This window comes from Protomyctophum parallelum (genome assembly GCF_964188405.1).
Source record: "Protomyctophum parallelum genome assembly, chromosome: 13".
NCBI classification, from domain to species: domain Eukaryota; kingdom Metazoa; phylum Chordata; class Actinopteri; order Myctophiformes; family Myctophidae; genus Protomyctophum; species Protomyctophum parallelum.
In genome coordinates, this window is record NC_139708.1 from 1,826,615 (window position 1) to 1,898,703 (window position 72,089).

The following is a 72,089-nucleotide window of genomic DNA, read 5'->3' on the forward strand; positions in this document are numbered from 1 at the left end:
TTTATAGTTCTATCTTTCTCAGTATAATGGTCTTCATTGAATTCTCCTATTATCATAATTGCAGAAGTCGGTGATGATAGATACTTTACCATGTTTTCGAGAAATGTGTTTAACTTTGAAAGGTCTGTTTTAGGTGATCTGTACATAAGAATGATATATAGATCTTTATCTTTTACATGTATACATACGTGTTCTACTACTATATACATAATCAGTAAAATAAAATAGCAAATCTGTGCCTGGTTTGCTGGGACCAGATCACATAAATGACCATATGTCTTACGTCATCATTTAGAGCTAGTCATACATATACACACCACATACTCTGGTCCCAGCAGATCAGGCACAATTTGCTATTTTATTTTACTGATTATGTATATAGCATACGTATGACTAGCTCTAAATGATGACGTAAGACATTATGGTCATTTATGTGATCTGGTCCCAGCAAACCAGGCACAGATTTGCTGTTTTATTGGCATACGCATAAAATGGGCGGGCGAATTTATTACATGCGCGCTCTGCTTGCGCAAGTAATAAGAGTGTTCTTGGATGTATATCCTGCCTGTGAAGCACTTTGAACTGCAACCCTGTATGAAAGGTGCTATATAAATAAAGCTCATTATAAATAAAGCTTATTATAACCCTCCAGCCAAGCATTCCTAGGCCACAAATAGGATTAGAGCCCCTATTAATCCAGCCTGGCATAGCTACAATCTTTTATGTCATTCCTTGGTTTCAGTGGTGAACGGTCAGTATTCATTTCATCCACTAGATGGTAGTATAGTGTGGTGATTCTTTTCTCTAATCATGTAAATAACCAAAAATTCTAATCATGTTCTTGTTGTGTTTTTGTTAGGGCCGGGACTAATTGCGATTAATTTAGATTAATTAACTACAGAAAAATTAATCGCGATTAACTACAGATAAATTAATCGCACCTTTTTTTTCACCGCGGAACGTTTCTCACTGGGCGCTTTTCTATAGTACTGAAAACTGGAAATAATAAAAAGTCACCCCATTTTGTGTTGCCTAGAACTGGAGGTCTGACAAAAAACAGTAACAATATGAAGTAAGTACAGCTTTGTGATGTCACTGAGATGTACTTGTTACTGTTACTAATTTCTTTTCAGACCTCCAGTTCTAGGCAACACAGAATGGGGTGACTTTTTATTATTATTTCCACAACAGGTATATTAATGACAGTAAAATGTTGAAAATGAGTGGTATCCTGTAGTCACTATTCGTTGATTCACTGGGATACCAAAAAACATTAAAAAAAAAGGTTTCTCGCTGTTCTCGGGTTGAATATTGATATGCGATTAAAATGCGATTAATCTAGATTAATTAATCGCAAAGCCTCTGATTAATTAGATTTTTTTTTTTAATCGAGTCCCAGCTCTAGTTTTTGTTTTGTTCATGTTTTATATACTGCAATCATGTTTTCTGGATATTCTATATCTCATGTACAATGTTTGATTATAATCTATATAGGTAGAGGCCTCGTATAAGCCCCTTGGGCTTTTTTGCCTCAGCCTAGCACCTTACCCTTCTCATATTTATTTATATGTTCACTGTGTTGTTTTTATACTGTGCTGAATAAATAAATACAAATACAAGAAAACCTTTCATAATTTCCCCTTGTTCTGCCTGACTGTGCAGCAGCTACTATAGCTATATAAGCATGGGGACCCGGAGGGTGCTGGTGACAGGGTGCTCATCTGGCATTGGTCTGGCTGTGGCAGTACAACTGGCCAGGGATGAGCTGCGAAGGTTCCAAGGTCTGCTTTACCGCTGTATTTTCCAGCTATGAACAGTTAACATATTTAAAAAGGTATAACAATATATTGGGTGTTGTATGCTTGGGACAGTGGTGGCCACCATGCGGGACCTGGGGAAACGGGAGGCCTTGGAGAGAGCAGCTGGAGATGCCCTGAACAGAACCCTGGAGATAAAGCAGTTGGATGTTTGCAGTGAAGACTCCGTCAGGGATTGTGTCAACAGCCTGCCGGGCAGACGGGTGGATGTACTTGGTCAGGCTGCGATTTGTCACATGTTATATTTGTACTTAAACACATAAGATAATATACAAAATGTAAAGCTCATTTAGAGTATCGTCCATTTTCTCCTAGTGAACAATGCTGGTGTTGGCATGATTGGACCTCTGGAGTGCCAAAATATAGCAGCTATGCAGGAGGTCTTTGACACCAACTTCTTTGGCCTGGCACGACTGGTGCGAGAGGTGCTCCCAGACATGAAGCGACAGCAGAGTGGCCATATTGTGGTGATGAGCAGTGTCATGGGAATACAAGGTTGGCACGGTAGAATTTATTTCAAATTAAGCTACACAGTAAAATCCTCAGTGTTAATTTAACTCTGAGAGTGGGCCCAATTTGGCACCAATTGTACACTCGGAGTTAAATTAACACTCGTGATTTTACAGTGTAATGATGAATTAATTGAGACTTTTGCGGGTGCTAACAAGGTGTCTCAAATATCCATACAGGACTTCTGTTCAACGACGTCTACTCAGCTTCCAAATTTGCTGTGGAGGGATTCTGTGAAAGTCTGGCAGTACAGGCAATGAAGTTTAACATCAAGTGAATAGACTACTCTACATCTTCAAGTTTTAACATGAATCATTTCACCCAAATGCAGCCGCCACACAAAATGGAGGCCAGTCAACTCAGGCCTGACACATCAATATTGTAAATAATTGCAATGCAACATTATATTTGAACAGAGCTCATATATGTCTTTGTTTGACACCTCCCTCTTGAGGATGACTCTAGTTGAGCCTGGCCCTGTGGTGACAGAGTTTGAAAGGAAGGTATACGAGGATGCTCAGAAGATGGACCTGTTGGGAACCGATGAAGAGACGGCTAGAGTCTTCCGTGAGATTTACCTGCCATACTCTAGGAAGGTCTTCACCTCAATGGGCCAGACGCCAGAGGAAGTGGCAGAGGCACGAACAAACATTCATGTTCTCATCTCATCATTTTGTGTTTGAACAAGTTTCATCCTTGGAAATTAATAATGAGTATAATCCAATAATCCATGAATAATGAGTAAATAATGTGCCGTATTTGTCCTCTTGTTACTTTGCAGCAAACACTAAAAGTGATTAATTCCAAGGAGCCTCCATTACGCCACCAGACCAATCGACTGTACACACCTATGACCGCCTTGAAACATGCAGACCCCACCGGTCGCTTACACACCTATGACTGCCTTGAAACATGCAGACCCCACCGGTCGCTTACCACTGGACACCTTCTAGAAGATGGTCTTCAAACATGACTCTGTGTTAAATGCCACTCTATGGGTGCTACAAATGCTACAGAGGAGAAAGACTTAAATATTCAAATGACAAGTTCAGCAGACTGTACAACCAACAAGAAATTGTCACTGATTGACTGGTAGATTAAACTCTACGTGATATTAGTGTATTTATAGGGATCAGCTCTGAAATGAAAGAGGCTCTGTTTTGTATGTGGATATAGACATATAGTCACCATGATATGATTAGGAGTTGTACTAAAAGTAATTAGTAAGATAACAGAATTATTTCAATGATATATATAGGAAATATATTTATTATAGTTTTTTTTTTTATCCTTTGTGTACTGTAAGTCTGTAAACTATTTCTGTCATTAAATTAACCCATTCTGAACGGGCACCCATTTTGGTGTCAGCATCATGTTATGCTTTATCTATTGAAAAATAGCAGATCTACAAGCTCATATCGCGCCACCGAGTGGCGCGATACGAGCTTGTAGGTCTGCTATTTTTGAAAAAAAATCGAAGAACGACTGACATTTTTAGAATCTGATCTCAGGTCAGAATGGGTTCATCAGACCAGTGTGTGTCCGGCGGAAACCTCGTGTGAATCTGATCTCAGGTCAGAGGTCAGAATGGGTTAAGTTTACATTCAACTATTCAAATGAGCAGAGTAAGAATGAACTATAGTCAATCAACAACAAATAGTCAGAGTGAAGACAGAACAATGGGCAGAAGTGCCTCAAAGAAATTAGGATACCAACAATGAACCTAGCATCTGTCTAAATAACATTCTTAACATTTGTGGTTTAAAAAAGACTAAAACTAAATTGGGGGTGAGTGATGCTCTAAAAACAGGAGGGCGCTAGGGTGTTGCAGTTAACCCATTCTGACCTGAGATCAGATTCCTACGAGGTTTCCGCCGGACACACACTGGTCTGATTAACCCATTCTGACCTGAGATCAGATTCTAAAAATGTCAGTCGCTCTTCGATTTTTCAAAAAATAGCAGACCTACAAGCTCGTAGTGCGCCACTCGGTGGCGCGCTATGAGCTTGTAGATCTGCTATTTTTCAATAGCTAAAGCATAACATGATGCTGACACCAAAATGGGTGCCCGGTCAGAATTGGTTAAAGTATCTGCCCACCACCAGAGGTTGTTGGTTCGATAGCTATGCTGGATAGTCAGATGCGAGGTTAATAATACAAGTACGGTATGATACAAGAGAACTGTAACTTGTATGTTTTATTTTTGTAGAAGAGGCTAACTAATATTGTTTATGCCGCTTGCTTTGATGGAATAATTGATTGAACAACATGTACGACGTAATATGATTTGATTTGGGTGTGTTCTAAATAAAGTGGTTGTGTTGATTATTGTGTCATTTATTTGTACGTGTAAATTGAAACATTATTGTAGGCTACTGTAAAAAGGTCTCTTTTCCCTTCACCTTTATCCATTTTAGTATAATAGTATTACGTTTACTATAATTAGATTAATACACAATAATCAATACTAACACCATTTAGAACACACCCAAATCAAATCATAGTACACCGTAAGTGTTCAATCAATTATTCAGTCAAACCATATTAGTTTGCCTCTTATACAAAAATAAAACGTACAAGTTAGTTACAAGGCTGCATTCTGTTGCGCGTGCCAGGCTGTCATTCTCTTGTATTATTTCCCACCACGGAGTAACCTCGCATCTCGGAGGACAGTCAAGAGCGGCAGTGTCGGTAGGCCAATCAGAGGCAGGTGGGGCGTTACCATGTCTATGCTCAGACACAAACTAGATATACACTACAGAAAAGGTTACAAAAAGCATCCATTGAACAGGTTTAGTGGTAAAAAAATCCTAAAAGTCTCTCTCTTAAAGGGCCACTTCACCCCTTTTACAACCAGATCTTATTTTAATGATGTTTGGGAGACAATAAGCACTTTCCTGGTCATGGTGCATGTCAAACTGGGGGCCTGCATACTTTACAAATGGGGATCTGTGGGCTAATAAGTGTAAATGTTGTGGTCCTTGCCTGCATGAACATATTTCCCTACCATGGATTTGTATGAATACTTTCATGTTATTTATTTTTTTATTCATTAAAAAAACACACGTATTGTTTTTGGAAGATTCATAGAGAAGGCATGGCAGTTACGTTGGAGAACGATGTATCCATGAGTAACTGTCTATTTGTGTATATGTATCATTATATATATGTACAATTTTGTGAGTGTCTTGTAAGCCCGTGCGGGCTGGGCATCTTATGATGTAGTACACTTTAATAAAAACTCTAACTATCTATATATTATACAAGTTAAAATGAAGGGCAATTAAAGATATTTATGGGGGGGGGGGGCAATATCTCACAACGGGTAAGGACTAGTTCACATAATTCAGTGTTATTGTAAAGCAGTTATGTTTGGCACTAACTAGTACTCTGAACGCATTATTTTCTAAATTCAGTTACTCTGTTACCGTTACTACATGGTGCGTTACTCCGTTATTTTTCCATGTAGTCTCTGTGTGTCCGTGCCGTGTGCCGTGTGTGGCGTGTTTGCGTTTACCAAAGGCGAAACCCACATCGAGTTTCTCCAAATGGATATATTCTCACACATTTCAATTAAATTAAAGTTGTGTCTTGGTTCAAAGATCCTATCTACTGCCCAAAAACAGTAATTCATATATATTACTTGCGCACGTGTGCGAGAGTGACACAGACAGACAGAGGCTGCACGTGTGTGAAATAACCCAAATCTTTTAATTCATTGTCTGGTTTTGGTCTCACTTTATAAAGTGCATGCTATTCTTGTGTGATCATCAACACAGGATTTGATAAATCCAGATTCAAATTTAGTAAATAGCTTAGTATTGTAGTAATAGTACTGCAACCACCACCAATAATCATGATAGTAAGCTATCAGCTATCTGCACGTAGAACGTTCACTAGAGCAGTGGAAACCATGTTTTGTTGTTGTGGAGCATTTGCTGTAACAATGTATAGATAGACCTACACAGTAGATAGATAGACCTACACAGTAGTGTCATTGCTGTACATTGGTATCTGGAATGCGATGCTGTTGCTGCAGGGACAAGTATTCCACAATAACCAATATACTAGTGTAGAGTCTGGAACTACACCTCCTAATGCTAATATACTAGTGTAGAGTCTGGAACTACACCTCCTAATGCTAATATACTAGTGTAGAGTCTGGAACTACACCTCCTAATGCTAATATACTAGTGTAGAGTCTGGAACTACACCTCCTAATGCTAATATACTAGTGTAGAGTCTGGAACTACACCTCCTAATGCTAATATACTAGTGTAGAGTCTGGAACTACACCTCCTAATGCTAATATACTAGTGTAGAGTCTGGAACTACACCTCCTAATGCTAATATACTAGTGTAGAGTCTGGAACTACACCTCCTAATGCTAATATACTAGTGTAGAGTCTGGAACTACACCTCCTAATGCTAATATACTAGTGTAGAGTCTGGAACTACACCTCCTAATGCTAATATACTAGTGTAGAGTCTGGAACTACACCTCCTAATGCTAATATACTAGTGTAGAGTCTGGAACTACACCTCCTAATGCTAATATACTAGTGTAGAGTCTGGAACTACACCTCCTAATGCTAATATACTAGTGTAGAGTCTGGAACTACACCTCCTAATGCTAATATACTAGTGTAGAGTCTGGAACTACACCTCCTAATGCTAATATACTAGTGTAGAGTCTGGAACTACACCTCCTAATGCTAATATACTAGTGTAGAGTCTGGAACTACACCTCCTAATGCTAATATACTAGTGTAGAGTCTGGAACTACACCTCCTAATGCTAATATACTAGTGTAGAGTCTGGAACTACACCTCCTAATGCTAATATACTAGTGTAGAGTCTGGAACTACACCTCCTAATGCTAATATACTAGTGTAGAGTCTGGAACTACACCTCCTAATGCAAAATATACTAGTGTAGAGTCTGGAACTACACCTCCTAATGCTAATATACTAGTGTAGAGTCTGGAACTACACCTCCTAATGCTAATATACTAGTGTAGAGTCTGGAACTACACCTCCTAATGCTAATATACTAGTGTAGAGTCTGGAACTACACCTACCCAAATCCAAGCAAGGAAGCTGGCATTTCCGTTCGATTGCTCATGATCAGAGCTTCCGTTGCTCCAGACTGTATGAGGAAGCATTTGAGAGGTGTGTGTGTGTGTGTGTGTGTGTGTGTGTGTGTGTGTGTTACTCACAGCCTGTCTCAGTGTCAGTGCAGTAGTTATCCTCAAGGGTGAAGATTGGAGTCATGCAGGCAGCAGGTCTCCAGGGGGCAGCAGAGATCAGGTCTTCACTCAGGGCTGCTGAGTCTAGGAATCACTGGTAGACAGCACACACACACACACACACACACACACACACACACACACACACACTGAAGTGGCATTTCTTTTTTGAGAAAGAGCTTTTGAGAGCCAGCTAGACAATGAATAAACATTGCAAACTTTCTCCCATTCTCCCCAGCTCTCGGGGTGAGGAGAGAGAGAGAGGGGTGAACGGAACACTGTCCCCCCCCCCTCCCAGTGAGCTGTGGTGTTCCACAAGGAAGCATACTAGGGCCTTTACTGTTCCTAATATTATCCACGGTCACAAGCTGATGTCATGTCATATCTTTACACCTGGGAAAAACTGAATCCATTCTCAAATAGTAATCTCAGCAAGGCAGATGGCTTCTTGGTTATAGTGGGTGACAATATTATCACACGAAAAGATGAAATTACCTACCTAGGTTCCATCCTGGAGGCTTTCCGGTGATAAAATGGCCACCAACGCAATCAAAAAAGTCAACCAAAGAACAATATTCCTTTACAGGATCACCTCACTGGTCAGCAAAAACACCTTGAAGACCTTAACAGGAGCCCTCGTACAAGGTTTCTTTGACTATGCATGCACCTCTTGGTACCACAGCACCTCAAAGGCCCTTAAAACAAGGCTCCAGACCTCCCAAAACAAACTGGTCAGGCTCCTACTTGGCCTCACCCCCCGAACCCACCTCACCCCTGCCCACTTTGACAGGCTGTTATGGCTTAGGGTCGACGACAGAGTACAGCATCTTGCAATGGGTCTGGTCCACAAGATTCGATACACCACCAAGATACCCATGTACCTGTCTAAATACTTCCTTAATGTTAACGAATGTTAACAAACCATGTGCAACCCAGATTCGGCACAAACAAGGGACTAAATTATTTTCGCTCCTATGCCACCAAAATGTGGAAGCTAGGCCCTACCAACAGTCATTAAGACATGTGAATCCCTTGACTCCTTCAAAACCGCTCTCAGGGGGCTTCCGGTATGAACCACAGCTCCCAGCAAGGTCTACTTTATTTCCCCTAAAACTAACTATATTCCGAAATATAAACACAAAAATGGAAGGGGGAGACAAACGACGCTAAACAATTAATGAGTTCACTACTACAAGACCATGAGAGATTGCAAGAGAAGGTATTGGACTTAGAAACGAGGTCTCGACGGCAGAACCTGCGTTTATACAATGTAGCAGAGGACAGCGAGGGGAATAACATGATGGGGTTCATTCATAACTTTATCAAAACTGAGTTAGCACTGGACATTGACCTTTTTTATTTTGTACATTATTTTTTTGTACATTTGTAAAAAAAAAATGTACTTTTCTGTTCATTTTTGTACATTTTGTAATTTTTTTGTACATTTTGTAAATTTTTCTTTGTACATTTGTAAAATAAAATGTACTTTTCTGTTCATTTTTGTACATTTTGTAATTTTTTTGTACATTTGTACATTGTTTTGTACATTTTTTATTTTGTACATTTTGTAAAAAAAAAATGTAAATTTCTACATTCTTTTTGTAAATTTTTTGTACATTCTTTGTACATTTTTGTACATTTTGTAATTTTTTTGTACATTCTTTTGTACATTTTTATTTTGTACATTTTGTACTTTTTTTTTGTACATTTGTACTTTTTGTACTTTTTTGTATTTTGTAATTTTTTTATTTTGTACATTTTTGTACATTCTCATATCGTTGCTTCTGGAGGTCGACTGGAACTAAATATTTTTGAGATGCGGGTTGGCGGCCAGTTACATTCTTTTGGGGGGGGGGGGTCCTTCCTTGACATGAAAATGTTTGAGCACCGACACTGACATTAAAGAAACATGAGGTTTTTCAGAAAACTGTCAGAATTTAGAAGCCATTTTTGTGTATAGAATCAGTTCTCAGGTCTAAACAGGTTAAAAAACAACACTTAACCCATTTTGGTGTCAGCATCATGACGTGCTTTAGCTATTGAAAAATAGCAGATCTACAAGCTCGTAGCGCGCCACCGAGTGGCGCGCTACGAGCTTGTAGGTCTGCTATTTTTGAAAAAATCGAAGAGCGACTGACATAGAAACATAGCTTTTTCAGAAAACTGTCAGGATGTAGAAGACATTTGTGTGTAGAATCAGCTCTCAGGTCTAAACTGGTTAAAAAACAACACTTAACCCATTTTGGTGTCAGCATCATGTCGTGCTTTAGCTATTGAAAAATAGCAGATCTACAAGCTCATAGCGCGCCACAGAGTGGCGCGCTATGAGCTTGTAGGTCTGCTATTTTTTTTTAAATCGAAGAGCGACTGACATAGAAACATAGCTTTTTCAGAAAACTGTCAGGAAGTAGAAGACATTTTTGTGTAGAATCAGCTCTCAGGTCTAAACAGGTTAAAAACACTTAATGGCTGCCCGATAAGGAGATCTCTCCGTAGCTCAGGGATCTCCCAGAATGCACAGCGGGGTGCCCCACAGGAGGACATGAGTACACTGATTACACACGCTAAACCCACTTTATAAATGAATGAGAATTATAGGCATAATAATAAGCATCCTTAAAAAGGATTTGTTTTGCCAAATGGGTAAATATAACAATCTCTCCGAGCCAGGAACGAGCAGAGAGTGTTAGAGGGGCAGGGTCCCGAAAGAGGACACACAAAAATAGCGAAAATAGCTGATCTACAAGCTCTCAACGCGTCGCAGCTTGTAGATCAGCTATTTGCGGTGCGCAAACCTGCAGCACTCTTTAGCTACACATGAGCAAGCAGTCAAATAAGTGAAATAACCAACCAACCAATTAAATCAGAGAATAAGTTTTTTTCTATCCAGAACTTCTCTTAACTTAGTCACTTTGGCAAATACAAATGGACAGAATCAATTCAATTTAATTCAATTTAGAAATAGAAGAAAAAAAAAACCTACTAAACTTCCACCACCATTAACTTTCCTACAGATCTACACAAGGCCCATGTAAAAGTGTCCAGTTATCCTCTGGGCCTACTCCACAACTCAAACTATCCAGTATCGGTCAAACCTAAAGCAAAGGTAAGACGTTACTGCCATCATGTGGCAAAAAAACGAACTTCTGGGGTTTCCCTGGCATTGACAGGCAGTGTAAAGTTGGCTTTCTGGCAATGGCAAGGTACTAAAAAACAGCTAATTTATTCCCGCCAGGCTGGAAGCAGCTAGTTCCAAATGGTGTGTAACTCTGAGAGTGTATGGATTGAACTAAATGGACCAGTAAGGGTCCATTTGTACACTCTCAAGAGTTATGGGGGTCCTTGAAATGAAAAGGTTTGAGAACCACTGCACACTAAAGGCCAATTCATAGTCTGGATTTTCGGTGGTGAGCTGACCACCACGAAATAACGTTGAGCGGTGGTGAGTAAAAACAGAGAGAAGGGCTGGAGCGGTGGCGGTGGTTTGCTCTTCACCGCGGCTCGTGACGTCATGTTGTAGTTCGGTGGTCACCTCACCACCGGAAATCCAGACTATGTATGAGCCTTAAGGGTGCGTTCGGAAATGCGCACCGGGAATGTAGTCAGTTTGTTGAGTGTGGTGGGCGTTGACATCACAGAGTGCGTTCAGTGTGCCTTATTTACGAACGACCACAGCTGTGACGCAATCACAACCCCAGCTTCAGGGTAGGGTCGCTCAGTGCGGGCACTCGGCACACCCGGTGCGCAGCGCACTGGATTTCCGAACGACAACGTAATGACTTGAGTGCACTGAATAAACGAACGACAAGAGAGCACACCAGTGTGTTCAGGGCGCATTTCCGAACGCACCCTAAATGGAACAGAGCCTTAATTAGTATCATCGGTATCACATGTGAAGGAAGTAGAGAAGCGGCCTGGAAGTAGCAAGAGTTATTCTGTGTGCATCCACGCAACTAGTCCTTGGGTAAAGGAATGCCAAGCGCCGTCTGATGAATCCCTCCTTGCATCTGCTCCTTGGCCCGGGCAACCTGCTGCTCCGTGCAGCAGTCCTGTAGGAACACTGTAGCCAGGTTGTGCAGGCGGGGGCTCTCAGACAGCGAGAAGCGCAGCATGCAATGCAGAACGGCGGGATCGGTGATCTCGGAACGCGACAAGGCAGTCGTGAGGTTCACGAGGGTAGTGATGGCCGACAGAACCGTCTCTTCTCTCCGGCTTGACAGGCAGGCGGTGACCAGGGGAATGCCCGCCACTCTGCAGTATGAGGTCCCGGCACTCCCGATCCATACTGAGGTTGCACAAGCCCCCTGAAAATAACAGCGGACGCAATCAGGGTTCCATTTTTATCTCCAACTGAATGACAGCAAGTTTGAGGTCGTACTATTTGGTCCACCTGATTCCACTACTCAAATCCAAAACAATCTCAGCACCCTCTCCACTTCTGTCAAACCCCATGCCAAAAATCTAGGAGTATTTTTTGACTCCACATTTAAATTCGATAAACAAATTAATGCAATAGTCAAATCCAGTTTCTTTCACCTCCGCTACATCTCCAAAATCAAACCATTTCTCTCCACACACGACCTTGAAATAGTCATCCACGCACTAATATCATCCCGGTTAGACTACTGTAATGCCCTCTACAGTACTGGGATCAGTCAGTCATCCCTGTCCCGTCTACAACTTGTTCAAAATGCAGCAGCCAGACTCCTGACCGGCACCAGGAGGAGAGATCACATCACCCCTGTCCTGGCCTCTCTCCACTGGCTGCCGGTCCGGTTCAGAATACAGTTCAAAACCCTCCTGTTTGTATACAAAGCCCTTAATGGGCTGGCCCCCTCCTAGATCACCAACCTCCTATCCTATCCCCCCCCCCCCCCCCCCCCCCCTCTACCAGGACCCTCAGGTCAGCAGACTTAGGGGTTCCGCACAAAAGAGGCTCATCAGGGGCGACCGTGCCTTTGCTGCAGCAGCCCCCTCACTGTGGAACAGCATTCCCCCTCACCGTTAGGTCTGCGCCCACACTGTGGAACAGCATTCCCCCTCACCGTTAGGTCTGCAGCAGCCCCCACACTGTGGAACAGCATTCCCCCTCACCGTTAGGTCTGCGCCCACACTGTGGAACAGCATTCCCCCTCACCGTTAGGTCTGCAGCAGCCCCCACACTGTGGAACAGCATTCCCCCTCACCGTTAGGTCTGCGCCCACACTGTGGAACAGCATTCCCCCTCACCGTTAGGTCTGCCCCCACACTGTGGAACAGCATTCCCCCTCACCGTTAGGTCTGCGCCCTCCGTTGAGTCTTTTGAATCACAAGTTTTTTTGTTTTGTTTTTATTCACAAGCCTTTGCATCACCGACATGATCTTGCACCTTTCCTTTTAGATTACTTTGTCCTATTTGCCTGTTGTTCTATTATTGATGTATTCTGCACTGAATTGTACTGTATTGTATTTTATTGTATTGTATATTTGTATTGTATTGTACTCCACCATATTCTGCCTTGTGAAGCACTTTGGTACAATGAGAGTTGTTTTTAAATGTGCTATATAAATAAATTAGATTTGATTTGATTTGTAATAAACCAAAAAACAACTGACTAACTACTTAAGCGCTTTACTTCTTCGTATGACAAAATAACAAAAATAACCAATCCACAAGCTTATCGCATTAAGTGTAGTGAGCTTGCAGATCTGCTATTTTGGAAATATTGCCCAAATGCCAGGGCTAATGTAGTAAACAAAACCGTAACAAAAGCATACATTGTAATTCACTGTTAAATTGCACTATTATCAAACATCTATACACTTGCTCACCGATTCTGGTTCTGCTCAAAACTGCTAATTTTATTTTTGTATACATGAAGAAAAATATTGTGTGAGATCCACTACTGTCTATGTTTTGATCAGTGGCCCTCTATTAATTCATTTGAGGGTCAAGCCATCTCCTTTGCACACTGCTGGCCAAACATTTGATCTTGCACGCGATTTAATCCAATAGTGCTTACTGTGATCATCTAAAAACAAACGTTTGAAATGTTTGGACTGACTCCATTCTGGGTCTGGAAACGGTACTTTTTTGAGCATTGACCTCAGTAGAAGGTCTGCTGCTGTGAATTTTACACCTTGCCCGCTTAGCGGAGAGTGGGGTGTGGTACAGGACATCTCCCTGAACGCGTGGGTATGTCCAGATAGTTGCCTCGCGGAGCCGTCTTTTGTCCAGTGTCCACTTTATAAAGTCCATGCACTCCAGTGAATAGCATTTATCCATTTAGATAACTTTTTTATGTTATTTAATTACTTATTTTTACACAGAAACATAATGTGTGTCTTTACAATAACTGTAATGTAATAATAATACTAATAATGTAATGTAATAATTATTTAATTAAATAACTTTATTTTATTCTGAAGGCAACCGGATGTCTTAAATTAGCTAGCTCTCAGACAGGAAGTTCTAAATTAGACGAAGCCCGCACATACCAACTCTCTACCTATAGTATGGTGGCTGATAGCCGCAATTTGCAACTCTAGATTTTTTTACAATGGGTTGAATCTAGAGTTGCAATAAGCTCCATCCACTTCCTATTCATCATTTTCGGTTTCTGATCTGCTGGTCTTAAATGACGTTAAACTCACCAACATTGCAGCTGTAGTCCAAGCTTGAATTATCCTCTTTCAATCTGCCGAGCTTGTTTTTCATAAAAATCCCCCGTAGACATGTTATGAGTTACTTTCTGTCCAAAATATTCCAAGAGTGACATTTCCGAGCCGCCATTTGTATTTTTGCAACGTGCTGTAAAACAAGATGTGAGGGGGAGCGCTTGTTTAATAGAATCTTACCTGCGCAGGTAAGACACCCAAAGAAGAGGCAGACACAGTGCGACGCCCCATCACACACAGCCTTCTATTAAACAAGCGCTCCCCCTCACATCTTGTTTTACGGCACGTTGCAAAAATACAAATGGCGGCTCGGACTACAGCTGCAATGTTGGTGAGTTTAACGTCATTTAAGACCAGCAGATCAGAAACCGAAAATCATGAATAGGAAGTGGATGGAGCTTATTGCAACTCTAGATTCAACCCATTGTAAAAAAATCTAGAGTTGCAAATTGCGGCTAGGTGGCTGACAGGTAACATAATGCGTATGAACAAGGCATATGTCTACACCCTCCGTGTAAAGTCATCCAAATGTCAGAAACTTTACGTACTAGGGTTCCGAGCGGGGCTATTTACCCCCGGAAATTGGTTCATTTTACCCATAGCCACCATTTTACAATCACAATCACAATTTATTTGCTAAATGATTCACATATGGTTCTATCCATTGGCAAATCGTCAACGTACAATATTATATTTCCAAACTACATAATTCGGTCAGAATGTTAATCTAAACACAAGACATCAACAATATATTCAACCATTCAAGAGCATAAATATCCATTTTGTACCTGAAAAGTGGAGATTTCAATCAAGATTCTGGAACACCGTCTCAGCCCCAAATCTCTGCCACGCGGTCAGTCCAGCATGCTGTGCTCCTGAGTCCTGAGTGCTGTGTTACTTTGGTCAGGTTCATTCATGGAGTTATGGTCAGCTTTAGGCGATTTTGGGGGGTTTCGTGGTTTCGGTTTTCCCGGTCGCCCGCTGCTACGGGCGACGATAAGGGACAGTAGACTGAATCACGGAAGCCATGCCTACGTCCTAACCTGACTCCACCAGATGGGGGCGGTATTGATTCACAAATTAACAAAATGTGAAACAAGCCGTCAGGCCAGTCAATTTAAGGTTTGAACCAAAATAAATTGCAATAGTAATAGTAGGGTCATGCAAATAACATAAACAATTGTCAATGAAATTATTACTGGATCATGGTAAATTCAGGGATTGAAAGTTGGGGTACCATTAACAACCTGTACCATAAGGCAACCTTTTCAAATGTTCATTATGCGCTTTATTAAAGTAACATTTGAACTGTCAAACTATGGTTTTTTCATGATTCTGAACCCATTGGGCAAAATTAGGCCATAGTCACTTGCCCAAATGTGCTGACCTCATCACATTTGTGATGATGGGCCATTGACGGCTATGGCCGTTTAAGCCCAATGAGTGTTTTTCGTATGGATTCAGGATCATGAAAACACACTAGTTTCACATAAAAGCATAATGAAAATGTGAAAATGTTGCATTATATATTGTTAACTTTCAACCCCTGAATTTATTTCATTTACACATTTTTTATAGGTTATATGGATGACCATAAGGATCATAAACAACCTTGAACGATGACTATTGGGGTCACACCCCTTTTTAGTTTAGATTGACTATCTTCCATCTGGCGGAGTCAGGCTACCTACTCCATTCTCAAGACAGAAGACACAGAAAGACAAACATATAGACACACATAGGTCTATATGTTTACATACATATAGGCCCTATAGACACACAAGGTGACAAAAACTATGACAGTGAAATCCTCCTTGACTCCAATTCCATTAGCTGGCAAGAGTGCTCTGTAGGAGACTAGGAGCCTACACAGTAAGAGTGCTCTGTAGGAGACTAGGAGCCTACACAGAGTGCTCTGTAGGAGACTAGGAGCCTACACAGTAAGAGTGCTCTGTAGGAGACTAGGAGCCTACACAGAGTGCTCTGTAGGAGACTAGGAGCCTACACAGAGTGCTCTGTAGGAGACTAGGAGCCGACACAGAGTGCTCTGTAGGAGACTAGGAGCCTACACAGAGTGCTCTGTAGGAGACTAGGAGCCTACACAGAGTGCTCTGTAGGAGACTAGGAGCCTACACAGAGTGCTCTGTAGGAGACTAGGAGCCGACACAGTAAGCTCCACCTAGCCAAAATATAGATATCTTTGCTAACAGAATATACAGACAAACTCCAATATTATAAATGGAAAAATACAAGATTAAAAACAAGACACAAAATGTAGTTCCCTACAGTTTTTATTAGAAGTAACTTATTTTACAACTTTTGTCTGTAGAAAGAAAATTGTGAAAAGGCTTTATGTACAATGATTTTTAAAACTACTTTTAAACAAGTATAGAAATTAATGATAGAAAATATCTATGACTGTTCTAATAATACAAGACCAATAAAATATCAGTCACATCCTCAGCTTCACAATAATGCTAAAAGGAAGTACATTTATTTTTGTCCATTTTTAGTAAATAATCATTTTAGAAACATAAGACTTCTCAAACAAATAAATCTAACCCAGGACGAACATATTTACAGGCATACGTTGGGAGTTTGAAATGTACAAAAAAAAAAGGAAATGTAATAGTGCGACCTTGGAAGGAAATGAATGGACCCAACTAGAATAATCACATGAACAGAACAACATTGCCTTGTAAATAACCTCTGGACTGAAATGAATACACTGGCAATTTATCCTCCCAGGTCTGAGAAAACAGTAACCGATTCCATTGGTTTAATATAATGACACAACTAAGGGCAGAGGAATGTTAGGCCGTCACCACCACGACTGGCATAATGGTGTCCAATAAGTATCTGTTCATGTTGTCACATGACACAAACACAAGAAACATGTGCTGAAGTTTTCACAATGTTTGTCAAATGGTTTTATATATATATATATATATATATATATATATATACACTGTATATGCCCATGGTATGTTAATAAAACACGAAGAAAGAAACGGTCATAGTCAGACAATACGCAGAGGTTTGCTGGATGGCCGGGAGTGTCATCCCCAGAGTATTGCCAAAAGGCTGGGAGAGTACAGCACTACATAGTAGTGTTCTCTCCTTCCGTGTCAATCTAACAAGTGTTCTGAGGATGCCACCCCGTGGCCGCCAGGCTGGAAGCTGCTGTAGATGCAGAGGAACCGTTCCCTGCATGTTATATAAACACCTCCCTTAGGAGTAACACGCCATCAGCAGGCGCAGCCCAGCAGCCACTCCCTCACACTGACCATAACGCAACTTCCTCTTTATCTCATGCATGGACATCATTACCAGGGCTGAATGAACCCAGTGTTTTCAGGGCCAAGCGCTGAAGCCCCATTTATACTTGGGGCAGTTGCACGTGCACTGAAAATAGCAGATCTACAAGCTCAAGCTTAGAGGCTTGTGAGCTTACAGATTCTGTATGTTCCATGCATGAAAGTTAGAAACTGCGTACAACTAAGTATGAATCAGGCATATGGTGGCTGGCGCACTTCTTCCAAATGCTTTACTAAACAAAAGGTGAACGGCAGATGGGAGCTGGAGAGAGGATGAAAGGGTTTCAGCGCCAGACTCGCCACAACAAGCAGACATGCTGGAAGGTTTGGGCATGAGAGAATAGCAGCCGATAAATGTAGCTTAGCACATCAAGGTGAAAAACAGTTATACGTGAACTCAAGAAATATACATATAAAAATAAAAAAGGATCAAACAATTAAAATTAAATGAATATTAAAAAGGGCAGTGACAGGCTGATTTTATAGGCAAAACAACAGGGCACAATAGCATTCTATAGCATTCATTAAAGTGAATTAAACATACTCCAGACGTGGAGTGATCTGAGGTGGGTCTAGAATTGGAGGCAAACTCCAGTGGAGTCCCACCAGTGTGCGAGTGGAGGGAATGAACAGCGATGCCTGACATTGGGTGTAATGAGAGACAATGATCTGAAACAATGTCAACGTCTCACAGGTACTCTTGCTAATAAAGAGGGTAAAATAAAGAACCATGAACCTATAAAGAACCATGAACCTTGAACCTATGTCTGATCCTGACCCACCGCGCCACCTGGGGAAGTGCTTCAAGAGACCCTCACATTCTTATTCATAATACTTCTATGGAATGTATTTTTTATATTTTCATATTTTGTTTAACCAGTTGTTGGCCTAAATAAATATCAGTCAAGATGCATTCTCCACTGCACTTTCTGTCGGTTGACGCAAGAGTGTAAAAGGATTTGTGTAAACCGCTACAGTAGGTAAGGAAGTGAGCAGAGACTAATGCTCATTTCCTTATACCGTTACACTGGCCTAAAGTAAATGTACTTACTGAAGGTGTTCTATGTAACAGGTGAGGGGGGGGGGGCAGCATCATTGTGAGAGGCCAGGACAGAAAGAGAGGGGGGAAAAGACACCTGAAAAGGCAGTTTGGAGAAACATAAAACAAACAATAAATAAGAAATAAAAGGAATTCCCTTCAACATTTGCTTCTTTTTTTTTCCACTTATCTACTTTTTAAAAAGTTTGTTAGTTTTCAGGAGAGCGTCCCTAAGTCTTTGAAATAAAAGACTTGGTTTCTTCATATACTTTTTTTTTAATAATAAAAAACAAGTCCATCTGTGACAGAATAAGTCTTACTTCATTAAATTGTCTGCTCTTTTTATCCCAGACAACACACATTTTTCCCTTTACTCTTTTCTCTGCAAACATCACTAGCAGACGGTCCTCTTGATAAAACACAGTCAATCCACATCCAATGAAAATCTTGGAAACAGGCTGACACATAAAAAAAAACACAGACAGGCTCATAGGTCTGTCCACTCATTCTTTTCACCCCAGTTCCTTTTTTGGGACCTTCACGCAAACACCTGCATCTTGCCGTTGGTCTCCGGGGCGTGGGGGATTTGGGTCTGGGCTGGGCCGGCTACTGCCGGGCTGGGGGTGGAGTCTGACCAATCAGACACGCAGTGAGGGGAGGGGCTAGACCAGGGCTCGGGAGACTCCGGGGAGGGCGTCAGGTACGGGTGCTCATTGGTCAGGTGATGGTAATGCTTGGGGGTGGCGTCTAAGGCGGAGGAGTAGCTATGTTGAGAGGGAGGGGTGGGGTAATCCTCCAGGCTTGCCTGGGGGGGTGGAGCTTGAGGCGGCTGGGCTACTGGGGTGGCCGACTGTTGGGGCTGGGCTGCACTCTGGGGCTGGGGAGGCTGCTGCTGCTGCTGCTGCTGGAAGAACCCTTGGGGAGGCTGTGAGGTCTGGGGGGTAGGCGGGGTGGAGGTGCCCATGCGGGCCATACTTTGCTGGGCGGCCATGGAGTGACTGTGAAGCTGCTGCTGCTGCTCGGCGATGGAGGGCAGCTTGACGGGGCTGATGGTGGGCGTGGAGGTGATGGGCGTGGGCTGGTGGAGGTGGTGGGCGGGGCTGATGGTGGGCGTGGAGGTGATGGGCGTGGGCTGCAGCATGGCGGCGCGGTACATGTGCTGGTGCAGCTGCATCATGCTCTGCTGCTGCATGGCGGGGCTCTGGGGGACGTGCATGCTCGCCTGGCTGCTCTGCACCAGGTTCACCACCTGCTGGCCACACTGGGTGGTGGGCGTCATCCGGCTGTGCCAGTCGAAAGGCACGCTGACAGGACTGACCATTCCCATGTTGATCCCCATCTGGCCCGAATTGAGCAAGTAGCCGCCGTGGTTGAGGGCCGACGCCATGGAGACACGGCCCTGCATGGACATCCCTCCGTCTCCCAGGTCGCTGAGCTGGGCCAAAGACACTGCGAACTGGCCTCCTCCCTCCATCATGCTGCTGTGAACCATGGGCGTACTGGGGACAGACATGGAGTGGAAGAGCCCGGGCGAAGGCTGCATGGCCACGGGGGAGGTGGGGTTAGTGATGTAGCCGGCGTTGCTAGCTCCACCACGGGGAGAGTCCAGTGAATCGACAGGGGACAGGGTGACCGAGCTCTCCAGCAAGGCGCTCTGCATGTCCAGGGTGAGCTTCTTGTTGCGGGCCTTGACCGAATCCTTGAGGATAGCGGCATGTTGGCTTCCCAGGCTGGAGCCCTTGACTCCGGGCCGGCGGTTCTTTTTACCCTGCGGGGTGGTCTTTAGGCTGGGCAGGAAGGCACTGGGCGGGCACATGAGGGGAGAAAGGGTGTGTCCCCCGGCCAGGTGGTGTCCAGCCCCTCCATGGCCCTGGGGGCTCCTCACTGTGTTGTACTCGTCCAGCAGCTGGACAATGTCGTGGTGCATGCGATCCTGAGCGATGTCCCTCGGCAACCTGTCCATGTGGTCTGTGATCTCTCGGTTTGCAAAGTGGGCCAACAACACCTTCACGGCCTCACAGCTGCCCTCACGGGCTGCAAGGAAGAGAGGGGTCTCCTCCTGGAAACAAAAACAATACAAGGAAGAGAGATAAATAAGTGTGTTAGATGTAATAATCATTATCCTTCCAAAGATAAAATATACTGTCATTGGTGTGGTAAGATGAAGATAATGGATACAAAGCTGCAATACCTTGAGGTCTTGCATATCTTTATTCGCTCCATTCTTCAACAGGGCAATGGTGGCATCCATGTTGTTGACAGCAGCTGCCCAGTGCAAGGCAGATTTACCTGAAGGAGACAAGAAAACGCCAATGAAAAAAACGTCTAGCTAATGTCCTGCTCAGAGGTGAATATACAACCACTAAACAGCAGCGGGTTCTTACCCAGTTCATCCACGGCATTGACGTCAGCATGGCAGGTGATCAGCTCCTCCACCATGCCCTCTACAGCCAGCCGTGCAGCCAGGATTAGCGCGGTGGAGCCATCGTACATCCGAGAGTCCAGATCTGTGGCCCGGGTTCGTATCAGAATCTTTGGTGGTAGAAAAGATTTAGAGGCAGCGTTAACAAGATAACACTCACGGTACATGTGTTGAAGGATGTTCCAAAATGTCTCACTGTCGTATAATACACAGTGCATGTTATGTCTTGATTATTGATTTATTTGAAAAGCATTCATAAGTATATATACTGAATATGTGTTTGTCTACCTGGAAGACACCCTGGGCATCTGCGGCCACAGCTGCATGTAGCGGACTGCGTCCTGTGTTGTCCTGGGCGTTGGCATCTGCCCCGGCATCCAGCAGCCTCTTGGCGGCATCGGCGCGAGCGTAGCGGGCGGCGAGGTGTAATGCCGTCTCGCCCGTGCGGTCCGTCTGAGCGGCCAGGGACGCACCCTGGTAGATGAGGTCAGAGATTATGTTGGCCGAGCACTCCTCCGACTCATCCTCTTCGGCCACCTCCGGCTCTAGCCCGCCTCCACAGAATGACGCCAGCATCAAAGGAGTAAAGCCATCTGCTTCCAGAAGAAGCAAAACACAAGTTAATGTACTGATCCAACCACAGGAAATGATAAGAGGAGATTACTTGCATTTAAATAAAACACATGTAATGTATGGATCATGCTGACCTGGGCCTCGGACATTGACGTCCATGCAATCACTGTCATATTCTCCCTGGGGTGGGGTGAGGGCCATGGAGGGTGGAACACGGATATCTGCGGCTGCCAAGTGATGCTGCGTCCACTGTCTGCTGTCCACTGCATCTTCGCAGTCCGACATCATACTCGGTTCCTCAACCTGAGAACGTAAACATGCGACAAAACATGATTAAAACATGATGAACTGCTGCAAGTAGGAATGAGGCAGGCTGCACCTGCAGCTTCATGTTTTGGGACAATGAGTACAAATAAAAACTGTACCTTAAGTCGTTTTGCTTCTGGGCAGTCGGTGTCTATCCATTGGTCACTATGGTCTCCAAGTAGAGACTCCTCTGCAGTTTTTGGCATGTGTCTGTATGATAGCAGCAGACATGAAATCAATATTACAAACACAACAATGCAACCTAGATGTTTACCTAGTTGAGCTCTCCAGTTTGTTTTGGTGTTTTCAGCACCCTCTGGTGGACACATTTGCTGGCAAACTGACTAGTCATGAGTCTTAATACAATATTTCCACAGCAATTCACCACAGACAAAAAGAGAGAACAGGCAGTCATTATACGTGGTGTGTAATTGCACACAAATAACTCACTTCATGCCCAGAGCATCCTGGCCAACAGGTTCCCTGCGGTTCTTGTTACTGCTGGGTTCTTTCTTGAGGAAGAAGCCCTCTGGGAACCACAGGGTACTGTGCTCTCTCTTCCGACGGGCGATCAACATGCCGATCATCAGGATCACCAGCAGGAACAGAGAGGCGATGCCCACCAGCATGATCTTGCTCCACTCAAAGTTATCAGTTGGGACAACGATCTTCTCACCTTAAGGAAGGAGAGAGAAGAAACATCAGGCCTAATCCCTAGCCTGACACTCAGTCTGAATTTACATTTGGTTTCACTATATTTTTTGTATGCGAGTGCTTCCCATTGCAGCTAACTTTTCAAAGAAGAAAATTACTGATTGCTCTAAGGCTATAAAAATGATCAATATTAGAGAGTCTAGTGCTTTTATATGCGTTGTAATCAAAAAGTCCCAGGCAGTATCATCAGCTTGGACCATTTTAAAACATCTGGTAAAAAGGTAGCTTGTGAACATATAGGTTTTTTCTTTTATTTTTTAAGTCTATAAACTATGAAGCCGGTTCTGTAGGAGTCCCAATTGCAGCCATGAACAGGCTTCACTGGGGGGTTATCTTTTAAGTAACTCCTTGTGAACTTTAGATAGAATAGTTTGCAAGTCTAGGGTGTTCCCGTGAATCTGTGGTCACTGGTGTTAAATCCAACCAGTCTCTAGCTCCATTTAACCCATTCTGAACGGGCACCCATTTTGGTGTCAGCATCATGTTATGCTTTAGCTATTGAAAAATAGCAGATCTACAAGCTCATATCGCGCCACCGAGTGGCGCGATACGAGCTTGTAGGTCTGCTATTTTTGAAAAATCAAAGAACGACTGACATAGAAACATAGCTTTATCAGAAAACTGTCAGGATGTAGAAGACGTTTATAGAATCTGATCTCAGGTCAGAATGGGTTAAATCCAACCAGTCTCTAGCTCCATTTAAAAATGTTATATTATATTATATGAGGGAGAGGGTTATTGCAAAGCGATGTACTACTGGTGTTCTCCACTCACCTCTGACTTCTTTGAGGGGGTACGGGAAGCGGAGCATTTCCACCGCTGAAAGGGCGCCTAGGTAGTCGGCAGCACTGTCGGCCGTGGGGAAACAGTCCTCTGAGCCCTGAGAGCACAGACGGTTGTCTATCTCCAAGTAGACGATGGATCTGCAGGAGTAACACAGAGACACATTTACCGTTAGTCATCATACAACCCACAGGGAAAGACCTTTTTTAACCCATTCTGACCTGAGATCAGATTCATACGAGGTTTCCACTGGACACACACTGGTCTGATTAACCCATTCTGACCTGAGATCAGATTCTAAAAATGTCAGTCGTTCTTCGATTATTCAAAAATAGCAGACCTACAAGCTCGTAGCGCGCCACTCGGTGGCGCGATATGAGCTTGTAGATCTGCTATTTTTCAATAGCTAAAGCATAACATGATGCTGACACCAAAATGGGTGCCCGTTCAGAATGAGTTAAATATCCTACAAGCATGTCCGACTCACCCAATGACCTCCTCGTTTGGCTCCCTCTTGAGCTCTCTCTTGAGCCGGGCCTCGTTGCGGGTGTAGGGCAGGATCATGGCCTTGCCGTTGTCGTCCAGACGGAAGCGCAGCGTGGTGCGCAGGATGGCACTCAGCTTCTGCAGGAAGGCTGTGCTGGTGCGGAGGAGCTCCTCTGGAGGCAGCAGGACCACTAGAACCAGGACCCCGTCGGCCAAGTGCTCCGGAACCTTCCCTGCACAGTCCAAGCCGTCCCAGCCACACTCCTCTGTGTTGCAGCCCTGGTCACAGCGCCCATCGGCATAATGGTCGATACAGTAGATTTCATAGATGGGACTGGGAGAGAGACACACAGAGAGAGAGGTTGATGCAACGTTAATTCTAAGATTCTCTTCACAGGCATACCTTGGAGACCTAGAGGAAAGGAAGGAATTTGAGGATGTTTGGATTACAAGACGTGGCTTACTTGCAAACTCTCTCCTTGTTCTTGCAGTCAAAGTTGTCATAGAGACATTCTGCGTTGTTGCAGGATTCATCGCACTGGCTGTTGTTGAAGACGCGCCAGCAGCGAGGGTCCGTGCAGCGAGCCCACGGGTTCACCGCCAGCGAGCAGTCGCCGCCGTCCCAGCGGCATGACGGCGTGTTGCACTCCTTGTCACACACTCCATCGTTGGCTTTGCCGTGGCAGTCGGCCAGAGGGCAGGAGGGCGGCGGCAGCTCAGCCAGTCTGCTGCTCTGCTCGCAGCGTTTGCCCGTCCAGCCGCCAGAACACTGGCAGTGGAAGAAGGGGAAGTTGGTCTCCTCTGTGCACAGGCCTCCGTTACGGCAGGGCTGGGAGGAGCATCCCTCGTTGCTGCGGTGCTGACATTGGGGCCCGGCGTAGCCTGGCTGGCAGGTGCAGCGCGCTCCCCGTGTGGTGAGCGCACAGTTGCCTCCGTTGTAGCAGGACAGCTCTCGGCAGGACATGCTCCGTTCACAGGTAGGCCCAGCATAGCCCTGAGGACGCACACAACATCATTGAGAATGATGCAAGCACAGAAAACCAAACCACTGTTTTAAACCAATTCTCATGACCCTGAATGATGTTCACGTGCACTACTGCACTTACAAGCTGACAGGTGCAGATGTATCCTAGCGCTGAGCTGCCGGACACAGAACAGGCCCCTCCATTCTGACAGGGCTGAGACTCGCACACGCTGTACCGGCTCTGGCACCTCCGACCTGAGGAGAACATGGAACTGGTGTTACAGCGCAGCCACCAAAACAAATGTGCACTGCACAAACACATTTACACGTATGTGCAGAGGTTAAGAAAACCAAAAGGTTCTGACCTGTAAAGCCAGGCTTACAGACACACTGGTAGTCATTGGGCAACTGGATACAGTCGAGGCTGTTGGTGGGACTGCAGGGGCTGGACAGACACTCGTTGATGTCTCCCTCGCATCTCTCTCCGGTGAACCCAGGGGGACAGTTGCAGCGGTAGCCGCCCACTCTGTCCACACAGGTGCCATTGTTAAGGCACTTAGGAGGAACTCCACGCAGCCTCAGCGGTGACGCACAGTCGTCCTCATTGATCTCGCACAGTACACCTTGGGGAGAAAGAGAAATAACTGAATGAATAACTGAACAAACTGCAATCCCTCCCAGCCACTTCACTTATCCTACTTAAGTTGTTTCTATTTCGGAGCGAGTCTGTCATTACCTAATGTTCCAGGAGGGCAGGAGCAGATGTAATGGCCCACCAGGTCGATGCAGGTGCCTCCGTTCTGGCAGGGATGAGACTGACACTCGTTGATCTCCATCTCACAGTTCTCTCCGGTGTAGCCTGGCATGCACTGGAACGACCAGATCAGGGACATTTAGACAAATGCTGCGATGGTGAGGAATCATTTGAAACACTAATGGCTACTTGACACTGAAGAAGACGATGTGCTGGACTCACGTCACACTGGTATCCTCCAACATAGCCCCTGCAGGTGGCCCCATTGTGGCAGGGTTTGTCTTCACAGTGGTCCACCTGGCTTTCGCAGTAGCTCCCAGTGTAGTCAGCAGGACATTTGCAGTAGTGAGTGTTCCCGGTGTTAACACAGTGGCCGCCACGGTGACACAGCTCATCCGTTTGAAGACCTGGTGGGGAAGAATGAATTAAGACATGACACCTTTCTTCATGAGTACCAGAATAATGTTGCCACAAAGACAGAAGAAAAACACGGGGCAGACCCTTACCTCTGTGGCGAGCTGCTATCTCACAGGAAACCCTGGAGATGTCGCAGTAGCGTCCGGACCAGCCGCCAGTACATTCACAAGTGAAAGAGGCGTCCTTCTGGCGACATCGGCCTCCATTTTGGCAGGGAGAGGAGCGTCTGCACCAATCCACTGATGACTGGGATGGAAGGAACCAGATGAGAGACTTGTTCAACATTCTTATTCTCAGCACAAGGAATCTTTTCTCTCTCTGGAAAATACTCTGTGTTAATTGAGTTTCTCTGTGTGTGTGTGTGTGTGTGTGTGTGTGTGTGTGTGTGTGTGTACCTGGCAGCGGTTTCCAGTGTAGCCCTTGGGGCAAGAACAGCGGAAGGACTCCAGTGCATCTTGGCAGATCCCTCCATTCAGACAGGGCTGGGAGTCACATTCATTCACCTCGTACTGGCAGTGGGAACCGGTGAAGCCAGATCGACACTTGCAGTCGTAGCCGTTGATCTTATCTGTGCAGGTCCCGCCGTTGAAACAGGAGCTGTGGGCATACCGCAAATGATCGTTTGATTCCAACATCGTCCACGCAAACGATTCACGGAACACTATTCGCAACCCATTATGCACACTCCAAAAGTTATATCTAGTCACCTTTCAGTGCAGTCGGGGATGTTGGTCTCACAGTAGATGCCAGTGAATCCAGCCCGGCAGGTGCACGTGTATGAGTTGACATAGTCTGTGCACGTGGCAGCGTTTTTACAGGGCGAGCTCTGGCACTCATTGATCTCCGTGGCACAGCGGGGCCCTGTGAAGCCTGGCAGGCAGCTACAGTGGAACGAATTCACCTCGTCAGTACAGGAGCCTCCATTCAGACACGGGTCTGAAACAAGACAGAGAGAAAAGAGCCGTCTTGTTAAATATGGAATGGATACAGTAACAGGACATGCATTGATTAAATATGGAATGGATACAGGACATGCATTGATTGCATACACATCCTCAGTGTCCCGGGTCAGTCATGGGGAGTTACAAAGGTATAAATGAAGTATTGTGTCTGACATCTTAGATGTACAGTAGTGATGTTAAACCAGTGTGTTGAGCTTGGTGGCCACTCACTAGGGGAACAGTCATTGATGTTGACCTCACAGGTGGGCCCTGTATATCCAACTCTGCAGGCGCACACGAACGCTCCTGGTGTGTTGGTGCAAGTTCCACGGTTCTTACAGGGGTTGGAGATGCACTCATTCACATCAATGTTGCACAATTGACCTGGAGAGCACAATTAAACAACACACGTTAAAGTACAATTCTGGAACATAACCTATGGTTCGCTCTTAATATTTCAGGTGACCTTATCTCACTTTTGTTTTTGTTTCTTATCTCTCTCAAAAGGTGTGTCTTCCTGACTAAATGGGAGGAAAACTTTCTCACCAGTTTTGGCATCACTGCACTGGCTTCCGGTTGTTGTCTATAAAGCTCTCAATGGTCTCGCACCTTCCTACCTACATGACTGCCTGCCTAAATATGTCCCAAACCGCCCCCTACGGTCTTCCACTGCTGGCCTGCTCGCTTTGCCTAAAAAAATGGCAACTAAAAAATACGGGGAAGCAGCTTTTTGCTTCTACGGGCCGTCGGCATGGAACAAGCTCCCTCTGTACCTTCGTCAGGCAGCCTCTGTAGACATTTTTAAAGCTCAGCTCAAGACCCACTTCTACAACATTGCTTTTAATTGATCTTTTAGTTGTTTTTATTTTAGTTTTTGTTATTCATGTCCTCACTGTATTGCATTACTGTCGTTGCCTTGCTTTTCTTTTATTCTCCATTGTTCTGTAAAGCACTTTGAGCTGCATTTCATGTCATGAAAGGTGCTATACAAATAAAGTTTTATTATTATTATTACCTTGCCATCCTGGTTGGCAATTGCACTGGTAGCCCAGGTAGTCCGGTGTGTTTGTGCAGAGGGCGTGGTTGGCGCAGGGGTTGGGGGAGCAGGGAGTGAGGACCTCAGCACAGGTGGGCCCGCTGTAGGGAAGCTCACACATACAGGTGAAACTGGCCACGCCGTCCACACAGCTGCCTTTGTTCAGACAGGGGCTGGACGCACACTCGTTGATGTTCACCTGGCACAGGTTACCTAGGAAACAGGAGGACCGTTACATTTTAGATGTGACATGGACGGTGGTCCTGGAACCCAGCTAGTGTCTAACCTGTTGGATTCCACAAACATATTATGAATGCGTTCTGTAGTTCTCCAGATATCCACTAGAGGGAGGTATGAGAATGTCATTCAGCACAACAGTAGACTTGGTGGGGTCCATTTAGGTGCAAATCATTCAATTCTATGACCAAGTTTTTAATCGAGGCACATCTACTGTCAAATCTCTTCCCTTCTTCTATGGTGTTTCTTTTTTTAAACAACAATATTGAATGTTCAATAAAAAATATTGTAATAGAAAATTGTATACAAATCTAATCAAAACTATGCTAGTATATATACGTGTCTACTCTTGACTCCTTTAAGAGTTGAAATTGGGTTGAATTAGCCATAAATGTATTTATTGTGTGTGTGTGTGTGTGTGTGTGTGTGTGTGTGTGTGTGTGTGTGCAGTTCAGTACCAAGCCTGTACATCACCTAGGGTGGTGGCAATGTTTCCACCTAAAGCCTAGATATCTTTCTTTTTTGAGAGAAAAATAAATAAATAAAACAATCCTGTGTATGCATGCATCCTCACATGGGTTAGTAAATGCTGACTGGTCCAAGGTAAATGTATTTAAATGTAAATGTAAAAGGTAAATGTATTTAAAGGTAAATGTAAAAGGTAAATGTATTATGCATGCATCCTCACATGGGTTAGTAAATGCTGACTGGTCCAAGGTAAATGTATTTAAATGTAAATGTAAAAGGTAAATGTATTTAAAGGTAAATGTAAAAGGTAAATGTATTATGCATGCATCCTCACATGGGTTAGTAAATGCTGACTGGTCCAAGGTAAATGTATTTAAATGTAAATGTAAAAGGTAAATGTATTATGCATGCATCCTCACATGGGTTAGTAAATGCTGACTGGTCCAAGGTAAATGTATTTAAAGGTAAATGTAAAAGGTAAATGTATTATGCATGCATCCTCACATGGGTTAGTAAATGCTGACTGGTCCAAGGTAAATGTATTGTTTGCAGTGCTTCTCACCTCTGAAGCCCTGGCGACACTTGCAGTTGAAGCCATTGAGCTGGTCGATGCAAGTGCCAGCATTCTGGCAGGGGCTGGGCAAACAGTCGTTCCTGTCCAGGTCACAGTTCTTGCCCACCCAGCCAGGCTCGCAGTCACAGCGGTACCTGAGAAGGACAGGTAAATAAAGGAGGGTAATCAAGTCAACATGTTTGTCATGTTTATCCTTTGGAAACATACTAAAACTGTAAACAGTAAACAAAGGGTAGTTGTGGGAAAAGTACAGATTTTTCTTTACTCGAGTAAAAGTATCAATACTGCAATGCAATGAAATTACTGGACGTTACAAGAAAAGGTCCAGTTTTCCTAATTAATTTGAGTAAAAGTATTGGCATCAAAATTTTCTTAAAGTACCAAAAGTAAAAAAGTACTCATTATGCAGAATATTCCGTTTCACAGGGTATCATATGTCTAAAATGTATTGAAAACCTTTTGAAAATAGCAGATCTATCTGTAATAATAATAATTCAAATCTACAAAGTAACTAGTAACTAGGGTTAAAAGTGCAATATTTGCCTCCGGGATGTAGTAGGAAAAAAAGTACTGAAAATTGGAAATACTCCAATCAAGTACCTCCAGATTGTACTCTGGTACATTACTTGAGTAAATGTACTTGGTTACTTTCTTACCCGTTGATATCATCCCTGCAGGCTCCATGGACACAGGGGCTGCTGCCACACTCATCCACCTGGGAGTAACAGTACGGGGGCTTGAAGCCCTCGGGACACTGGCAGTGAAATCCATTCTCCTCGTCCACGCATGTGCCTCCATTCCTGCAGGGGCCGGAGGAACACTCGTCTATCTCCACGTTACATTTGGAACCTAGAGAGACAAGGAATCAGCCACGGGTCAGTCATGGTTTCATCAGCCATGTCTTTTTACACAGAATGGATTTGTTCTTGTCAAAAAGAATGTTTGCATTCTTCTCAGAGGACATTACCAGTGAAGCCGGGTTTGCAGACGCAGTCGTAGCGGTTGATTCCGTCCTTGCAGAGACCATAGTCACATGGGTTACTGGCGCAATCATCAAAGTTGATCTCACAGTTTGTGCCTGTGTGGACGAGGAGCCAAATTAGGGCATATATCTTTTAACAACAATTAGCACACCGTCAGAAGAGATGACCTTTACACAGATGATTTGAAAACCATTTAAAGTGAAAGTTAAACCACGAAAACCATTTGTGTACGCATACATGTTTCATCCTTTATAATATAATTCTTTTGGTCTGGAATTTCAACTCAACTCTACACTCTACACTAAGATCCTGTTAATGTATCCATTTGGAAACAGAAGAGTTACATTAACACCCAGGATGTCTGTGCTGGTGTGTATGTGCGTGTGCGTTGCGGGAGATCTTACCGGAGGTTCCATGTAGACACTGGCAGATGTATTTGTTGACCAGATCCACACACTTGCCTCCGTTCTGACAGGGGTTGCTGTGGCATTCGTTGAGCTGGTTCTCACAGCGGTAGCCCGTGTAACCGGCGTCACAGTTGCAGGTGTAGCTGGCGATACCATCGACGCACGTGCCATGGTGGCACGGGTCCGGGTGGCAGTTGTTGATATTGCTCTCGCATAGAGTACCCTCATAACCTGGGGGGGGGGGGAGGGAGGAGGAGAGATAAGAACGGGCTCTAAGAAGGCTGAAACACTCATCCGTTCAGTTAATGCACTGCAAGCTGCAAGCTTTTTAAACACGGCACAATCCCGAGAGCTGCCTTGCCCTCACAGGTCTGTTTTTACCTACTCAGAGTTAAATAACTACCTTGAGAACCCACCGTGTTTGTCTTTCCCCTGCTCCATTACAGTCAAATTCCCTTTAACCCCCAAAAAACCTTTTTGTTTCTGTAATCCTCTTTATTCCCATTCTTTCCTTCAATCTATCAATTTCCTTTCATTTTACAATACTCCCTTCCCCATTTCCCTTTTTTTTTGTATCTCTTTCAACTTCCTCTTTCTATTTCCCCACTCTTTCTTTATGAAAGCTTCTACAGTGTGGAGTCTGGTCCCTTTGGTTTCCATGCCGACGCCGTGCGTGTGCGAGACAAGCCACTGTTGGTTAGTGTGTGTGTGTGTGTGTGTGTGTGTGTGTGTGTATGTGTATTGGAGTAGCAGTGCTGAGCTGGGCAAAGCAGTGGAAGAAGGGCCCTCTACACACGGGCCTCCCGGTCCCGCCTTTGTTCTCGGCGGCAGGGGGAGCGCGGGGGTGGTGGGTGGGGGACAATAGGCCGCGCCACGTCAAACAGGGCCACTTCACTCAACGGAGGGGTCCCACAAACACAGGGAATACCAAGCAGCTGGCCACTGAAACAATGAGCCAGGCTCCCCTGCAGGCACAGGCCCAAACAAACTCACAAACTAACAGCACACTACACACACACACACACACGCGCGCGCATGCAGGGAACTCGATGCAATCACTGCAATAAAAGCTTCGTCGTAGCTTACTGGCATCTAGGTATCTCCAGGTATCTCCATCCTTGTGGAAGTGAATGAATGAATGAATGAATGAATGAATACTGTTAATTTAACCATTAATAACTCAAAGCGTACAAATGTTACGGTCCATTTGGCTCCCATAACATTGAGGATTTGACTATTGCCATAAAGCGGTATGCATTGTGGGGTACACATGAACAGATGTCAGGGTGATGACCATGCCTCCCGTCATCGGCAGCTGCTGGCCCTGAGTGACCCCATGATCCAGAGGGGGATTATGGCCTCAAGTCAATCTGCCAGGGCCAAGAGAACCCGCTGACCCCAGATCAACTTGAGGATTCACTGAGACGAGACACACTCCTACAGGTGGCTCTGGCTCATGTGAAACACTACGTTCTATCGACCACTCCTTATCTGTTCGGTTACACAATCACAGTCAGGTATTAACCACTTTCAACATGATCTTCAAACTCAAAAGTCACATTGCATGACACGTTGTTAGCTTCGAGAGATTAGCTATTTTTGCTATTCTTCGTATGCCGAGGCAGATAGGGCAAAGGAAGGCTTACCTTCAGCACAGCGGCACTCGTACCCGTTGGGCCGGTCGTAGCACTTGGCTCCATTCTGGCAGGGCGTGCTGGCGCACTCGTCTACGTCGATCTGACACATGGTGCCAGTAAACCCTGGGACAGGCAAACACAGAGGTGAGGGGTCAGAGAAAAGCTCCAGTGGAAGGGTCCACATGCAGGTCAGAGGGCAGCACTGTCTCTTCTTAAGAGGGCAAAGGTCTCTGGCTACGTTTAGGGACGTCTGGCCAAAGTCGGGTCCAAGAACGTCTCGACTGGTTATGGGTGCATGCATGTGTTATCTGTGCACTTGGGACCAATGGCGAGAGATGATGGTTCGGTGCAGAAGACCCTAACGGAGGCCATGAACCCTGTGCTTCAATCCGAGTGCTGCGGGGAGGTTCTGAAGTGGTGTGACTGAAGGGCATGTGAGCAAGGCGAATGCGGCAGGCTATCTGCTCATCTGTACTGTCTGGATGCTGAAATGCAATGTCAGGGCCATGACTCATTCCAGGTTATGGAGTGTCTGGACCAGGCTGAATCCTGGAATTCCAGGATAATGTGATATACTGTGAAGTGTAGAGGAATGTGGCCAATTTCATTCTATGGTTCTCTATGGTTACTGGATACATACAGTCTTGGTACGCAATGTATGTATGAATTTAACAAAATAATAATATTGTTTTGTAATTTCCCTGTGTAAACGTATATGAGACTTTTTGTTTGAGAAACAGAGAGTGGGCACGGCGCCCAGAGAGGGGTGAATGGTGTGCTGGTAGAATCTGCTCTGTTGATGAACAGTGTGTGGATAGCCTGTGAGATGAGATGGTGCTTGGACCAAAGGGGCGAAAGAATGGGGGGGGACAGGACAGGACGGTGGGATTGTTTTCTTTTTTGGGGAACCCCTCCCCTCCCTTTCCTGCATCAGCTCCTACAGGCTCAATAGCTAGATGGGGGGTGAAGGGGGATGTCTACCCCAGATGTAAATTGCGGACCTGGAAAAGAATCTCATTAGCAGGACTGCTGTTCCCCCCACCGTTGCGGGGAGTGACGGTGGGAGGGGGAGGGGGGGGGTCTGGCTGCTGTCCTTTCCACATTCCACCAGAGAGGAGGGGAGCTGGGGGTCACAATAGTGTCTTTGTTCAGGCAAGAGGATAGGCAGCCTTTGGGGCCTGGCTTTTTTTATTATGAGTGGTGGCTCTAAACGCCAGCAGGCAAAACTATCCTCCTCCCTCCCTCTGACGGCTCAGGGTGACATTCTGGTTCCTCTCGCACCTGTTCTCACTGCGCACATCACCTGGCTATGGGACATTTATACTTGTTTGCGTGCCTGGTGTCATGCATCCAAAAATAGCTACAGATCTACTCTATTGTCTATTGATTGATCAGATCTTTTGTCTAGTGTTGTGCTATTATTGCTTTGTGCACAACATGATGCGCAACTAAATATGCACGCATCACCCTTTAGATGTCCACGTCGGGCTGGCAACAAGGGAAGAGTAGGTAAACGTGTCTGTGTGTGTGTGTGTGGGGGGGGGGGGTTGGGGGGGACGACTTACCTGGCTGGCAGGTGCACGTGAAGCCGTTCACCATATCTCTGCAGATGCCATCGTTCACACACGGGTTGCTCTCACAATCATCCACGTCGACCTCGCAGTACGTCCCCATGTAGCCTGGAAGACATGCATCATCATGACACATCAACGCTTTCACACAGTGGAGCAAGCAGACGTTATTAGGACCAATACTCCACTCGCTCGTCCTCCTCGCTTCTTCCCCAATGATGCATGGTCGTGTGTATTATAATTAGTGCACACGTAAGAGTGTGAGTGGGTGGGTGGGTGGGTGGGTGGGTGGGGGGTGGAGGATGCAGGCGGGCTGTGGGAAACTTTCCTCTCTGTCACAGGAGGCCTCGGAGGGTTCTCAATCAATGGTCTCTACTGAACCACAGGGGGAAGAAAATGGTGCTTTAACCCCCCCCCCCCCCCACCCCACCCCCACCCCACCCCCGGATGGGAAATGATCTCCAAAAATACCAGGGCTCCTTCTGCTCTGAGCAGAACTACCACACACCCTCACTGTACACCGCTAGCCTACACTGAGCTGTAGCACCGTGTGCTATAGAGAGGGCTCCTCTATTGAGGTGAGACAGAGTGTGGAGCAGACCGCCGCTCCCGCCGAGAGAGGCTGGTGTGGAATCAGAAATAATCAGCGGCTCTATGTGAGCCAGACGATGAGGAGGAGGGTGGTGAGGAAGGGCCTGTCTGTGAACATGGGGGGGGGGGGGGGGGGGGGTTGAGGGGTGACAGGGGGAGAGGCTCTGGGAAAAGACCTCTCTCCCTCTGTGTGTGTGTGTGTGTGTGTGTGTGTGTGTGTGTGTGCGCGAGGGGTGCAAAGTGGAGCACAGAGGGGCCCTATTGTTCCTGTCCATTCCCACCACTCTGCAGCTCATTAGTATTCACAGCACACTCCTCCCCCTGGCCGCTCACCCTTCTCTCTCCCATCTCAGCCCTATAGAGACGACTCGCAGCTCTAATTTGTATAGTCCCCCAAACCCCAGGACGCACGTAGAGCTGTGCGTGAGAGTTTCACTGGGGTTGGCTTTTTTTTTGTCTCAGTGCTCAGCCCATAACTCAGTCAATAATACCCCGTCTGGCTGTGTACAGTGGATCCCAGAGGAAAGGAGGGCCGTAGCCCATATGACACCTAATTGTATTACATAAACACTACGCTGGCAGTCAGTACAGGCTTCCTTCAACTTTGAGTGATCGGCTATTCAACCGTCAACAGTTTGAAGGAAGATGGTGTTCAAGGTGTTTCGCTGCCACATGCACACAACTACAACATGGCAGGCAGTGGAATTCCTCAGTTTTGTATGGAAACAAAAAACACAAACAAGACAATGTTCCAAATGAAGTACAAATTGAACAGCAGAACCACTGGGTGTCAGCAGCGAGCAGGTCGGGGTACGTTACGTACCTGGCATGCAGATGCAGGTGAACTCGCCAATGCGATCCAGACAGGTTGCATCGTTCTGACACGGCATGGACAGACACTCGTTGATGTCGATCTCACAGCGCGGCCCGGCGTAGCCTCTGCCACACTGACACTGGAAGGAGCCCTCCGTGTTCACACACTTTCCAAAGTGTTCACATGGGTTGGCGCCTTGTTGGTGGAGAGAAAGAATGAAATATGAGAAACGCACTAGTAACACACCTAAAGTGAGAGAGACGCTAAAGATCAGGCACGGCACAATTTCCGCCAAGGACGTTACCGTGCATCAGGACTCACCGATTGAACACTCGTCCATGTCCTGATTGCAGGCCCCTCCGACGAAGCCGGCAGGGCAGGTGCAGATGGCACGGCCGTTCAGGGGGTTGGTATCACATACCGCACCCTCATTGCAGGGGTTACTGACGCACGCATCATCCAGGTGGCAGAGCAGACCTGATTGGGTCGTGGAGAGGTGGAGAGAGATGTCAATATGCAGCTCACAAATCTAACGAATCAAATCAAATGAAAATCAAATCGGCTGACTCACCGGTCTTTCCCACAGGGAAAGGCCTTTAACCCATTCTGACCTGAGATCAGATCTGACTCACCAGTCTTTCCCACCGGGCACTCGCAGAAAAAGGACGCCACGCGGTCGTGGCAAGTGGCTCCATTGAAACAGACGGCGATGGCGCAGTCGTCGATGTTCTCGCTGCAGTCGTCGCCCGTCCAGCCGTTGACGCAGACGCAGGTGTGGCCGCCGATCGTGTTGAAGCAGGTGCCGCCATTGTGGCAAGCGTTGGGCTGCATGAGGCACTCGTTGACGTCCTCGGCACAGTACTGGCCTGGAGAGAGTGAACCCAGTTCATTGAGACCCACTTTCCACATTTTACGTTTATATTAAAACAGGTGCACGATTGAGCGCCACTGTACCTGTCCATTCTGGAGGACACTGGCAGTTGTATGTGTTGACTCCATCCACACAGATACCGCTATTCATGCACTTGTGGCCTGGACAGTCGTCCACGTTATTCTCACAGTTGTGTCCCTCAAATCCTGAAAGACGGAGAAAGCCGTTATGGCCGACAGTAGTGACAAAACATTGAATTTGTTCTCTACAATATATTTGTTGTTCTGCACCGTGACGACGAGTTGTAAGACAGTAGTTGTAAGACAGTAGTGACGCATGGTTTTGCTTTGACTTATTCCCCATGACTTTACCCAAACCATATCCAATTTAACGCTAATCGTAGAAAACTACATTAATTTATTTCCCCACCAAATAGACATGCTGTTCCCAATCAACTGGTGTGATGTCCACACACACACACACACACACACACACACACACACACACACACACACACACACACACACACACACACACACACACACAGAGAGAAGCGGTGTTTACTATACATCCGTGGGCCCCATTTCCCTCCACTAAACATGACCACTCATAACCCTTACTTAAATTTCCCACAGTGGTGGAGGAGGTATAGGCCAGAGGGGTCGGTGAAAAGATCCAGTGGGTGTCTGACTGTTTACATCTTCTCATGGCGGCGGTTCCCACACCATGCCAGAACCAGGCATGACACCACTCCACTCCAGAGGTCCGCAACTCCCCGCAGTGTTTGCTTGTTTTATAATCTCTCACAGTTTCAATGACTTCCTCTCTGGCAAGAGACATTTCCTGTCAACTCCCCGGAGCGAAACCAGAAGGCCCATAAAGTAAATTCCTGGTGTAAAGAAGAGAGCGGAGCGAAGGAGAGCACGGGGGAGCAAGACTCCTCAACTCTCCCACCCTCCCACCGCGCGCGCAGCTATTAATAGCCAGCCAGGAAGCTGACCTGGGACAGGGGAGTAAATCCCAGCAGCAACGCAACGCTGACACCTACGTCATCCGCTTGGGAGAACCCTAGTAGTGCATATACTGCTTATGCTGGGGGATATGGGGAATACTGGTCTCTGGCCAATGCAATGACTGTTCTCTATCTTTCTCTCTCTGTGTGTGAGGGTGTGTGTGTGTGTGTGTGTGTGTGTGTGTGTGTGTGTGTGTGTGTGTGTGTGTGTGTGTGTGTGTGTGTGTGTGTGTGTGTGTGTGCATGCGTGCGTGTGCGCACACACATGTGTGTGTAGGACTGTCGCAATTATTACATAATCGTCTAATCGCATTTATTTTGACACAATCGTCATTATCAGTTCCATGTTGAAAAATGTTCATACGTTAAAAACAAATCTGAAATAGCAGATCTATGTGTGTGTGTGTGTGTGCTTGTGTACCTGGCAGGCATGCACACTCATAGGAGTGTTCACTGGTCTGTCGACAGGTGCCCCCATTGAGGCACTGGGAGGGGGCACAGGGCAGGGTGGACACCTCACACGTCCGCCCGCTGTAGCCAGGCGGGCACTGGCAGCGGAAGGACCCGTGGGTATTCAAGCAGAGGCCGCCGTTCAGGCACACGGCAGGCTTGTGGCACTCGTCAATGTCGTTGCGGCAGTTCTTTCCCTGGAAGCCAGGTGGGCAGGAGCAGTTGTATTGGTTATTCCAGTTGGCACAGCGGGCTCCGTTGGCACAGGGACTCGTGGCACAGGCATCTATGAGGGAGCAGTCTTGGCCTAGAGATTCATGGGTAAATTGTGTTCGGTTAAAAAAGGGAAACACGGTCGTCTGTTCATTGACCAAATTCACACGGCTGGATTTTATGTACCCGACGTGACGTAAGAGCAGAAGGTCTCCTCCTCGCTGTGTGAATAAAAATGGTCAATGATACAATTGTGCAAAATGTTATGTGTTTACACAGTCCGTCATACCTCTGTATCCTCTCTGACAAACACAGGAGTACTGTGGGATCCCCTTGGCCACCTGGCTCTTGCATGCTGCTCCGTTCAGACACGGTGACCGGTGACAGGGGTCTGAGTGCTGACAGAGAGTACCGATGTAACCAGGCCGGCACCTGCAGAGAGCACGAGCACACACACACACACACACACACGCGCGCAAGTTAGAATGGCTTTGGCAGAAAACAGTGCTGACGACAGACTGAGGCATTTGGGACAGATCTGTGAAACTACATCAGGCTGTGCTGCAGCCAAAGCCAATGTGCTGCAGCTGCTGCTTTCCCACCATGTTCCTTAATATTCTGGACTTTGGCAGAGCAGGGGCCCCGCCCCCATGACGCCTTGGCACAGCCTGCTGCAGCTGACTCAGAGCCTGGCACACGTGGGATCTCTGGGCCCAGGGGCTGTATTGGGTGGATCTCTGGGCCCAGAGGGGTTGTATTGGGTGGATCTCTGGGTCCAGGGGTTGTATTGGGTGGATCTCTGGGCCCAGGGGCTGTATTGGGTGGATCTCTGGGCCCAGGGGCTGTATTGGGTGGATCTCTGGGTCCAGGGGTTGTATTGGGTGGATCTCTGGGCCCAGGGGTTGTATTGGGTGGATCTCTGGGCCCAGGGGCTGTATTGGGTGGATCTCTGGGCCCAGGGGCTGTATTGGGTGGATCTCTGGGCCCAGGGGCTGTATTGGGTGGATCTCTGGGCCCAGAGGCTGTATTGGGTGGATCTCTGGGCCCAGAGGGGTTGTATTGGGTGGATCTCTGGGCCCAGAGGGGTTGTATTGGGTGGATCTCTGGGCCCAGGGGCTGTGTTGGGTGGATCTCTGGGCCCAGGGGTTGTATTGGGTGGATCTCTGGGCCCAGGGGTTGTATTGGGTGGATCTCTGGGCCCAGAGGGGTTGTATTGGGTGGATCTCTGGGCCCAGGGGTTGTATTGGGTGGGATTGCAAAAAGTAAAATAAAATAAAATACAAAGAGTTCCCTCATAAATATGAACAATGCAACAGGTCTGTCAATACACACACACACACACACACACACACACAGTTCCTTGTTTGAAAACAGACGGAGGCCATTTCTCTTTCGTCTTCCCATTTTTGCTGAAGAAAGACAGGACGATTCAAAGAGAAATTTCCCTCTTCTCGTGTCACTTCCAGCTGGAAAGCCTCACTTTCTCCATGGCGGCTCACATTCCTGCACCATTACCGTTTTTCCGCACTCTAGCTCTCATTTCTGTCCTCGTATATATTAAAAAGAACACACCCAGAAAAGAGCCGCCCCTAAAAACCTTGACACTGCCAAGAACGTCTGACATTAGCAAGACTATTAAGACCATGAGGGCGTATGGGAGACAAACATCACACGTAAGCGCAACATCAGCGGTGGCTTTGGAATTAGTGTAAAGACTGGGAACTGGGAAGAGACATAAAAAGGGGGGTTATTGTATTCCAATAAAACACTACATTATCTTGATGAAATACTGAGCCTGACCTAAAAGTACAGCGGTAAACAGGGTTTCCTATGGCCCTCTCTGGGGGGGGGATCGGGGGCTGTTAAGGAGGCCAATGCAGGCAGGTAACGTTACACCCACACTGGGAACCCCTGCCTGGGGACGGGCTCCCACTTCAAACAGGCCGTTTGATGCTGATGACAGGGCAGTGATGACTGGACTCTGGCCCTCCCTCGGGCCCTCTCTCCTCTTTCACCGGAGAGGAACCCCTGGGTGGAACCAACAATGGCTTTTCCTCTTCACTGTTATAGGAACACCAACATCACACTGTGGTGGCTCATCTTTTATTGTGCCTGGCTCCTTTGTGGCCACTCTCGCTCTCCTCCCCTTCCCTCAACCTGTTTTTTATGGCTCTCACTCGTGGCTGGGGCCCCCAGGCGGCTCCAGGTATAGCATCTGAACATGATTCAGTGGTCCAGCCCTGCACAGTCAAATCCTTAGTTGTCAATTTAGCTCAGGGGCCGGGTGTACAAATGCAACTCTGTGTACAAAAAACAAATGTAACCAAATGGACCCGTATTGGTTACATTTGTACACTTTCAGAGTAACAAAAGGATAAATTAACCATGGGGATTTTACGGTGTGGTAACTGGTTCCTACAGACGTTCCTCTACTCTCAAGCCTTCCAGTCCCCCTAATTTTACTCTTGCACTTTATACATACGTTTTCCGTACTGCCTTTTAACTGCTCTCTCTCTCTTTTTTCTTCTATTTTATATATTGTTTCACTGATGTATTGTATTGCACTGTATTGTATTGTTTTCTTTGACCTGTGAAGCACTTTGGTACGACGAGAGTCGTTTTTAAATGTGCTATACAAATAAAATTGATTTGATTTGATTTGATTCTCTGCTCTGGTTCAGAAAGACAAAAGGGTGCTCAGTTTTCTTTGGGATTCTTTTTTTGTTTTGTTTCTACTTTCTAGACAGGGAAGCCACAGTGCCGAGCATTGAACGGACAGGCAACAAAGGCATACCCACAAGAATGTTATGTTACCCCATGCAGAAAGTCAGGAAAATGGCTAAAAAAAGTATTTATTTAACAATTGTTCAGTTACCGTACATGTGCTGGATTCAGTAAAGCATCACTACACAGGTATGGTGTCAAAGTCAGTCAAAAGTCAGGTCTGCAGGAGTGAAGCTTCAAGTCTTTTTATAACGAAAGGTATATTGGAACATTCAACATGCACATTAATATAGCAATCCTAACCACTTGAACCCCTGCATCCTTCCTGCTCCCTATACTGGGGGGAACCGTCTGAAAAAACAGCAGATACACTCTACAGTCTACAAGCTCGTGTAGACGGAAAAAGCACAGTACAGTTGAACCTCAGGTCGTTTTACTAAGAATAGAGGGTTGTTAAAGTAGCACAGCGAGATTCTCAGTGACACCCATGTGTTCTAAAACAGCCGTTCTGGGACACTGTTTCCCAAACAGGGGTCCATTTTTTATGGGTCACGATCAGAGTAAAAATCCCATTTTCTTTTCCTACATTTCATTTAAAAGATAATTTTTATATAACAGAAAAACAACAAAGAACAAATCTTAGGAATTCCATAAATAAATAAATATATAAATTATAGTCGATCTACAAGCCCGCAACGCAGCACGAAGCGACACGTTGTGCTTTTGTAAATCTTCTATTTTCACTAGTTTGGGTCCCGGACAAACATCTGATCTCTCTTTTGCATCTCGACCTGAAAGGTTTGGGAAATGGGAAGCACACTGCTCTACACTGACCAGGTGTCAGTAGAGTTGCTGTGGGTGTAGCTGACCAGGTGTCAGTAGTTGGTGTGGGTGTAGCTGACCAGGTGTCAGTAGTTGGTGTGGGTGTAGCTGACCAGGTGTCAGTAGAGTTGGTGTAGCTGACCAGGTGTCAGTATGGTTGGTGTGGGTGTAGCTGACCAGGTGTCAGTATAGTTGCTGTGGGTGTAGCTGACCAGGTGTCAGTAGTTGGTGTGGGTGTAGCTGACCAGGTGTCAGTAGAGTTGCTGTGGGTGTAGCTGACCAGGTGTCAGTAGAGTTGCTGTGGGTGTAGCTGACCAGGTGTCAGTAGAGTTGCTGTGGGTGTAGCTGACCAGGTGTCAGTATAGAGCAGTGTGGGTGTAGCTGACCAGGTGTCAGTAGATTTGGTGTGGGTGTAGCTGACCAGGTGTCAGTAGTTGGTGTGGGTGTAGCTGACCAGGTGTCAGTAGAGTTGGTGTGGGTGTAGCTGACCAGGTGTCAGTAGAGTTGGTGTGGGTGTAGCTGACCAGGTGTCAGTAGAGTTGGTGTGGGTGTAGCTGACCAGGTGTCAGTAGAGTTGGTGTGGGTGTAGCTGACCAGGTGTCAGTAGTTGGTGTGGGTGTAGCTGACCAGGTGTCAGTAGTTGGTGTGGGTGTAGCTGACCAGGTGTCAGTAGTTGGTGTGGGTGTAGCTGACCAGGTGTCAGTATATATAGTTGGTGTGGGTGTAGCTGACCAGGTGTCAGTAGAGTTGGTGTGGGTGTAGCTGACCAGGTGTCAGTAGAGTTGGTGTGGGTGTAGCTGACCAGGTGTCAGTAGTTGGTGTGGGTGTAGCTGACCAGGTGTCAGTAGAGTTGGTGTGGGTGTAGCTGACCAGGTGTCAGTAGAGTTGGTGTGGGTGTAGCTGACCAGGTGTCAGTAGAGTTGGTGTGGGTGTAGCTGACCAGGTGTCAGTAGAGTTGCTGTGGGTGTAGCTGACCAGGTGTCAGTAGTTGGTGTGGGTGTAGCTGACCAGGTGTCAGTAGTTGGTGTGGGTGTAGCTGACCAGGTGTCAGTAGAGTTGGTGTGGGTGTAGCTGACCAGGTGTCAGTAGAGTTGGTGTGGGTGTAGCTGACCAGGTGTCAGTAGAGTTGGTGTGGGTGTAGCTGACCAGGTGTCAGTAGAGTTGGTGTGGGTGTAGCTGACCAGGTGTCAGTAGAGTTGGGTGTAGCTGACCAGGTGTCAGTAGAGTTGGTGTGGGTGTAGCTGACCAGGTGTCAGTAGAGTTGGTGTGGGTGTAGCTGACCAGGTGTCAGTAGAGTTGGGTGTAGCTGACCAGGTGTCAGTAGAGTTGGTGTGGGTGTAGCTGACCAGGTGTCAGTAGAGTTGGTGTGGGTGTAGCTGACCAGGTGTCAGTAGAGTTGGTGTGGGTGTAGCTGACCAGGTGTCAGTAGAGTTGGTGTGGGTGTAGCTGACCAGGTGTCAGTAGTTGCTGTGGGTGTAGCTGACCAGGTGTCAGTAGAGTTGGTGTGGGTGTAGCTGACCAGGTGTCAGTAGTTGGTGTGGGTGTAGCTGACCAGGTGTCAGTAGTTGCTGTGGGTGTAGCTGACCAGGTGTCAGCATAGTTGGTGTGGGTGTAGCTGACCAGGTGTCAGTAGAGTTGCTGTGGGTGTAGCTGACCAGGTGTCAGCATAGTTGGTGTGGGTGTAGCTGACCAGGTGTCAGCATAGTTGGTGTGGGTGTAGCTGACCAGGTGTCAGTAGTTGGTGTGGGTGTAGCTGACCAGGTGTCAGTAGTTGCTGTGGGTGTAGCTGACCAGGTGTCAGTAGTTGGTGTGGGTGTAGCTGACCAGGTGTCAGTAGTTGCTGTGGGTGTAGCTGACCAGGTGTCAGTAGTTGCTGTGGGTGTAGCTGACCAGGTGTCAGTAGAGTTGGTGTGGGTGTAGCTGACCAGGTGTCAGTAGAGTTGGTGGGTGTAGCTGACCAGGTGTCAGTAGTTGGTGTGGGTGTAGCTGAGCCTTCTCTACAGTGATCTAGTTCTTATGGTCTGTCTGTACTCAGGGCAGCCTTCACCCGCAAGGCGACCCACACTGTGTTCATTCCAACAGGCCAATTCATATTCATGTATGCTCTGATAAAGGTCTAATTGTCCTAACATTATTAATTACCACATGACCGTAACACAACATCATTATACAAAAGGTTGTGTTACTAAGTTGAAACGCCACTTTCCAATGAAACAGGTAAAGCCGGTTTAGTGCTGTAATAGAATTAATTATGCACATCAATCTAAGTATTGCAATAACCTGATTATTCCCAGTAATCAGGTTTATCAGCTACTCTTGCATCTGCCAAAGCTTTCCACACACACACACACACACACACACACACACACACACACACACACACACACACACACACACACACACACACACACACACACACACACACGCTGAGAGGTCAGATGTCAAAGGTCTCCAGTCTGATTGTGATGATAATGTCAGTCAGGGAGCGGTGTGGGGGAGGGGCTAGGGATGGGGGGTGTCTGCTAGAGGGGAGGGTGGGGTTGTCGGAGCGCAGGAGGAGGGGTCTGGTTCATAGGGAATGTCATGTCATATTTCCTGTAATCCCTCGTCTCCTGCTCTGAAAACACTCGCTCCGAATCCCAGATCCCTGTTGCCGTAGCAACCTCACAGATGAACGAGCAAGCCTGACACCCTACCAATCAACCCCCCCCCCACCCCCCCCCCCCCCCCCCAGCCTTGGTCCCCTTGGCTATTTGTCATGGCTTGGCTGGGTTTATTTAGAGGCAAATTAACTATGTCTGGAATCTAGGGTGTCACCAAAAAACTGTTGTGGCACAAAGAGGTCTTTGGAAGGAACTGGGGATGTAAACTACTTAGGAAAGGAAAGTACAACACAGACTGACAGTCAAACCCTCCCGACATGCATTTTACACTGTGGCTAGTGTTGCCATGTCTGCTTATTATAAGCGACTTTTGCTAGATGCGGGTTGTGTTTTTTTTTGGGGCTCGTTTCTAAAGTGTAGTTGTTTATTTAAGCTTGTTTCCTAATGTTGGTTAAACCAGTGATTCTCACACATGTCAAGTACCTCCAGATTAATGTATTTGTCCAACTAAGGACCCTACATCTAAACATATTTTGTTGCCAGGAGCCAACATACAAGATTTGTGTTGTTGTTAAAATGTTTCAAAGAATATTCCACATTTTCAAATTGCCTGGTTTCTTTTGGGCTTGCTTTCATGGACCTGGTTGCTTATTTGTCTCACACAAACAAAAGTACGACTCTCCGCGGGCATAGAATAACTTATGGCTTCTTCTAGGAAGTGCTGTGCGCGCACGCATGCATGTACTTCGGTGTAAAGCCCAAACCACACCAAAGGGTTGAGACGGGAAGGTTTTAGCGTTCGTCCCAGCGGTGTGATATGTCCTGTCGCACTTGGATCTAGAACAGGAGCGGTATAGGACATGTCAACGCGCCAAGTGCAAATACAAGGCGATAAAGTAGGGATATTTACGAGGTTGAGCATTTCAAAGAATTTCGGTATTAGGAAAAAAGTGTGTGATCAAACATTCTTGTGTGTCTAAACACACTTGGAAATTTGCCAGTGTGTTATGCGTGTCCACAGTCAAATCCAGGGTGTTGTTTAAAAGCTGCAATATGTAGATGCATGTCATACCCGGGATTCAAACCTGTTGGGCGCAAAACGCACTAACATTTCTACTGCTGCGCTACGGCAATACGGCATGAAACCCATTTGGCCAGCAGAGACATTACACTTTGGCCTTCATGTTCATGCAAAGCTTCTTGTCAGCCAGTAGTCCTATCTACACTTCTCAATAGAAGAGCAGGGAGAGCACCTCCAACAAGCACAGTTGTGCTAATTGTATGCCACTGGCATAATCTACCATGCAGATTGTTTAAAAAAAAAAATTATTCACAAAAAAAAAAAGGTATGGATTGCAGCCTCAACTCTGAAATTGCAAAAATTGACCAGCATGGGTTTTTTTGGTGGACAGATTTTATACTGCGTACGTGCATACAAGGAAGCTGTGAGAACGGCCGTATTAAAGAGGGAACACTGGAGAAGTTATTTGTCCTCCCTACAAACACACATTGGCCCGAGCAGCCAAAACACATTCTTTTGTCTAGACCTGTACCATTGCCAATATGCTACTCCCATAATAACACATAAGTCAGAGCTCTATCAGTGCAGAGGCTGTGGGAGAGACGCTACTTTGTCCTGCTGCACCTGAGAATAGCCTTATCAACCTCTTTACAACCTTGTGGATTCCACTGCTTCTGGGAACAGCGGGGCAGCAGGAACTGTACTCTCAACGCGGGGCCAGCCCCTGTTTGTGGTGAACGTGGACGGCAGGTGTGAGCCGCTGTTGTGCAACACTAGGCCCCTGAGTCACAGTTTGCGAGTGTCGACTTCTGACCTTAAGAGGAAGAGAAGTGCAGCAGACTGGGAGGGGTGGGGGTGGACTGGGGAGGCAGGGAGGGAGCCTGCATGCAAGGGGATGGCCAGGGTGGGTAATCTCCTCACGTCACAACACACATGAAGGCCTCCACCAGCTGCAGGCTGCGGCACCATGCATCTGTCCACATCTGTCAGCGAGACTCTGGGCGTCTGGCGTTTGGCTGCTCTCTCTGCCATGCTTTTACGCTAGAACAGCACCGCCATTGTGCTCAGAGAAGAGCAGAGACCAACCAACAACACACTTGGAGGCCACAGCACACGCAGTCACGCACACGCACTCAAGAGATATGGAGGATTTTATGGAGGACATTTGCATGCAATGTGCGTTACTCTACACACCTGGAGCATTAAGCTAAAGGCACCACTGCAAAGCAAACACAACACTGTTCACACATGCAGCAAATCACAACACGCCCAAACACAAGCAAAAACTTACAACCGGCTTTAGCTTCTGTGGAAGAATGGGTGGGGATCCACTGGGAAATTGCAAAACAAGGGAGAATGAGAGCACAACAATGACATCACTTTGACACCTTCATAAAACGATCCTCGTGAAAGCCATGTGTAGGAAGTTAACACTTGACTTCAGACATCCGCCCGGTCTACTGTCATTTCTATTGTGTTGTCGTTGCAACCGTGCGGTCCCCCCCCCCCCCCTCCCTCAGATAAAAACCTTTTGATTTATGTGTGTGAAACTTGCCACTCACACCGAGTGTAACACAATGCCACTTTTCCTGTGCTCTGGGTCATTGGTGGCAGCAGGTAACCCGAGCTCATCCCCTCTCAAACAATAGCTGCTACTCAGCCAGGGGTCAGAGGGCAGCTCACCTGTGGAAAGAGAGGCTGTAATCTCTGACACGGTTCGTACACACAGTCATGGTCCACAAAGTAATAACTACAGGAGTCCCCTCCCAAGTACTGAGACACATTCCTACCACAAATGAACGGTAAAACTGGACGAGACACCGACCTACATCGCTAATCTTCTCATTCAGAATGGAAATGCAACCTCTCCGGGTTAATAATACCTAATGGAACTTTTAATAACACATTTTCATACCCCCCCCCCCCCCCCTGCCCAAATTCCTGCATGAACAAAGCCTACTTCTGCCAGACTCAATCCATACTGTCACCACATTGCCAAAAACAGCCCATCCACCCTGAACAGCCTCTCCTCAACTCTCTCCTTTCTCAGCTAAGAGCCGGGTTTGGGGTCTGGTAGTTGTGGTGTGGTGGTGGTGGTGGAGGAGGGGGGTTGTGTCCCAAATAAAAGAGCTAAAGTAGTCAGAACCCCTTTGTATGTGAAGGTGGGGGTGGGGTGGTGTTGGGGGGGCAGTGACCCAAACAGCCAGTCTTTCAGGCCTGGGCTTACACGGACCAGCAGGCCTGGGCTGTAACCTGGCAACAGTCACCCACGGTAGGACAGAGGGAAAGAGGGGGTTGTTGTCAGACAGGGTTCCATGAGGACAGTTGGGGCACTTGAGAGAGGACAGATCCCTCGCATATGCAGGTAGCACTCAGCGCAGTGTGGGACCAATTCAAACCCATAATGGAGTGCGATCAGTCCTAAAAAGCAGTGTGTATAAGCATTTCACAGTTTAAAGTCCAACATTTAATAGAAGAATGGTGCTTAGACAGACAATGGCGGTATTGAAATGTCCTGAGGGAGGCTTTTTCGTGCCCCCCTTCCCCTTCACTGCATGAATATTAACCATGTGAACATCAAGACAATTAACCTTCGCTAAGAGGAAACTAAATATGAATCTATACAGAAAGCCTTGCTTTGCCACCCTTCACCTCTGAGAGATGTGTACTCACACACGCAGCATATCACTCTAGATATATATACTGTATAGATATAGACACTATATACTTGTACACTCTACATGTACACAAGTATTACTTGTACCCGCTACAAGCATACAGGCTTAACCCATTCTGACCTGAGATCAGATTCATACGAGGTTTCCGCCGGACACACACTGGTCTGATTAACCCATTCTGACCTGAGATCAGATTCTAAAAATGTCAGTCGTTCTTCGATTTTTCAAAAAATAGCAGACCTACAAGCTCGTATCGCGCCACTCGGTGGCGCGATATGAGCTTGTAGATCTGCTATTTTTAAATAGCTAAAGCATAACATGATGCTAACACCAAAATGGGTGCCCGTTCAGAATGGCTTAAGTAAAGGTATTTCCCTGACTTTGGGGAATGCTCAAAAGTTGCCACTGTGAAATTTTGCACCTTGACGCGAGAAAGAGGTCTGCTTGCTAAACAAACAATTACTTACTGTGCTGCAACTGATCTGACAATAAATTAAGAGCACACTTGTACTCCACATTTCTGTTGATACACTATCTGCACAAATGTGCCTAAAATGTCAACAGATTTATGGAAAAATACTCCCTGACATTTCTGAAATAGCAGAGCTTTTGCCTATAACCACATTGCATGAATCCCAGGGTTGAGGTCTTTCAGAGCATTCTTCAATGAACTCGACCACAAAAACCCCACCCCACCACCTAAACTGAACCAGACTTCTGGAAAACTTTGAAATTTTAAAGAAAGGTTTTTCACCCAAACATAAAAGATATAGTGCCTTGGCATTTCTCCAATATTTTGGCGCATGTCCAATTGCATACTTTCTAAAATGACATTACCATCACAAAGGATATGACTAAGGCCTTCCAGCCGGTGTCCATATGGTTGATCAATTCAGTGAATAATATCTGCCGCAATATTAATATGGAGTATGTTACCGTGGCGTTGAACTGTATCTTGAAAGAACCCACACGGACAGTTTGCCAATGTTGACAGAGGCCGTCATACAAATTGACTGAGAGCTGTTTGCACAAAGTCTCACACATATCCGTGGTCCTGAAAGACCCGGGTTTGTTTATAGGGCACTGGCAAACTTCTACAGCGATAAGCTAGTAGGGAAGAATGCTTGGAAAACTGCCAAGGAATGTCCATTATCTCGACCACTGTCACCCATAAACCGCTGGAAGAGTTTACGATGAAGGTGGTGGTGGTCTCTTATCTCACTCAAACATCTTATTTAACCCCAAAGCAGATAACTTCCATGTGGTCATTCAGCTTCATTTCCCAAGTTGAGTATCCATGCCTGATCTGGGTCTTGCATTAGGGAGGCAGTAAATATCGGCTGGCTAAATCAACACGTTTCTGGAAAACTGCGATGCTCTTCCTGCAGCATTCACAGAAAAGAGCCCATCCCTTCCTCTTCTGCCAAGGGTGGGAGAAACAGGGGGAATTTGGCTGGGTTGTGAGGACGGACCTCAGTTATTCCAATCAGCCATGCTGCCTACATGTGTCTTTAGAAGTCATTGTCTCCCAGATGAGGACAAACAGTCAAGGGATAAGACTTCAGACGGAGGCTTATCCCTATCTAAGCATGAGGTTCAGACATACGCTGGCTACCAAAAGAACTAATAATACACAAATCATGGCGTTTCCTTCCTCTGCCGGCTACATGGTACTGGAAAGTCTGACAATTATTATCTAGCAAAGCTGTGCGTGCGTGTGTGTGCATGTGTGTGTGCGCGCACACAGGCGTGTGCACATGTGTGTTTGTGTGTTAACACATTTGCACTTAGGCCTTTCCAACTTCAAGTAATAAATCTTGGGGACAACAGTAGAAATGCAAGCATGTGTGGTTAGAAACACGCACGGAATCAAATGTAAAAAAGCATGAGAATGTTGATGGAGTATGGAGACTGGTGCATTGAATTATTTGAATAAGCTGCTTAAGCTGCCGAAATAGATGGGATGTACGTAGTAAGAGAGGTCAGAAGGCACCACTTCCTGTGATGGGGCCTGGGAAACGCAAATCCTGGTCCCCAGTCATGACCCAGGATAAGTGGGGACGACAATATCCGCCTGTCCCCTATCACAGTTTGACCTCACGTCACACACTGCTCATCTCTAGTCTGATGACGACCGTAGAGATTCTCCGATGACTCCAAATGACTTGATCAGTGATCGGCAATTTAATTTAATCTGGAGAAATCCGATATATAGTATAATATCATTTTGCAACTTTGTGACAGGCGCCACACACATACATATGATATAACACACACATATAATCATCTTGGAAACATTCAAATCAGTGATCGGTCCCAAAAAACCTACTACTAGGGCTGGGTGATATGGAAATACATGATACTTTTGTACAAAATATGTCACAATTTTTTTTACAAAATATGTCACATTTTTTTTTATAATTTTTATCCCACGATTTTGTAAGCCATTTTTTCACCCAGTGTCAATTATCTAATGTAATCCTGGTCTCCACACTCCCTCCACAAACCTGGGGAGAGCAACGGACTGACTTCATGTTTCCTTCAATACATGAGCATCCAAGCCGCTTCTTTTCACCTGACAGGGGAGTTTTCCCGGTTTGACGAAGCACGTGGAAGGAACACGTTATTCCAACCAGTTCTTTTCCCCTCCATCAGGCGCTCCAGGCTGGCCAGGGGGAGCCAGTTTAGAGACCAGGATAACTGCGCGCTTTTTGTGGGGGTACTAGTACCTACCCTAGGGGACGCAGGGAGAACATGCAAACTCCACACAGAAAGGCCTATTTTTCTCCTTCTGAACTTATTGACCATCTTGTTTGTGGTTCATTGGCTGTTTGTCGATAGCTATAGCAACCGGGGGGCTAACCAGATGATAATGAAGACAGCAATCTTTCGTAATTCAATATAAAACAAAAAACTTGTTTAAGTATCACATGGCTTAAAGGAGTAGTTCACCCATAAAAAGGACTTATTTTCTATCAATTACACACCCCATGAAGCCTTGAATTCATGGAGATATTTCTGTTTTTGTCGCATTCCTAAGCCAATAATTTGGAGTCTCGACTCAAAGAGACTCAAAGAATCTCCTACTGACGGATGACCCGGTCATCAAATTATTGGCTCAGGAATGCGAGTAAAAAAGAACTTCATGGGGTGTGTAATTAATAGAAAATAAATCCTTTTTTGGGTAAACAACTCCTTTAGAACCAGGAAAAGACACCACTAATGCCATGTCATGATATTCAACATCCCAAAATCCCAGACGATTTCTTATCTCATATCACAATATTGATATAATATCAATATGTTGCCCAGCACTAGGCCCTTCTGATCTAAATCAATTTCCACGCTGCGTTAGTTGTCCACTGACATGATGGATGGCTCCATCTGCCTGTCAGGATAACATGACTGATATGCGCTATATGTTGGCTCACAAAATGGCAGAGGAAACTAATTGCAAGTCAAACAAGTAATTCCAAACATCCCATTCTCAAAGAGACTAGGTTGATGGCATTGTCTGGGGCATTCCTGAGCATGCTGCCAGGGTGAACTGATGGGAGGCTGCACGGTACAATAACCTGGAAGCAACAGGGGGGGGCAGGAAGAATCTTACTAAGCATTCCTCGCTAAGCCACCATAAAGACACCAAAGACAACACTAGCCCCGAGGTGCTCCGGACCAAGACAACAATATAATCAGTGTCTCTCTTTGATGCCATCTCTCAGTAAATATGTCCCTCGGAATGTGTGCAAAATCAGCCCTTCAAGGAGAAACCTATGCTAGCTCAGGAGCGACGCATCAGAGAGATTTAGTCTCAGATATAAAGTGAATGTAGAATCAATTAGGGCTGGACAATTAATCGAAAACATATCAAAACCGACATGTAGAACCAATAACTGAATAATCAGTTTTGTTTTTAAATATTTTTTATTATATATAGTAACGAATAAACATTAAAAAAAGAAATCGACTAAATTGATTATTCTGATTAACCACATAACCCTGTATTATACCATGTTACAATAACAGCAGAAATACCCAATCTATAAACTCACAATGCTTTGAATGCTGAGTGACGTGTTGTGAGCTTGTATTGTACTGCTATTTTCACTAGTAATTTATTTAAAATGTTTAATTGTGGAAGTAGTGTTGGCAAACAATAGGCTACAATAGGAAATCACACGAATCACTGTCCTCACTGAAGCATGTCACACTCGATCGAAATAATTCCTGGGATCCCTTAGATGTTATGACATTTGTTAGCAGAGTTAATTATTTTGCTTGTTGAAACAACTGATATGACAACGCTACTCCCCTATAGAAATAACAAATCCAATGCAGCACAATGTAACACTGATTACATTGGCAGCGGAGATGTAGTCATTTCTAAGCCTGAGAATTGTAGGGGACCTTTTATTTTCTTACACTTTGGATAAATGAGTACTTTTTCACTGTCAGTTGATGCTTCGTAACCATACGAGAGAAATCGCCATATCCACATTTTATTTTTTTGTGAGACAGTTCAAAAGTCTATTTTGAAAGAGAATAAATCGTCATGACCCATGGGGCGTGTTTTTCCACGCCAGACTTCGGTACTCTAGTCATCCCCACAATATCGATATTAGGCATTTCGTCAAATATATCATGATATTTTATATTGTCCATATTGCTTATTGCCTTTTCCTTTGCCTATCCCAGAAGTGATGCAAATTACACACAAACAAAATATTCTCACAGAGAGACAACAGCACTGGCTCAAGTGTCTGCTCCCTATCAAACCCAACGCTGTCTTCCTCCATCATGTCCGAAGAGGCTGGGAGCTGCCATAGGGTCATTAAAACACAACACTCACAATTTATAGGCTGACTCAGTTACTGAGGTCAAGGCCAGGACATTAATAACATACAGAGGGCCACTGTATCCAATCCGCTGGGCCTCACACAGTGAAGAATATTCTCCGTCATTTCCATTCAGTGCAGACGAAATGATGGGAACGAGTTGCTCATAATCTGCGATTTGCTGCTGTGTGAGAATTGAGCGACAGAGGCAGAGAGATGAGCCATTGGAGTCAGACAACATGCGGAGACAAAGAGTGGTCCATGTTGCTGTTGCACTGTGAGAGAGGGACCATGTGCCGGGGAGACCCGTGGGCTACAGGCTCCATAGCTCCACGAGCTTGTCTCTCGCAGCATGGGAGCAGCAGACTACTCAATGGCAGCACCTGGCCTTACGCTTCCCTTTTGTCAAGATCTGACTTCACTGGATTACCATCACAACATCCACCAGCTGTCCTCTACGCAACCCCCACGGCCCACACCACTCAGCTCCCTTATACCCCATCACCACCCTCCGCCCAATTCTTCCAGCTGGATCCTCTCTGAATGACACCCTCTCAATCTGCCTAATTATGTCCCCTCCAGGCTTGCCACCAAGGCCCTCACCAGGGCAGCACATTCCACACACAGGGCGGAGCTTAAGCCCTTGGCTCTTCAACTGGACTTCCTGACTGCTCACCTAGCGAGCTGTGCTGTCAGTAACACGCCCAGTGCTTGCCCTGTGGACACCAGGAGTCTGTGACATGATCAAAGCACGGGACACTTTCCCTATATTAAAACCCTGTGGACACCAGGAGTCTGTGACATGATCAAAGCACGGGACACTTTCCCTATATTAAAACCCCTGTGGACACCAGGAGTCTGTGACATGATCAAAGCACGGGACACTTTCCCTATATTAAAACCCAACTGTTAATCGGAAAGAAAACCTACTGAAATATTATTGCGACAGCAATTTGTCGCATTTACTATGAAAACATGCATTTCCCGTCAGTCCATCCGTCCGTTAGTCACCCCACGCCTTCATATATGGTCATGCCTTGTGACATCTCGTGACATCAAGTTAAATCACGTGACACCACGTGACATCATCAGGGATCTCCATATATGGGCATATATGTAGTCGTGGCGTAGACGACATTGCCAGGGGTCCTGTCCTGTGCCATATATGGGAATGTCTATATATGGCCATATCATTTCCTGTTGGTTCATATATGGAGCCGGTCAGCAACTCTACATCTGACCTCAAACCCTTAGATCTCCATATATGGAGCTGACCCGTTTTGAAATTCCAAATGTTGATTCTACCCCACCCGTCCTTCCTGTTCTGACATTCCATATGCTGATCTGACCTCATCAAACCCTGTACACTCAAGAGACGCTCCATATAAGGTTCACAGAACTTGCTGATCAATATGGTCTTCCACGTAATCACTTCTGGAAATATCTTCAAATTCGGCATTTACTATTGACAAATGTAAGAGCTCACCCCAATATGCCGACAGAGTTTGACCTTTTGAAAACAGTGTTAGCAATATTTGGAACTGGGCATGAGGCGTCAACATATTATTCAATTATGATAGCACACCAAGGTCAGCCCTCAAGCGTGAAGAGTGTTTGGGAGGTTGATTTAAATCAATCCTTTACTGACGGTGAATGGAAGATGATTCTACGGAACTCAAAGAAGATGTCCCGTGAACTTAGAACCAGATTAGTTCAATTTAAAATAATGAATAGAGTCTACTGGACTCCGAGAAGATTGTTCAAGGCTAAGCTCAGAGATAGTCCGGTTTGCTGGAGGTGTGATGAGGACCTCGGTACACTTATTCATGTATTATGGGAGTGCCCTAGGGTACAGACGCTATGGTGTGCTATTCATGAGAATATAATGCAAATCACAAACCAGGATATTCCTTATACACCAACACCGGCTCTCTTTATTCTGGGTGATCCATCGCCACTAAAACACCTCCCTGCACCTCTAGCTGACTGGATTCAAACAGCATTAATGGTGGGCAGGAAGATCATTGTTAAGGAATGGAAGTCTGAGGTTTTACCTCCAGCACATGTATGGTTCACTCAGCTCGGTACTGTGGCTGCTTTGGAGAGGTTATGAATAATGAATAATCAGTTGGATAAATATGATCTGAAGTGGGACGTGTTCCTCAGTCATGTTGCAGGTCCCTTGGTGTGATCCATGGTCAGGCAATGCCCTCTTGATTGTTTATTGTATTACTACACATTATGATACAGTTGATGATGCTGCGTTTGGTCTTGTAAATAATGTAAACTATTTTCCCATTTTAATTAGATTTTTCCTTTTATTTTCCTTTTTTAATTTTTTATCTTATCTATCTTAATTGTCTATCCATGAATACGTACTCTGCTGTTGTTGCTTGTGTTTGTATTGTAGGTCTTATGTTTTATGTGTTTGTAAAAAAAATCTAAAATAAAGTACTGATCATAAAAAAAGAGACACTCCATATACGGCCAGTACAGAATTCATTGCATATGTTGATCTGCCAACCCATGCCCAGCAGTCTGCCATCACCCAGGCGGATGTGTGTGTGCACGCCCTCAGTGCGTCTTACTGGTTAAATAAATAAAAAAAGTTAATAAAAAGTAGTATAACCTAAAACATATAGGAATGTAACGATTCACTCAACTAACAAATTACAAAAATCCATACATATATACAAATCCAGTATTTTATTTTTATTTGAATTTTCTTCTCATATTCTCTTTTCAAATTTCAATACAGTAACAAATGACTGAAGATTGGTTTTTATCTGCCTCTGCTGTAGAATTGATTTGAATCAATTTACAACATATTGATTAGTTGCATGTCTAATATCATGTAATACACCTTTATTCATGGTATTATTAATGGAATACATACCCAACTTATCTCACGCCCTAACCCCAGGTGATTTGTTTTAATATTTATTTTAACATTATTTCTCAATGTTGCTACACATATGGGGGCGTATTCCTTTAATAATTCCATTAAAGGGTCTTCTTGTGTGCCAGTGCTGTTGGCTCCCATGCACACCAATATATTATATATTGAAATTCTTTATATAGGAATAACCCCTTGAGATGCAGTATCTCGTTTTCAAAGATCAAAAGGTCAAGCTGAAAAATGTTACCATTTTGTAACAGTTGTACCCCAAATTAAATGAAAGCTCAGGATTTTACAGTGTACTTGACGATAACTCTGACACTTACATCTGAGAATAACATGTACAGAGTCAGACACCACATCTATGCAATGAAATGCACCTGCTTGTTCACCTTATGGATGGAGGCGACACCATCATCAACCCTTACTTTACAGAGAATTACTCTGTAATCTCCTATCAGCAACTCTGGCCAGAGACCTTTACTCAGTTAGCAGTGCTACTGCTAGCACGGTCAGGAAAACAAAGTGACTTGGTTGGGGAAAATAATAGGATTCAGACAAAGACAGGTTTGTGAGGTTTCCTACGCTACGGGCAAAGTGTAGTATTAATTTCTTGTTTGCCAACATGACAGAAGATACATTGGTATCTGGGGCAGGGACAATGACATTTGCCTTACACACAAAATATTAGCGTCACATGAGAATTTACTTGCCGCGAGAAAAAGAAAACAACACCCTGGTTCAGGTTGCGCAACTTCAGAGAGCACCTCTAGATCTCTACACTGAACTAAATCACCTGTAAATTTAAAGCACATCTCAAGTATTCCACGAGCTCTCCAAATTCCAAATCCTATGCCAGTACCGGTATCTATATCTGCATTTTCTCGCTTTGTTTCTGCTCGATATCTGCCTCACTTTGCCTCGGTCATTCTTCTCTCCCCGTCTCTCGATGGTGCCAGGTTACATCCAGGTATCTGGTGGAAGAAAGGATCTTTTCTGCTGCTCTGGGTCTCCTGTTACGCTAGGCTCCCATGGGAAGGGGAGGGGTGGCTCCACCACTCACCTCTCTAGGACCGGCCTGGCCACTCTCATGTGGCCCTGCTCGGCTCCGCTCCGCTCCACTCCACTGCCCTGCCCTGCCATGGTAGTGGTATTCTTACCACCACGCTGTGTGGTATGACATTTGGTGTCCCCTTTCTACTGGAAATCCTTTTCCTCGCACTTTAGTGCTTCTTGTTGTTGGCACTGAGCCAGCAGAGTAATTACACATGAAAGGCTACCACACCCCTCACATACATGCATGTACTCAACACACACAAGCAAAGAATAAAATAAAAAGCAATACAATGCCACAAACTCAGTATTTTGATACCATGGTCAAATCAAGCCTTGATTTCTTACAACTCTTTGATAATGTATACCCCTAGTCAAAGTTGCTGTTCTATTTCACCAGAGTAATTAATGATAACTATTTTGGAGGGGATAAGAGATAAGAAAAAAATATATATATTGAAAAGAGACTTCTGTATTTATAAAAGTATAATCATAGCTTATGAGCTATGATTATAATTATATTTACTTTAGCACACTTAGCTTTAGCTAATGATTGAAAAATAGAAACTTGTGGGCGGTAGCTACCAGACCAGTTGTAAATGTATTCGAGTTACTCATTGGCTATCCACACACCACTGTTGAAATGTTATAATACGGCATAGAGACCCTTCATGTGATACATTATTTATTATTACGATTATTTCCAGGAATGTCTATTTGTTTTGACCAGTAGGCAGTAGAGTAGGGTCATAGTTAGAGAATCGACAAGCCAATATTATTATTTTTTTACTGTCCTGGAGGGAAGCAGCTGACACCAAAGCCATTATTGTTTCACCAGTCGCACAGTGCTACAGTCTCCCATTAGAAAGCACTCATGAATGTTTTCTTGGCTAAATGCTCTAATGACCCCCAGGAAAGAAACTCTATGCTATTCAGCTCAGCTATTGAAATAGTCTCATGCCCGCATGAAAAACAAAGAACCTCATCACTGTGAAATGTATCTGACGTGAGCTCAAAATTTAAAATATATATATATATATATTTGAGGGAAACTATACAACTGATAATAAATACAGTGAATTGTACTGTGCCGGCCATTACAAATAAACCTGACTGAACTGAATAACAGAATGTCTTAAGTCCGGGAAATTGCTCGTGATACCAGGAACAGAAATGTAGTCATGCTGTGTGAGTATAGCTTAATACCGTAATTTATGTTTAACAAAGCTCTTCAACAGGTGCAAGAGCAATCTGTGTGTCAGCCAAACATGTTGAGGCTGGTTCATGCAACCTGCTGTAATTCTCACATGAGGCAAGTAGAGCTAGGCCTTTAGACCCATCCTACATCATGTTTGACAAGATCTGAATCTTAATTACCAATACCAGCCATTGAAACAATCGAATAGGCTATAGTTTGATTATTGTCAGACAAACAGTGCACAAACTTCTATAACTTTAGGGACTTTGAAGTGCCCTAACATGTTGGGTTTATGCTCAATCAAGGCATATTTTTTTCAAAGCAGGGGGTATTCCTAAAAGAAAGGGTCAGAGGTCAAGCTTACAGACCATAATCAAGAGTGTTACACTTACATGCATCGAGGAGATGAGTCTATGCATGTCCCTCCATTTTCACAAGGTCTGTGTGTATCCAAGCAGTGAAACCCTGTGGAGACACAAGAAATTAATTAAGGAGGACATAGACTGGCGCTCCACAGGTGGATGTCAAATTACTTGGGGTCATCCAACATGAATTACATTCAGAGCTGGCCTGGTCCGAAGATGAGAGTGTTGGGCCTAGACAGACATGTACAGACGTTTAGAATCTTCTGGTGCCTATAGTTCACCCCTAGAGTTTATCTATGCTGTTGTTGGTATAGAAATGTTTATCTCATTATGTGGCCTATTCTGTAGACACTCAAAGATACTATTGTTTCTTTATGACGTTCTCAAACACACACACAGATTAACTTTTCTCTATCTGGTAATAAAACGTATAATATGGTATTTTATTTGGCTATAGAATTAGGAATGTTATTTCACTTTAAAAGTAGATTCAACACATTTGTTACAAACAATACAAGTGTTTATTGTATTTAATGCAATTGATAGGCTATCTTGTTCTGGCTGTCATTACAAGATACTTTTTTTAGGGGGTTTTAAAGCTCTTTGTTAAAAAAAAAAAAAAGGAGGGAGGGGTAAAAGTTCTGGCCCATCGCTCCTTCATTAACAAATTCACACACCCTGCCCCCACAAATCATTCAGAACACTGAACACGAAACTGTTGTTGTTGGGCCTGAAAGTGTTATTTCTAAGTCTATAAGCGATATAAAAAAATAAATAAACGAAAAACGTGAATAAAATAAATAAAAAATACTACTCAGTTCAGTGGCCTGGGGCTGGGGGGGGGCTGTGATTGCCGCTGAACTGAAGTGCGCTGGTGTTTGTTCACTTGGCTCCCACGGTGTGTGATCAGCCTCTGAGAGAAGCCAGATTCACAGGCAACAAAAATAAATCACAGAAATACTGCCGGCAGAACAGATGGTCAGATGAAACCTGTAAGGCAAAAACCTATTTCCCTACACAGCCTCACTAGCACACACTCTTATTTAGCAAACCCCCCTTTGAAATGTGTTTATGATGAGGTTGGTTGACATGTGGTGCGACGCACATGCAACGTTCTCCTTCTTCTTCTTCTTGTCCCGATGGCTGGCCATCACCATCACACTTGTTGGCTGTGATGTCCACCGTAGTTGAAGAAGCGAAACTGCCCCCACAATGCAACGTGACGACGGGGGGGCGAAATTGCCTTGTTGTGTGTGTGTTGGTGTTGTTATGTTATCTCTTGAAACCGGGTAGTACCTCAATCCGTTTTGAACTTTGCCCCGTTAGAATCACCACGTTGTTATTATTATTATACCTGTTTTAATTAATACATGGACGCAATTTGAACCGTATAATGCAGTCAGTGGCGAGCCACACGCTGGAGGAGCAGTGCGCACCGCGGTGGTGATCATTAAAGGACAGCGGTATCACCGGACAATGGCTCTCTCTGCTGTCCAGACATGTCTGGTTAATGTGGGGGAAAAAACTACTTGTACACAAACAACTGTCAACGGAGCAGCGTTAAAAAGGTTAACAAGGCTTACCTTCGCCATCATGAATAAACTGTAGAAATAAAAAGATTATCCATGGAATGATATTCCCTTCCATTTCGGTGGAAAAGTTTCCAGGGCGCTTTAGTGGTAATATTAGCAGTAATACATCCTTTGGAGGTTCACAAAGAGATATGAAAGTTCCGAGATGGACACGGAATCTTCATTAAGTTATTTCTCTTTTTGTAAGCGAAAAAAAACCCCAAGCAAAAAACACCCCCAGAAAGTGTAGGTCCAAATCCCCCGTAGTAATATATCCAGTCCGCAGCACGGGCACGGCTGCTGTGCGTCTTGGTAAACCTCCTCAAACTTTTGAAAAACTTTCTTTCACTCACACTCACTCTCTGGTCCGAGGTGGTATTACTCCGCCTCCTTTTCCCATTCTAACCACCCCTATTCCTAGGCCTATTCCGCATAAGACGAAATAGTCCTTTAGAGAGAGTCCACAATTTTGACACCACTGGTATAGTAAGTCTGGCAAACTATAATTTACAGAATAATTACAAATAATTGATAATTTAACATTTGAACTAATTAAAAGGTGAAAAGTGATTTTGGGATAATTCAAGTGTTAAAAAGCTCTATATTGTGATAGTTTTTGATTGATTGATTGAAATATTTATTAACAGTTTGTAGAATTTACAGTACATTTTAAGCACAAACTCAATACAAAGACTGTTAACTGTGAGTGGACGACCCAATTAAGCATTACACTTGTTTACAACAGGGTCCACATTGTTCAATTCATCAAATAGTACTCTACTCCTCATTCATTGCTATAGATTGTTTGTTCCGTAACAGGAGTCTCCATGTCTTCCCAGCTTTTTATTAAACAGAAAATGCATTTTCAGGTCGGGATACCAATTTTATCCAATCAGGAGAGAGAACTCAGTCAGGATACAGATTAAACAAGTGGAATTATAAGTGATGACACAAAGAAATGAGCAGGAACTGGAACACTATAAATGTTTAAGCTGATAAATGGCTACTTTCTCCTGATTGGCTGAAAGTCTGTCACCAAAATGTTTTCTTCTGATTATATTAAAGATAAATTATTATTGATCAGAATATAGTGATTCAACCTTTTATTAAAAAAACTTACAATTCTTCACTTTTGGATGTTGAGTTTGTATTCGTTCATTTCCAATTCACACATATAGTTGTGTGAATTAGGAGCCATTTTAAATAATAGTAATACACAGGGTGGGCGAACTTGATGATACTACAATTCATGACCTGACTCACTGACACTGTTAATAATCATTCAAACTCATCATCACATCATGTTTACACCAACTGGGTGCTATCATATGATTTAGTTCAAGGTGCCCATGACTAGTTACATCGATAAATAAAGAACAAGAATAAAAGCAGTTTCCTACAACACTGTTTTCTGTTTTTTTCCTGTAGGAAAAAACAGTGTTGTAGGAAACAGTGAAAAGGAAGATATAAACGTAGCATACAGGCACAAAACTGAAACTGAGGTATTTGGACAAATAATGTACAAATATGTTGTCCTCAGTCAGTTGTGCTTATTATCTAATTAAGCATATATTTTATATTATTGTCTATACATAAAATATATGAGGTATATTGTCAGACATACATGAATGTATGATATTTAAGGACATACAGACAGTAGGCTGTATACAATATTATTTATAGGCCACGCACTTTGTAGCCAGCCTGGTACATAAAATATAGCATATATAGCCAAAATATTAACTTTTCAGGAAATGAAAAAGACAAATTAAAACAACGCAATGCCTCATCAAAGTTCATCACTTTACTCAAATACAGCTCAAGGAGGTTTTTGACCATTCAACTATCTCCATCCATAGTTGGAGTTAGGTGGTTTGACCGACAGTGGAGTTAGGACTTAGGAGGCATAGTTAGAAGTAGCGATTAATCTGCAAACACATCGGTATCGGACGATTTTAGTTGTTTTTAGATTAATCTGCATCGGTTCGATTAATCAATCAGACCGATTAATTAATCGGTCCAATTAATCGGTCTGTCTTTACAGATAAACAAGCCCAAAGTAACAGCTTGAACAGATCTACAAGCTCACAATATAAAGATATTTAAGTTAAATCTGACTTGCCGAAGCCTGCAGTGCAGATACCCTGTTACATGTATTTTTCAGAATGGACAAAATTATTATAATTTATCAATACAGAATGAGATCATATCGACATCGGTGTTATCGGTTATCGGCCATAACAGCAATTAATTATATCGGATATCGATATCGGACAGAATGTCTCATCGGCACATCCCTAGTAAGAACTTATTAATTGGTTCAATATTTGTAAAACCCATACAGACCTAAAGGGTGTTCAATAGCATTGAATTATAAAATAAAAATAAAAATGGAGATAGCAGGTTTCTGCGCGACAGTAGTTATCTGCAGTGTGAGGGAAACAACAATAACAAGAAATGTCCACAAAACTAAATGTTCTCTTGGAAAACAAAATACCGGTATACATAATATTTAAGCAAAGCCTAAAATACTATTAGAATCTCACTGAACCAACATAGATTTATGAACATTAATCCCATCCCTAAATGTATATCTAAAACACATCAGAATATAAAACCGCCATATTGGTTTAGAATAGGTGATTTTCTTACTATCCACAAAAAACAGCTATACTTTTAAAAAGAAAAAAGTAATTAATGTTTACACAGAGGTGGAACAAGTGTCCGTGTTATGGTAGTCAGTCACCCTTATATCTTCTAGACTGGAGTGTGTCTGTGCAAACAAATGATGTGTTTGTTTGTGTGTTTACAGTTGATGCATGGCCGATAAGAGACTGAATGTCGTTTACATAATGAAAATGAGAGCAACATTCTGCTTTTCCCTGGCACTGCTCATTGCTCACTCACACACTGCCTTTGCTTTTAGCTTACCCTATGGCAGTGGACTGGTTTTCTGCAGCCTGCATATAGTCACTCACACACTGCCTTTGCTTTTGGTTTACCCTATGGGCAGTGGACTGGTTTTCTGCAGCCTGCATATAGAGCTTTGGTTGTTCTGCAGCACAGCACAGAGCAGAGCCAGTCGCTTACAAGAGACAATAGCCTTGATTTGAATAATAAAGGGAGACCGGCATTATGACAAAGTTTCTCTCTGCAGGGAATAGAGATCGAGGGGGCAGCTCTCTAATATTCAAGCACACCCCCCCCCCCCCCCCCCACACACCCCTCCCCCCCCCCCCGCAAAAAAAAAACTCATTCGCCCCACAAAATGTGGTCCTGGCCTTGAATAAATTACAAGCATGGGTAAGGCCATTAATGTAGCAAGCTGGTTGGGAGTGAAGTTCGTTAGAGCTTGTGACGTCATCTATAGGGGTCAGTGAAAAGAGCTTGTTAGGCCCACCAGACACCTGCCTAATTTGGCACGCTGAAATAAAAGTTCTGTAACAATTTCATTGGCTGTTTTCCAAACTTGTGTATGGCATAATATGATTTTCTATAGTTCCGTCTCTGCAGCACTTGGATAGAACAGCAACAGATGGAAGATCATCCTTTCATTCTCAGCTGGATTTGTGAATGTGATTCAGAACTTCATCCATTATCCAACCCTATATCAGTGTTTATTGTCCGTCAGCAGGTGAAAAAACATATGGAATATGTTTTCGTGTTCAACAAGTAGGCATAAAAATCTGTGTTTTCATCTGGTCTTAAAGTAATTTATGCTTTGTAACTCAAAGGGTTGTGGCTGGTAGATTCCTCTACTCTGATTTCTGGCAGGTATTCGAGGTGTACTGAGTCTTCCAGTTGGCAGTAGGCCCAGAGAAGGATATCTCACATTGTTCTGCGACTAGACTAGAGTTTTATCTCTTCATGGCTTCGTAACATTCTACAGTAGCTGTTGCTCATGTCTGGCAAAGGTCTCACAGCAGTGTTATTGCTGAGGTCATAATATGTCATATGGCATTAATGTACTAACTAGCACACTTGGCTAATAGAAGATACAAATAATAATAATAATAATAATAATAAAACTTTATTTGTATAGCACCTTTCATGACATCAAATTCAGCTCAAAGTGCTTTACAGAACAATGGAGAATAAAAGAAAAGCAAGGCAACGACATTAAAAAACAAGCAGTAATGCAATACAGTGAGGACATGAATAACAAAAAATATAAGATCACTTAAAAGCAATGTTGTAGAAGTGGGTCTTGAGCTGAGCTTTAAAAATGTCTACAGAGGCTGCCTGACGAAGGTACAGAGGGAGCTTGTTCCCTCTGACACCTCTGACACCTCATGACACCTCATCCAGTCTTGAAGAATATTAAAGGCATCACAGCTAATGGCTTTAGCATTATGTTAAAATCTTAGCAATGTTCCTATCGTTACAAGACTCTGAGATATGTGTATGTCTTGTCCTCATATTGCTGCTGCTTTGTTATAATGGTGCCGTGTCATTAGTCAGAAGGTTCATTGTTCCGAAATTACTATCCCTATCTCTAACCCTAACCTAAACCTAACCGCAAGCACGGGAGCAAACCTAAACCTAACCGCAAGCACGGGAGCAGTGCATGTTCGGACTAACGGGACTTCGGATCTATGGGTAGTTCCCGTTATAATACCTTTTGCTTTTGTGGTAATCATTTCCCAGCAGGGGTATCATTAATGAATCATTATCATTGTGACATGATGATTGTCTTTATTATAAGGATTGTACTGTGGTGGTAGCCTATGTTGAATAGAGTTTAAACTTATTTTATAACCACTGGCCAAAGTGTGATTGCAAAACAATTCCTGTAAATTACAAAAAGAAAACAGAGTATAGAAGAGAGGAATTTTGGCCTGACTGAATGTAGGCCTATCCAGCATTTCTGACTTCTTGAAGTTCTATACTTCTTTTTTCCTTGTGAGGAATTATAAGTATTGCAACAATGCTACACCCTGCGGTTTCTGAGATCTTGAATCCCTCTGAGTAACCAGAGTTAGCTGCAGTAACATTTGAAAGAGTGATTGTGAAATATCACCATGGTGACCTGTTTTCTTTACATTTGAGCAAAAAAGAAAAGAAAAAGAATGACTCTGCCTGAGATGTAAAGAAGGGTGATTTTCATGTAGTCGCACACAATTTATTGATTGATTGAAATAACTGTGAGTGGACAACCCAATAAAGCTGCGCATTACACTTGTTTACAAGAGGGAACACCTTGTTCAATTCATCAAAACATTTAGAGACGTACAAATAGACACTGGGGTGGGGGCCAGTTTCGATTTGCAGCCGTCCGTAGGTGTCCTTTGAGAACGGTTTTGAAAGGGTCGCAACTATAGCTGATCTCAAGCTCAAAACGCATCACAGTACAACACCTGTACTTGTAGATCAGCTATTTTCAGTGTGCGACACTGGTGTGTAACAAATCAGGGGTTAATTCCAGAAATTCGAGTTGAGAGACAAACAGAAAATTCCAGATCACCCTTTTTCTCTCTCCAATTTCTTCTCATTAGTGGAAATGCAAAGCCAAGACATTACCTCTGATTCTGATTGTTTCAGAACTGAAAGAGAACACCAATGTCTTGTATGTGTGCTTGTCTGCAACAGTCACTGGTTTGTTTGGTTTGGCTGTAGGATACCGTATGTCTGTTCATTAAATGTTATGGATTCTCTCTAGTCACTCTATTTTTCTCTGCCTCTGCCTCCGTCTCTCTCTCTCTGTGTGTCGTCTGTCTCTCACAGGCCATGTTTTGTTTATGTTTAGGAGACGTGTGAGAGAGAGGAAGGCCTCCTAACAGACTTCTCGCGCAGGGCTCCGGGGGAAACTCAAATAAGACAAACAAAAAGGTTGACAGCGTCAGGATTTACAAAACTGCCTCACTGTTGGAAAGAGAGCAACACTCTCCCCCCAGGCCAGATTCCACTTTGAACTTCCATTTCATAGTTATTTCATGTAGGCTTGATATGACTAAATTACAGCTGTCATGTTATGCATGAGTGCATTAGAAATGCACATTCATGTTGCCGACTCCCTGCTGTCGTATGCTCGGCTGCACTAACCATTCTGCTCCTCTTCGGTACAACCTGCGCTGACATGTAGGCTATTGTGAAATAACATTGCTACTGAAACTGGTTTGCTTGTATCCATCCATCCACGCTACATGTGGAAGATCCTGTATGTTTGCAGAGTCAAGAGTGAAAGCTGGTAGTTAAATCCACTTAGCGAGGACCACCCATGGTGAAGAAGCAAAACTACACTCGCACACACGCACTATCTCTCTGTTCTTTTTTTTTAACCCCGCCCACCCCTGCATACTCACACACTACAGGGATGTGTTAAGACACCGCAGAGGTCACGCGGGTCAACATAACAGAGCTTCTGCTGACGATATGTCTAATGAGCCGAGTCTGTTGAAGATCGGCCAGAGACGAGTATCGCTGCCCGCTGCTCTCCTGAGGCTGCCGCCGGGTCCATCGTCACATTTGACCTGTGAGCGTCCTGCAACAATAGGACAGAGGTACAATGCACCATGACACAGTGCAGTGTGGTCAGAGGTACAATGCACCATGACGCAGTGCAGTGTGGTCAGAGGTACAATGCACCATGACGCAGTGCAGTGTGGTCAGAGGTACAATGCACCATGACGCAGTGCAGTGTGGTCAGAGGTACAATGCACCATGACACAGTGCAGTGTGGTCAGCCAGGGCTCTCCATTCATTCACGGTGGCCTTTGAGAGCCAGCCTGTGATGAGGTGCAAACGGACAGTGTGTGTGTGCGTGTGTGTGTGTGTGTGTGTGTGTGTGTGTGTGTGTGTGTGTGTGTGTGTGTGTGTGTGTGTGTGTGTGTGTACTGCGGACACTGTGGATGTGATGAGTTTACCACCCAGGCCAGACTGATTTATGTGGGAAAAGCCCAGAGAGCTCCCGTGGAGAGTGTGGAGAGGATTAGAGCCCCGTCTACAAAACCCGTCACGGCCAATCATCAGCTGAGGCCCCCTACAGACAGACACGGAGGCCAATCAGAGCCCAGTGTTGAGCCGTACAGTCTTTGTATACCTGCTTTTATCGGCGCTTCATACTTAGTCGTATGATCTCTTTATCAAATGGGGGTTTCTGGGTAATGTTAAGCACCAAGGGCCACTGAGCTGTGAAGAGATAGCAGGCGTACACTTTGATTTGATCTCCGCCAGTGACTCACATGCAGACTCTTTTACACACACACACGCGCACGCACAGACACGCACAGACACACACACACACACACACACACACACACACACACACGCAGACACACGCACACACGCTCACACGCATACGCACACGCGTGTCCAAGTATGATAAGACATCAGCTCTATTCCTGTTCTGTTCAGGGAGCACGGGGTCTTCCCAGGATCCTTCTCTCCGTGGGCCATCCAGTTCCTGCGTGCTTCTGTTTCACCATTTTCAGGGAAATAGAAATAACAAAATATTTACATACTGTACATTTGCAACAATAATGTATACGTATAGGGTCATTGTCTTTCTTGTGCCTTCATCATGGTGTATAAGAAAGATAAAGTTGTCTGTTTTCATGTGTAAATAAAAGTCAAGTGATTGAAGGAGTTTATTTATTTTCCTGTACACTGAAAGAAAGAGTGTTTTTTTTTTCAGTCTGTACTGTTGACATTATAATCCTCAGTAGGCCTACTCACTTCTTTTTTCCATGTCACCGCTGCCTTTTTCACCCTGCCTTTCCCCAACTACACTCTCTCTCTTATGCACACACACACACACACGCACACGCACACGCACACGCACACGCATACACACACACGCAGTGGAGACTAAAGGCCTGTTGCCAAAGGTAAACATGTGGAATGATGGATCTTTCTTCAAATTGTGGGAAAATGTGTTTGACTTTCACACAAGCTCTCTAAACGGGTCTTAAAACCTGTGTGTGTGTGTGTGTGTGTGTGTGTGTGTGTGTGTGTGTGTGTGTGTGTGTGTGTAGCTGCGCACTTGCACGTTTGAGTTAGACAGAGAAAGAAAGAAGAGAAATTGAATCTTTACCTTTGGGAATCATTTACGTTTGGCTAACTTCCTGTTCCCTCCCTCATACTAAATCACTGGGATGGGAGATAATAGCGGCACACAGGACAAAGACCTTTATCCTAATCCCAAAGGAAATCCACTCCTCAGAATGGATGACACAAAGATACAGGTAAGAGTAGTGAACAATACAGAGAGAAGTACTGATAACAACAGGTAACTAAACCATTCAAAAGACAGTATAAAGATGACTAATAGGCAATTCACACTGAGACGGACTGAATCCGTTTCATTGGAACCGTCTCCGAATACGGTTGCCTGGTCCCCCATGGCCATGATTCACATTACCCGAGATTCAACAGCGCACCCGGTTACACTTGCCACCACACATCAGGTGTGCATGGTGTATAACACACTTTAATAACACACTTTAATCCTCCAGATGGCGGTGTGCTTGATGGCTGGCGCGCCCGGACACTGACCATCAACTCTGCGACATTGTCTCAAATAAATCCAGACACACATTAATTGCATTGCCTCTTTGCCGTTATACTACTTCACTGTCAGCCTGCCTGCTGTTCACTGTGTCAGTCAGTTCTGTGCTCCAGTGTCATGTTTGATATTAGTTTGCTATGGATTCTACTTTAGCATTATTGTTATTTTGTTTTACTTTGGAAACTATGCCAATTAGCAAAGCCCAAGAGCCACGTGTAGTCCGCAGAATAATATCAGCGCGCACTGCGTTGCTGCGCGTATACGCAGATTCAACAGGAGACGTGCGGCGTTGAGAAATGCGCTGGTGTTACGCGTCGTGCAGCGGCTGTGTGTTTTTTTGTTGTTGACGCTTGGCTCGTCGACTAGAGATTATGTCACGTTCATAAAAAAAAAACAGTCCACTTCCTTCTTTAGGTACGCATGCATTCACATTGGAACGATCCGTATCTGAATACACTTCAACGGTCCAGAGACCCGCCCCCCATGCGGTCCCGGGGACGGGTGGGCGATCCGCTCCCGGGAACGGTACGCATCATTCACACTACCACAACATCTGCCAAGTGGTCCTGAGTGCGCACCCGGGACCATAGTGTGAATTGCCCCTTAATATCTGACATGGCCTTCTGCATAGGCCACCACGGGCCCACACACAGGCAAAGGCAACATTTGCAATCAATGACGACCAAAAAAAGACCTGATCTGATCACCTGCACTTGACCTAACCGGACACAAATAATGTGCAATCACAGTAAAAGAGTGTACTGTGTATATATATAGTAGTTATCTATATACAATGTTACCAGTAATGGCGGCGGTGGCTCAGGGGTAGAGTGCCTGGATGGTAACCGTAAGGTTGCCAGTTCGAACCCGGGCTCCCCCAGAGTTACTGTCGAAGTGTCCTTGAGCAAGACACTGAACCCCTAATTGCTCCCGATGTGCTAGTTGGTGCCTTGCATGGTTTCCGCTGCCATCGGTGTATGAATGTGTGTGTGAATGGGTGAATGTAATGCACAATCTCTGTAAAGCGCCTTGGATAAAGGCGCTATATAAATGCACCATTTACCATTTAGTAATGTGCATATGGTAAGAACTAAGAACATAATGTACAGATAATTAACAACAGTATAGAGCGAATTAGCAATATGTACAGTCAACCTATACATGGAAGGGAGCGAGTACAAACATTGGTGTGTGTCGTGGTGAAAAGCATTAGCACCAGGCCGATAATTGCGTACACCAGTAAGGGCACCATGGTGGGTGAACAGGCAAGCGCTATGTGTGTGTGAATCCATGAATTATGTAGGACTAGTGGGAATAAGCTGTAAGCTGTGGGAGAGCGCTATCATGTAATTCATGGAGCTGGAAGAATCATTGTCCATTCTGCTACTGATTTACAGTAAGTCTCTTGGGGGCGTGAGCGGGGGGGATCTGGTGCTGGATGCTGGCCACCCTGATGCGCCATGCCACCCTTTGCGTCAGCGGAGGGCAGTGAGTGCATTGGACAGTCATGTGCAGGAATGTTTGTCAGATGCAGCCGGAGACAAGCCAGCTGGAGGAATTCAGAGTGCCATGGTTCTGTTTCCGTGTGAAATGGCTCCTTAAGACCACTGTGAACAGCTGCCGGACAGTACCCACCACCCCCACCCCACTTTTCTCCTCTCCACCTCCTCCCTCCCAGGCCGGGGGGCTGTAAATTTTGGCGGAGGACGGAGGTGCTGGCTACTTGCTGAAAGGGACCGTGGGCGGGATCCTTGAGTGTTTAGTGGAAGAGGTCAAGCCTGGTGTGAGCCGGCCGCAGGGCCGCGGCTCTGGGCTAATACTCGGCGATGACCCTGCGCACACGCGCTGTCCGGCCCCACAACATCATGAACGTCCACACCTCTCTGCTCTGCTGTCCGGATTACTTACACTGTTGTGAGGGGAAAGGGCACCAAAGGCATGCTGTAACAAGGGGGCTTATCTGAAGGAATGTCGGGGGGTCATTTGAGACATCTCTTCAAAACCATGTCCAACTCCAAGTAGTCTCGCAAACAATAACAAAAGTATATAACCTGCGTTTGGGCGGGGGTTTCGGAAAGTGTTATTTTTTTGGGTGGCATAAAAAAAACACATATTGAGAAAAATTACTGAGTTTACAACTCCAATTGAACCCACATTTGCCTCTGAAAACCAGAGGAGAAAGACGCGGAGGGGTCCCGAGCTCTCTGTTCGTCCTCTGTCCCTTCTGAGTCAATTGTAGTGGAAGCATGGTGTCAACCCTGCGCCATCAATCACTCCCTTTCAGAGGAGGGCAGACAAGGCGGGGACCCGCCCCCCAGGACAGGGGGGTGGAAGTTCTCATGCCCTCCCCGCCTCCTGCAGCCCCGCGCCCCCACAGACAGAACTCCGACAGCTGGTCTGGCCATTAGGGGTAGGCCGGGACCTGAGGGCCCCTGGCTGCACAGCAGCAACAGCTGCCAGCCCACTGCCCCCAGCAAGCCCCACCAACACAGCACTATAAAACCTGTATTAGAGCAGCCGCCTATTGTTGCTTCCTTGCATTCCTTCACATAAGATGTGAATTATATTATGTATCACACACACAATTCCAGCCATTCGTGGACTGTAGAGTATGTGTGCTGGTGAAAATGTGTGAAAATCTGTGTATATGCAATTTGTTGGTGCACTTGGTTTTGTAAATGTTATTCATTTAGGGAAGCGTTACATTTTTGCCGTGACACTTGACTAGCAATTATACAATTTTGCCCTCACTGGGTGGTTTGAGTTCTGTTTTGATGCCATATTTCAGTTCCCTTCCCACAGTTGAAGTTAACTGTGTAATCGGATAGCATCAAAACAAGGCTTAATGACCTCTTTGACTTAAATAGACTGGAATATTCTTTCACATTCAGACTTATTCTCCCAACCCCTGAAAAGGCCTTGCTATACTTAGGAGAATGAGTTGAGAATTGTAATATAGATCAATAACTAATTTTCTCTCACACACAAATGTGATCTTGATACGACATGATTGAATTAGATATTTCCATGCTGTCTATTCTCCAGTGACTTGAACCCTAGCATCCCTATTCTGGGGCTTACATTCTACAAAAATAGCATGTAGCATAACATGTTTTTGGCGAAGATATTTAGGGCCCTATCTTGCTTACCCCATATGCCTAAACCTTTTACGCATTTTTGAGTGGTGCAACCACTCCTATAGACAGCTATGTGTGTCCCTGGCTGGCTGGCTGGGTCTGTCCGAGCACGGAAATAGCTTTTGGTTTGTTTTCACAACCAAGTGTCACTGTTGCGCAGCAGAAAAGAGGAGCGAGGGGACCTAGAGAACCCTTGGGAATTCAGCCAACTAATTATAGGGTTAAGTGGTTAAATGTATAGGCTCCTTTTTACTTACGTTAACAGTTTGACTGTTTTACACGCTTAACCCGCATTTTAATCAACCCCCCTTCACTGCCGAGATTGTTGTATTACCTTTAGAGCATACGCTGAATTATTTGGGCTTTTAATCCGCGAAAATCCAGCAAAAAAAGCTCCCGTGGTTTGTTGTGATCCGAGCGTATCATCCACCATCTTGGTGCACCCGGAAGACGCACACAAGACTCGTCTCAATGAGGCGTTGCACCCCATGCATTTCCATTGGCCTCAATTTCCCAGAAGCCCTAGCAGCCCACAGCATGTGACGATTTCCGGTTTCGTCATCAAAACGAAACCATCTCTATCTCCGCGACGAAGACGGATTTTCTTTTTATTTATTACAATACAGCGGATTAAACACATAAAACAAAAGGCGGGGATATAGCGGGGTTGGCAGCGACATTAACCTGGAGTAATCCATTCCCGGCACGGAAACTGTTTTAAAGGAACATTGGAACATTTGATTTAAACCAAATAAATAATTTGGCACAATGAATCCTAACTGTATTCCAACCAACCGTATTTGTTTCTCCAGATGGTAAACCCTAATGATGTGACTCGTTATACCACCTGTTTTGGCAAATGAA

At 44.9% G+C, this 72,089-nt stretch overlaps 2 protein-coding genes across 2 annotated transcripts; one reads left to right on the forward strand and one right to left on the reverse strand.

The window, feature by feature from the left end:
* Positions 1 to 1,684: 1,684 nt before the first annotated feature.
* LOC310869632 (retinol dehydrogenase 8) lies at positions 1,685 to 3,300 on the forward strand (the record flags this gene model as incomplete). The annotated part of the gene is made up of 6 exons (XM_083780460.1): positions 1,685 to 1,781; positions 1,872 to 2,033; positions 2,133 to 2,312; positions 2,507 to 2,600; positions 2,782 to 2,965; positions 3,109 to 3,300. 6 exons carry the CDS (start codon positions 1,685 to 1,687, stop codon positions 3,298 to 3,300), a joined length of 909 nt encoding a protein of 302 aa, XP_083636586.1.
* A 13,206-nt stretch (positions 3,301 to 16,506) lies between these two features.
* notch3 (notch receptor 3) lies at positions 16,507 to 59,898 on the reverse strand. The gene is made up of 33 exons (XM_083780223.1): positions 59,595 to 59,898; positions 58,039 to 58,111; positions 38,103 to 38,245; positions 37,572 to 37,907; positions 36,222 to 36,344; positions 35,900 to 36,133; positions 35,589 to 35,744; positions 35,277 to 35,462; positions 33,857 to 33,970; positions 32,301 to 32,414; positions 30,652 to 30,885; positions 30,232 to 30,342; positions 29,921 to 30,113; positions 29,253 to 29,398; positions 27,965 to 28,198; positions 27,181 to 27,333; positions 26,716 to 26,944; positions 26,404 to 26,605; positions 26,098 to 26,254; positions 25,814 to 25,998; positions 25,574 to 25,706; positions 25,203 to 25,460; positions 24,980 to 25,092; positions 24,338 to 24,867; positions 23,875 to 24,207; positions 23,379 to 23,527; positions 22,341 to 22,566; positions 22,010 to 22,100; positions 21,719 to 21,887; positions 21,300 to 21,604; positions 20,974 to 21,121; positions 20,781 to 20,878; positions 16,507 to 20,648 (listed from the first exon to the last, which is right to left on the reverse strand). Exons 1-33 carry the CDS (start codon positions 59,656 to 59,658, stop codon positions 19,128 to 19,130), a joined length of 7,461 nt encoding a protein of 2,486 aa, XP_083636349.1. The 5' UTR covers positions 59,659 to 59,898; the 3' UTR covers positions 16,507 to 19,127.
* Between the last annotated feature and the right edge of the window lie 12,191 nt (positions 59,899 to 72,089).

Coding starts and splice junctions, on each gene's coding strand:
- notch3 (XM_083780223.1), bottom strand. CDS start 59,658: ATGGAAGGGAATATCATTCCATGGATAATCTTTTTATTTCTACAGTTT. Junction 30,343..30,651: donor GTGTCTACATGGAACCTCCG/GTAAGATCTCCC, acceptor TCGTCCACACAG/GCACAAACTGTGAGATCAAC. Junction 29,399..29,920: donor TGCAGGGATGATATCAACGG/GTAAGAAAGTAA, acceptor TGTCCTTCTCAG/GTACCGCTGTGACTGCGAGC.